The sequence below is a fragment of the Globicephala melas genome, chromosome 7, assembly GCF_963455315.2.
Source record: "Globicephala melas chromosome 7, mGloMel1.2, whole genome shotgun sequence".
In the NCBI taxonomy this organism is placed as follows: Eukaryota; Metazoa; Chordata; class Mammalia; order Artiodactyla; family Delphinidae; genus Globicephala; species Globicephala melas.
Window position 1 is genome coordinate 7,383,680 of NC_083320.1, and position 68,424 is coordinate 7,452,103.

A 68,424-nucleotide genomic window follows, 5' to 3' on the forward strand; every position below is an offset into this window, starting at 1 on the left:
CTTTTTTTATCCCAGGATCCAACCAGGGTCAGTCATCTTGTCTCCTTAGGCTCCACTTGACTGTGGCAGTTTCTAGACTCTCCTTGTTTTTGACGACCTTGACAGTTTTGAGGAGTACTTGTCAGGTATATTGCAGGATACCTCTGTAGTGGAATTTGTCTGATTTTTTTCCTTAGGGTTAGACTGCGGTTCTGGGTCTTTGGGAGGAAGACCACAGGGAGAAAATGCCATTTTCATCCTATCGTATCAAGGGTACACACTATAACGTGACATACCTGTCGATGTTGACCTGGATCACCTGGCTGACGTCATGTTTATCACGCTTCTCTCCTGTAAAGGTACTCTTTTTATCCCCTTTCCATACTGTACTCTTTGGAAGGAAGTCACTATGCACAGCCTACACTTAAGAAGAAAGGAGTTATTCCATAAATTAATTGGAATTCTTCTCCACAGGGGATTTATCTATTGTCCTCCATCTATTTATTTATTAAATAATTTATTTCTATCAGTATGGATTCATGGATATTTATTTTATACTTTGGGTTATAATCCAGTAGGACTTCTTTGTTGTTCAAATTGTTTCATCTTTGGCCATTGGGAGCTCTTTCACTCGGCTCCTTTGTCCTTTTGACATACCTCCACTAATAGGAGGTTTTGCGTGTTTTTTTAAAACTACTTTCCTTCTTTCAGGCACTTCAAAATGCTCCAGATTCATCTCGCATTTTTCCTGCCCCAACCCTAGAATCGGCGATTCCTCCCAGGATTGTGGCTCTCTGTACTGAATCACGTATTTAGATGCTAAGATCTGGCTGCAAGGTGTGTTTGCTGCTACTGGTGTGTCATTGCTTCTGGTCCCTCTCAGAGGATAAAGCCAGGGAATATATATGTATATATTGACACATATCTATTTTTAGTTCTGTATCTATGTATGTGTGTATATTACAGTAAACATGATTTCCTCCTGATATTTCCTACTCTAATCCAGCACTACAGGGTTCCTTCCAGCATCTCATCTGATTTTCACAGGTTTTATTTTTATGGCAGTGATACACGCTGGATGCTGCAGGAAGGCTGCAGTAAACTGCAGTTACCCCAGTCACTTCATCTTCAGTCTTTCATCTCGACATGCCCTTTACCTGCCAGACACTTAGCTACCTGACATTGGTCTCACCCATCAAGATGAGTCGACATGCTGACAGAATGACACTTTTGAGCCCCAGCTTATGCCTGGATCCACCCTGAGGCTGCACATAATGGCAGCTAAGGACTAGGGAGTTAGGTTTGGCCCTGCTCTGGGGCCTGTTAGCATTGTGATAGTTGAGGCATCAGGCAAAGTTTGGGAAACCCATGCGGTTAGGCCTAAGATGACCCGACAGGGTCTCTTGGTCCTCTCGGTCTTGTTTAATTCATGCTCCCCCATTTCAGTACAAAGTAAATTAATAGGGACTTAAGTTAGGACAGTGATTCGTTAGAATCTTTGATGCCTGAGCCGCGACACTGGTGAGTATAGTGCAGCATTGGGGCTGAGATGAGCGGAGTTAAGAGATGACGTGGGGGCTTCCCTGGTGGCGCAGTGGTTGAGAGTCTGCCTGCTGATGCAGGGGACGCGGGTTCGTGCCCCGGTCCGGGAGGATCTCACATGCTGCGGAGCGGCTGGGCCCGTGAGCCATGGCCGCTGAGCCTGCGCGTCCGGAGCCTGTGCTCCGCAGCGGGAGAGGCCACAACGGTGACAGGCCTGCGTACTGCATTAAAAAAAAAAAAAAGAGATGACGTGGGCGAGCTTCACTACCAGCTTTGATCTTCCTCTGACATCAAAGCCCATGCGCATCTCCCCTCCTTCGTGGTTCCTTGACCTCCCTGCCCCTCTCTCTTTGCCATCATCTGGATCGCTCTCTTTCTGGAATCCTGTACCTGCAGCCCTTCCCTTCTGATCTTCTTTGACTCCTACCCCACCTGCTGTTTGGCCTCACCGAGGCCTCCAGCCCTCCCTGTTACTCTGCCGTGATTTACTTTCTTCCCTGCAGGCCTTAGGCCCGTTGGCCAATCACTCCAGTTACTGGTTGCCAGCACCCTTTGAATCATCTGCAAAACTAGAGCAACAATTTATTAATTCCCAGCGAACAAAATTCAAACGCAGTAGTCAGCAGTCTCACCCACTGCTTCAAGATGATGGCTGCCGGCAAGACCAGAGAACCCGAGGAGCACGAGCCCTTTGCTGCCTTGCATTTGCTGTAAAATGCTTTCTGTGTACTGTCAGAAGCAGTGCTGTGTGGGATACCACACAATGACTAAGGCATTCTGTAACTTTGCTTTCAGCAGAAGTTTTCCGGGCAGCCAGCATCTGGATGCCTGCTCCAAGCCAGCCCTGTTCAGAGATGAAGGAGTGGCTCCTGCTGTCACGGAACCCACACCCAGCAGGAGAGACGGACAAGGGCACTGGCATAGACCCAGGGCTGTGGGAACACAGGAAGTGCCTGTAATTCAGACAGAAGGGGGTCTGGAGGGCTCCCTGGAGGAAGTAGCATCCAAAGGGTGATAGAGGTGGGCAAAGTGTGGAGAGATGTGTAGGGGCCGCATAGAAGGAAGAAAAAGGGCATATCCGGGGCACCCCAGGAACTCAGTCTGGCCAAAATACTACCAGGGAGGGTATTAAAGAAAGAAATACAGGCAGGTCTTCAACAGTACCAGGCTTAGTAGAGTGAGCTACTACACGGGTGGATAGCAGAGGGTGTTATAGGGGGAGGTGGGAGGAACACACTGATTAGATGAGGGGAAGATGCTGTGGGGTGAGGCGAGATATCAGGTCACCAGAGGCCAGGGCATACCAGGAGGCAGGCAGGAAGGAAGAAGGACCAGTTACCTGCCCTATGTGAAGGGTCTTGGAGGCCAAAGGGACAAAGCGGGAGCCGTCAGGAGGCAGAGGGCGTGTGCAGGGTGGGGAATGGGCACACGCAAATAGGCGGCGGGATTAGTGAGCAGGGAGCCTGGCGATGGATGAGCTGGCCGGCCCTGCAGCCCGGATGGCCAGAGGGGGCACTGCGAGCCCGAGAGCAGGGAGAACAGACCTGAGGAAGAACCCCCAGGAGCCCCGTGCTCGGTGGTGCCAGGCTAGCCCAGCCACAGACGTGCTCAGCCTTTGTAGGACTCTCACCACCTTCCAGGAAGTGAGCAGGGCCCAGGGAGTGCAGAATGAGGCCAAGGCGGAGATGGGCCTCCGGGTCCTCTTGTCAGTGACAGGGGAAGATGGACTGGCCAAGGGACATCTGATTGACCCACCTGCCTTCTGGGACTCGTGAGAAGAGCCCAAGTTCAATCCGCGTTTCTCTGTGCTTTCACTTTCCTGATTGAGTGCGTGGCAGGTGAGGGGTGTCCTGAGCCCCCAGCCACACAGATGGCGGTCAGGGTGGAGATCAAGTCCCAGGACACAAAACCTCACTGTCTGTGTTTATGGGGCAGAAGGGTGGGGGCGGATTAGGTAGAACATTGGGTGTTTGCTCTCAGGGTGGGAGTATGGCTTCCCAGGCGGCTAGTGGAGGGGCTCTGATGAGACAACGGGCCTGGCGGACTAACATGGAGAGAATGATTTGGGCAGAGTGACTTTGCAGGAATATTCATGACTGTGGAAACAGGGAATGGAGATGCTGAGGACCTACATGGTGTGGTCTGGTGCGAGGCCAGCACTCGGGCTTTTTTTTTTCTTGGCCGCACCCTATGGCATGTGGGATCTTAGTTTCCCAAGCAGGAATCCAACCCGTGCCCCCTGCATTGGAAACGTGGAGTCTTAACCACTGGGCCGCCAGGGAAGCCCCACTCAGGCTTTCTTGATGTCAGAAGGGTGGTGCAGGATGAGGAAAGGATATAAAGTGTCACCTGACAAGTAAACCACTGTGCCCTCCTGCCCCCACAGGGACCGCAGGGGAAACTACCCTGCACACTTATTCTTGAGTCTCTTTGACCAGCTGGGTGGGGCCTCTCACCCCTCGGGACCACCCTGCAGCAGCAGGGGTCATTTTATAGCCAAAGGGCCCGGGTGCGCTCTGGAGACCATCATTCTTATCCATCCAAGTAACTGCAGACTGGGCGAGCCCTCCCTCCCCTGCCCTAGAAGGTTTAGGAGCTCGGGACTCAACTGACCCAAGGTCAAACCCCATCTCTGCCCTTGCATGACATGCGTGACTTTCTGCAAGTTGCTTACTGTCTTTCTGCCTGTTTCTTCATCTGTAAAATGGGGACCATAATAACCTACCCATAGGGCTGCTGTGAGACTAAGTTAACTATACACATAAAGCTATCACAGCACCTGGCACTGAGAGCGTTTAATAACTGGTACAATTTTCTACATGTGATACCGATCTCACCCAGAGGGAACACCCCCAGCATAAAGCCCACCGGTCGTCTCACGTCTGCATTTTCAAAGTCTGGGTGCACGAAGGTTACCAGCCCCACTGGACTGGGCCCACACTGACTACATTTGAACCGCAGATCCTCCGGGAGGCCTTCCTTCCTCCCTGGCCCCCCAGGACGCTAGAGCTCCATTCAGTTCTCCCACCACACTCTGCACACCTCACTTGCTGTGTTCTGGAGCTTCTCCCCTCCAGCCTGAGCTCCTCACGGGTACAGCCCCAGACTGCCTATTCATCTATCACCATAGCCGCAACACTGCCCAACCACTGCCCCCCACCCCCGCCCCGGGAGGTTAGTGTTTGTTGGATGAATATTCTGAGGACAGCAGAAGCCTCCTGTGGGCTCTGTTCTCTTGGAGCTGACACATCAGCTAGCTGTACTTCTATGAATTGTTGGAACGGAGATGGGTTACGTGTCCAAGATATTTGAGCTTGAGTCAAAATGATCTTGGAGGTGAGCTCAGTGTAACGGTCACATGGAACTAAGCTTGGGGGGATGTGACACTTAACACCAAACAGGACTGTAGCCAAGGGAAAGTGGACCCCATGCGCAGAGATATGAGATGAGAAATACCAACATTGGGGAAATCCAGGTGGCCAAAGCTCAAAGAAAAGAAACAGGCCTGGATTCGTTCCATTGCCCTTTGGCAAACCATGAAAGTCGATGCATACTCGGGATGTGGATTTGCATTCCCTGCCCATAATGCTTTTCCCATCGTGACCATCTGTGGACTAATGGAATGCCTTATTCACCAGCATGGTATTCCACATGTTACTTTTAATCGAGAAACTCATTTCACAGCAAATGAGGTGAGGCAGTGGACTTGTGACCCTATGACCCACAGGTTTACCTCCTTCACTACCTTTACATCCTTCACTACCCAGTGGCAGAAGCAGCTGGGTAAACAGGTTTGGAGTGGCCCGTGGAAGACTCAGTTACGGCGCCATGTGTCCTGAAAGGACAGAGGTGTCTTAGAGGTTGCAGTATGTGCTTGCACGAGTCTCTCCCATAACCAGAATCCACGTGCCCAGGAATCAAGGAATCGAGGTGGGAGGGGTTCCTCTCACCAGTCCCCTCAACAAGGAGGTCTGCGCCTACCAGGGGACACAGAAATGGCCCCATTGGACTGCAAGTTGCCGCTCACCTGGCTATTTTGGGCTGTTCAGGACACTGAACCAACAAGCGAATAAGGGGATTATTCTACTGCCTGGGGAGCGTCCTCAAAGGGAAACCTGGGCGCTGCTACACAGAAGGGGTAGGGAGGACTGGCCGGAAGCCAGAGAGGCCTCTAGGGCCTCTTTTAGAAATAGCAAGAACGAATGGAAAACTGTAGTAAATAAAGGCTGGATGATTAACTCAGATCTTTCAGGAATAAAGGTTTGGATCAACCATACCAAATCAAGAATCCTGACCAGCTGAGATCCTCGCTGACAGCGAAGGGAATAGACTCCGCAGTGGCAAAGGAAGTTGTAAACAAGTATCGGCTCCAGCCTCATGATAGTTACAGACTCTATACATAGTCTGGCTTGCTATGCGTAAACACACACATAATTTTCCTCTTTCCTCGTTATTTCATGCAAGTTTGGGGGAAGTTTTCCCCCTTTAGTTTCATTGTTCTAGGTTCTATTCAGACGAGCTTGTGACTGAACTGGAGCAATCAGCGTAGCCCAGAGACCCACGCTCACTGCTAAGCATTACATTTCCTGTTTGGGGAGCGGCTAAGACCGTCTTACAATTAGTTAGCTGTAAGTTGGGCAGAAACCGAGTTGCTTTTGTAATACTACTGAGGTCCAAATATGTGTAGAAGGGTATGGATGGATGCTGAGTGGCTAAAGGGGAGGACTGTACCAATGATTAAGCCCTTACCTCTGTTTCACACTCACTGTTTTTAACTGTTTTTGTGATACTGGGTATAGAACTGGACACAATTCTACTTTGCCAGCTGGCAGACCATTGGATTCCCCCAACAGGGTGCACTTCAGCGCTGGAGGAAGGAAAAGGGACGAGCTCCAGCCTCGTGGAGCTCTGCAACAGCAGCGTGTTCCCACAGCTGAAGCCAGCTGCCGCTCCCAGCAAGCTCAGCCCAGCTTCCCTCCGCCCTCAGACACCAGCACCAGGTGAGCAGCTTCCATCCTCAGAGGCACCTCCTCCTGGAGTCGCTACTGCCTTGGTTTTTTAGTGTCTCCTTTAGGTCTTTTTAACGACTGAGTCAACAATTCTACCATATTGTTAAAATAACGTGCATGTTTTCTGTCTCCACTTGGACTGTGACTGATATACACGGAAAGGAAATTTCTATATATTGAAATGAAGTCTCAAAACTAGAGTTTTAAATCTTCCATCAACAGTCACTGAGGCTCTGCATTAAGTTTCATTCTCCCGTGGTGTTTCACATGGGCACTGGTCATTGGAATGCCCCACATGTCCATTCTTGGGCTAAATAAAACATTCCAAGCTAAGGCCTGGGGTGATTTCTTACTTCCAAATCTAAACCTTCCTTTGAACCCCCTTCCACTCCAATATTCCTCATCCCGAATTTAGAAGAATTAGAATTAACAACTATTTTGATATTAAAAATGTAAATTGCTATGGCAACGATTAATGTCAATTAGAGGACAGTTTTATGATACACTTATGTCAATGATACTGCAGCGTCCGGACTATCCCACATTATTTTGTTCTGGAACGCGTTTAAAATGAAGACCCACGCACCAAAGGGCAGAAGCAGTAGTAACAAACTACCCGTGTCCCCATTTCCACTGCATTCAAGAGTCCACAACCAGGTTCTTCATGTTCTCCATTTATTACTGCAGTACACAACTGCTCTGAAAGTGCAGCACTGACTCACTCCTGTCACAGCTTCTGTGCCTCCACTGGCTAATACCTGGAAATTCATTCTTGGAGTATCGTGGACCACAAGCTTCTCTCTGGGTGGGAAATTATTGTCACTGCCAACATCACAGGGAAACACACACAGGGATAAGAGGGATAAGATATGAATAGAGGGATGTGAATAGAGGGATAAGATGAGAAGAGCCCTGGAGAGGAGTGGGGACCAGTTTCTGAGGGGTCCTGGAAACAGCCTGCCTGTGCAAAGGGGACTGTGACGCCCCACCTCCCAGCAGCAACCTGATACGTCTGCTAGGTTGGCTCTGGCGCACCTTTTTGCCTTCGTCTTTACAACTGGTGATACCGTAACCGTGTCCTATCTCAGTGTAGCAGAGGCGCATGGAGTCAAAAAGAATTGAAAAGACCTCGCAAGCTAACGTGGAAAACAGGTGGTTTGGAAAAACTGACTCTTCAATCCCCGATTTAAAGCTGTTAGGCAGACCTGGAGAGCTCTAGGTGTAAGATGCTGCCTAGCAGAAATAACTCTTGTTCTAGCCAGTATGTGTTTGATGGGAAAAAAATAACTTTTGAATACTGCAAAGAAAAAGTTGGTGGGGGAGGCATGTGCAGCTCTAGGAAACACATGTGATTAAAACATCTGAACAAATGAGATCGAAAAAAAAAAAGTAAACACAAATATGGACAATATACCATAGCACTCGGCCTGACGAAACCCTCACTCACGAACACGTTATACACATATGCACCCACACTCACACACTAATAATAGTCAGGCAGATGCCCAAAGGAGGGCAAATCCAATCATCTGCTCTCTTTGGAATTTTTATGGCAAATCTGAGTTTAGGCAAAAGTGAAGACCTCTCTGGGTCTAAACTCAGAAGGCCGCCTTTGCTCCCCATTGTAGCCAATGTTGCTCCTATATTTGTCTGAGCCCTTCACAACTGTCCGGGCACTAGAATTTATTCTTCATATTCCTGGAGTTTAAGTCACTGCTAGATCCTATCTAACTTCACCTGTAATGGAAGCACCTCCCTTTTGGCTCTACACTCCCCTGTTCTTTCAGGAAAAAACATCCCAAGACAGTGGTAATTCCAGGGTGTTCAGGAGTTGGAAAGTAGGAAGACAGTAATATAAATACAATAAGGAAATGCCTGTTACTCTCATATGATTTCTCTGAGACCAGGTGGCTAAGGCCCCCTGGCCTGCAAGGACAGGTTTTAGGAGAGGCCTTAATTTAAGGTACTGCGATCTCTGCTCACAAGAGCCAAGTAAGCCAGTGATCCTTGGAGGCTGCCGTAGGACTGGTCCTCGGTACTTATTTCAACCCTAGGTGCTCTTTGACCTCTCTGATTTCAGTCCTTCTGGAGTCAGATCACCCAGCTTCTCTGATGTGTGCCTGGTCATTTTCAGAGCCTGGCGGCAGCAGCTGCAAGGTTTCTGTCCGGGCATCCTGGATCAGCACGCATCTGCTAACACGTACACCAGGTGATGAGGACTGAAAGTAGGTTTCTCCAACCACTGCAGACAGGTAGAGCCGTGCAAAGAAAGCCATCCATCATGGTCAACTTTTCTTCAGATGCCCCAGTTTCCAGATCATAGAATTCACCATATTGTGTTAACACCTGGCAACAACCAGCTTTTGCTTCCCTTCCTCAGTCAGAGGCACGCAAGAACCCACAGAAACAGGATGGACACACAGGCCCTGCTCATATGTGGGAAACGGTTCAGAAACTGCCCTCAGCTCCTCATCCTGTACTTGGAAGCTCTATTATAACCTAGCTCCTCTGCTCTGGTTTAATTTATGAAGTCATACCTTCTAAGTCGCCTCAGTGAAACCAGTGTAGCCCACTGGATTAAACTTCTAAGTGCAGCAGTGCCTAAAAGGAAAGAGTCCCACAGGAGGGAAGACTGGAGGGCATAAGGCAGGAGACAATACAAAATCAGTAACACATTTTCCGAAAGTGGTGGGCTTGGGGGAAGAGGGGCGTGAAATAAACAAAACGTCCCAATAATTTAATGGCAGGTCTAGAAGACAGCATTTATAGCTATTCCGGGACTCTCCAACAAAAAGCTTTTCCTGGATGCACAGACATTCATAATACTGATCACGCTCAGTTGACAGCTCTGGCTTGTACACGTGGTCACGACGCCCTTTGTACAGCAGAGGAGAGCACGACAGGGTGCCCGGGAGGCATCTGGACAGCACACAGAAAAAGGAAAGGCTGAACTCCCCCAACAGAACCCCATTAAAAAAAAAGTTTGTCTATTACAAAGTCACGTTTTCCATTTTTTCCGCTTTATAAAGTCAGCGATGCTGGAGGGTGTCTAGCGGAATCCGTCCTCCAGGAATGAGTGCAAAAGGGGAGCACGAGGCTCAGGGACGTCCCCTCAGTGAGCAGATGGAAGGGCCAGCCGGAGACCTCCCATCCGTTTCAGACAAACACACACATACAGAAAAGGATTATTGCCAGCTTGTGTACTTTCACAATGTGATTTTTGTATTTCGAAAGCTTGAATTGTCCCTGAAAGAAAAAAAATGGGAGAAAAGAGAGCATTCAATACACAGGTCATCTCTAGGCAACACACACACACACACACACACACACACACACACACACACACACACACACACACACACACACACACACACACACACACACACACACACACACGGGGAAACCTGGCCTCGGCAGCTCTCGGGCCCTCCTGACACCCCAGGACCTTCCTTCCTTGCTCATCTAATGCCAACACAGCAACCTGCCTCCCGAGTCCCTTCAGCCACTTGGACTCAACTGGTTGCAATTACAAGAGGTCAGAAACAACCCAAACGCGTGTGAACAGGGGACTAAAAATTAATAGGGGACTAAATATTAAAGGGATACTGTGCAGCTTAACAAAAATGAAAGGAAAAGAAACTCTCTACTAATACAGAAAGATCGCCAAGAGAAACTGAAAACGTTAAGGTGCAGAACAGTGTGTGGACTTGATATGCTGCCTCCTGTGTGAGTGAGGAAATAAGGCTCATATCTGCCTCAAGGAAGTCATACGTAATAAAACGCTGTTACCTGGGGCAGTGTGGTGGCAGGGGAAGGGACACTGGAAGCTGGGCAGATGGAGAAAGAGTGGGACGCAAACCTTTTTCTCTCTTACACACAAACACACACTCACGCACATGCATTTTTTAAAAAAAATTGAACGACAGACTGTATTACATATTCAAAAAAATCAACCAACCAACCAAAAATCCCTTGGTTCAAAACTTATAGCTGCTTATGAAAGGATATTCTAAGAGGTGAAACCTGAGTACACTTTACTTTAGAAACTTAGCACGTGCACACACGCGTGCGTGTGCGTGTGTGTGTGTGTAACAGATCTTGTGATGTCTTCTTAGTTGCCTCCTACTGGATGCAGACAGGTTTGGCCGCCCACTAGTACCTCTCCTGTTGCAGCCTAGTAATCCAACAACACCTTGGCAGTTCGCGTCGCCACTTTAATCCCCAGATCTCAGGGCTGGAAGGGGCTTTAGAGGTCACTGCATCTACTGCTCTGGCCCAGCGCTTCAGACTTAAACTCGTCTGAAATTTTGAGACAGAAAAATTCTCATTAACCTGATTTTGGAATGATTTCTTCCATTTAATTTTAATGGAACATTCTAGAAGCTTTGGTTTTAACTGACCTGTCTTAAAATTGCTACAATTGATTGGGTATCTGGCAATTGGTCCAGAATGAATTAATACTGACGAAGGAATATGCTCAGCCCAGCCAAACAGCAGTTTTCTCCTGCTGCTGGCTAACAGATTCTCCTCCACGATGGTGGCAGGCTGACAGTAACTCACAGCCCTCACTACACAGACAATAACTGCAGACAAGCACACTGAGAGGGAAACTGGATGGAGCTGGCGTGGGTGAACTCTGGCTGGGAAGAAACTGATGTTATCTCAAAAGCCCACTGGTATTTTTTGTAACTGACATACATGACCATGCAGCTCAATGATCAATGCTATTGAGAATTTCAATGATTTCCATCTAAGGAGTTGAAGACTGAACACAAAGAGAACTTAGTGGGGTAATCATCTTTTTAAAGGGCCTTTCAAAAGGGCAGACCCCACTGAGGGGCCGCAAGAAGCTAACAAAGAATAAGAATGCATCTGATCATAAGACAGAGAAAAGCAGGCGTTAACTGAGGTGTGCTATTTGAGTCCCCTTAGGGACGCTGTGCTGTGACAGTCTGCACAACGGAGGACACCTCTAATAACAAAGAGTGGTCAGGAAGAAGGATTTGCTGCTTCCTTCTTCCCCTTTGATGCCATCTCTGTCCCTACAGATCAATTGGATCACAAAAGTCAACCAGAAGGGAGACTAGAAAGCCAGGGGTGCGGGAAGGTAGAGTCAGAGAATCTTCTGACTGTGGGAGAATTATCTGTCTTATCTGGAGTAAGAGAGATGGCAGGCAAATATCTGGACTCAGCCCCTTCTGCTGTTTAGTGATGTAAAGAAGAGAATCTTTAGGATTAATCATCACCATACGCAGGCCACCTACGTTCTGGAGAACTCCTGCACTGTGCTGGGGCTGGGCCAGAACAAACCCTCCCGGTGGCAGGTAAGCTGAAGGGCTCTATAGCACCTTCCCACTAAGATACGTAATATTGATTCTAATTCTGTTGCCACAGATCTCTTCATAGTCAGAAATCTCTAAGAAGTCAGAATCATTCTAAGGTTTATTTGTAAAATGGAAATGGGGAGTGACAGAGGAACAGAGCCAGGAGAATCCAGCTGAGTTTTTCCAAAAAGAGTCTGATATAAAGAAAAACAAAGAGCAATGAGGGTGGGCAACAGGCTCCTGACAATGACAGGCTGAAGCAGGCGGGTGGCAGCTGGCGGCTCAGGTCCAGCCTTTCTAAAAAAAAAAAAAAGTGGGTTGAGAAGAGCTTGGTGCCAAATTTAGTCTGAGGAATGTGTTCACCTCAAGCCAGCTGGGAACTAATCCTCAGTTATGTCCCTCACCCCAGGCTGCAGGGCACAGAGAGATTAGGAGAAAGAGAGAAGGCAGACAGGAAGTGGCAGAGGCCACAATCAATTTTTCTTTTTTTTTTTTTTCTTTTTAAAAGATGGGCTTCTCTTCTTTTAAAAGCAAACTAAAATTTAGACAATCTAGACTGAGCTCCGGAAAGCTAGACCCTCCAAGCACCTAGCAATGTGCAGACTATTGGGAAGGTTTTTGGGTTTGGGTTTGTTCAATGGCTTTCAATGATATAACAGATCGTTTAGAAGGAAATGATAACATCTTTACATCACGGTCTTCAGGGAATCATTCTCTGGCTATCCAGCTGTCCGGCCCAGGCCAGCTCTGGCTTCCTCCTCTCTCCCTCCCTGCAAAGCAAACAAAATTGCAAACCCCCTAGGTTTACTAGGGCAAACTTCAATCTCTCATCTCTACCGAGTGACCACACCAAGTTCATTCTCCATCAAGAGAGATCACTGCTTCTGTGCATGTCAGCCTAGACATGCAGGGACCCAGAATCTACCCCTCTCCCCAACCGCCCCAAACCAGCAGCTAACTGGGACTTCTACCGAAGCCATGGTTAAAAGGGCAATGTTTATTTGTAATGGTAATAGAGGTCAAATGACATACTCCTAAAATATTAGCAGCCACATGTAACGTCACAAAACATCAGATAAATTGAGGAAAAGTATTTGTGGTTCAAGAATGATTTAAATAGCAGTTTTTAATTTCTTCATAGATAGTGATCTACTTGGAAGGGAGGAGAGGGAGGGAGGACAAGAAGGCTAAAGTTTGGGGCCTCTAAAACGGCAGCTCAAACCACCACAAGCTGGGTATGCGCATCTCCTTGGAACACCCCTTTTACCGCTTACAAGGTTAAATCAATAAAGGTGAAATATGAAGTCTTTCTCAAGTCTGTTAGGACAATGAAGTGAGTTGGGTTTTTTGTTTAGACTCTAATACTCCTCTCATTCTCCCAAGTCTGTGCTTCAAGGAGAACACCTAACCCATGAACGCTCCCTTCAATCTGCCCTATAAAAAAGATATTGGGCGGGGGGGGGGGGCAACAAAAAGAACGAAGAGACTACAAAACAGCAATTATGCAACTTACGCAACTATATGACTTTTCAAAGCAATTCAAAGATCTTTTCCTGGGGAGTTTAGTGTTAGCTGAGAGGAGAGGGAATAATTTTACGTCTTCCATTCTGTCTATTCCAGTTTCATTTTAAAGCTTTTTTTTTTTATGGAACCTAAGATGCTGTTGAATTTTAAAGGCACCACCATTAAGAGGTAAATGCTGCCAATTAAACTACGACAAAAACCTTTCTTATCACATTCACTGTAAGCACCCCAATTTTAGGGACATTAAAAGCAAAAGAAAAGGAACCTTAGAATTAACTATGGTAGTGCTGTTACAACATGTCCACTATAGCACCAGAGGCCTCTGGGAATGTAACTGGTTTATTTTGAGTATCTGCTGCTTTCCAGCCTACACATCAATGTATCAGTATTAGAGCTGATACATGGTTTTCATCCATCTCAGAATTCTATATTGACTATACAGAGAAACTCTTTAAATTGCAATTTTGAAAATCTAATGTTATCATCTAGAAGCTGAATTTATAATAAAGGAATTAAACTATTGAAAAAACAGATATGAGTGGCATGAGTGTATAGGAATTCTGGGCCTGTTTATTACTCAGAGCCCTGGCCACCCGCTTCTGTCCCTCACAGTGTCATGCCATCTCTTTAGCTCATTTGAGGAATGTAGGTCTCCTATTCCTTAAAAAGCCTCCCTTCCTTCCCGGGAGAGGGGAGTTCTGAAGCAGCTACTACAGCTGACATGTTCTTTTCCATTTTAGAAATTCTCCATTTCTTAGGGATGGGTTTGGGGCGGGGACAGTTACTGTCCAGGAATGTGCTCTCGGGTCGGGCACGTGGAGATACCGTCCTTTTATCCATTCCTCTCATCCAGAGTAAATTTACCCAATTCAACTCCTTCTGCTAAAGATACACACATGGACTTGGAACTCCCTTAACTGAAATACAAATATTCTTAAAGTGAATGCTTCAGTTGACCCAGCCTTCGATATCCCAGGGTCTCTCTCTGCCAGCAAACACGTGGTGGTCTAGCCACAATACAACCTGGAACCGTGCCTCCTACACAGCCCTGACATCTACCCCCAGTTCACTTTAACCGCTGAAACTCAGAAGTTCCATCACTTGTTTCCTCACAACTGACAAATACCACCAGCAAACGAGACATACCTCTCACCTAACCCATACTGTGGCCTGTGGAACTGTCCTATTAGTCACAGGACACTGTCAGACGGCTTAAAAATGGCCACGTCCAGGCAAAAGAAAATGGATCTCTGGGCCATTTCTAATCATGGAATGTTGGCATCCAAAGACACCAGAGACATGTCAGTCCGTGGAAACTCATTTTCCAAATCAGAAAACAGAAGTGTAGCGAGGCTCATCGACCTGCCCAGGGCTTCACCAGGAGACATGTGACCCAGGCAGGATAAGTCAGTGGCTTTGGACTCAGCGGTTTCCTCTGAGACTGTGGCATCAGTCCATGAGGAGGAGCTGAAGCAGGCTCAATGCTGGCAGAGGCAAGCCTGGGGACAAGTGGGGAGAGGGCATTCCCTTGGGAAGAGGGTCCTACGGTTGAGAGGTATGTCACAAGGTTACAGAGAAGGTAGACAAGGCCCTACCCTGAGTGTGAGAGACAGAGGGGGAGCGTCCGATCAGCGGCCGCTGCTGTTCACCAGGCCATGAAACTCCTCCCAGGCCCTGGCAAACCAGAGACAAAAAACACAATAGTACATTCAGATCAAAGGCTTTTTAACAAAGAGAGAACAGACAAGATAAACCCACACCCCATTTCAGATACCCTCAAGGTCAAGTGGAGCCCACCGATACCTGGAAGCACAGCAGTGAGGTTCCCCTCCTAGAGTTTCCTCTTAGCTTAGCGGGGTGGCCGGCACCTTTCAGGGGCAGCTGGCTCGTCTCCTGGCTAAGTCTGGCCCTTACTACTCCCTAGAGGATTTGCACGTTCTTCTAGCCACTCCTTCAACAAGTCTACAGGGGAGACCAGTGAGGTCAGAGCTAAGCTCACCCACCATGGGAGACACCTCCAATTCACTGAGGCGAAGGGCAGCCGTGCTTTCTGCCTTGGGGACGTGAGGACAGGTGGCAGAAACTATCTTTCTTCATCAGGCCTCACCCTGACGGTAAAGGCAGGTACCCAACAGCATTACAGTGTCCAAAGACGCAATGAGGAAATTACACCACTTCATCTGCTTTCGTATTTCCAACCTTCTGACCCTTCTAAACTCAGACCCAAATTCTTATCAGGTTACGTGTTTCTGATAATACCCAAGTAACTATTATCTTAAAATTAAGTTGTATTATGTCACAGCAGCTCAAAATTTCCAAGGGCCAATGCTCAACACAACTTTAATGCTTATTAACTTAATTTAGAAATTGGAGTTAGAAAGGGATAAGAAATGTGACTGAGGGTAGAGTCTCTTGGAATGATGCTCCACAAAGACCAGGGCCTTGGTGACTGCTGGCCAAAAACCAGGAGAAAGCTAGATGCCCTGTGTATCTGGAAGCCCTAACGCACCTCAAGTTTTCTGAGAGGAGCTTATGTCCTTCCTGTTTGCCTTAACCATTTTTCAGCCACTTAGGGACAAAGTGTCAGGTAACTTCCCTGGGAATTAGATATAAAATGGGTAATTTGGTGCCTTTAAATCTAAAACTCCTTACTGTCAATTATTCCATTCTTGGTTTAAAGGGGTGATATACCCATGGTGACAACATATAGGGTTTAATGTGCTAAATTATTAGCTCACTGCAGGTTTAATATTATGACCACTAAAATATATTTTATCAGTAGGTCTCCTACAGATAGCTTTTCTTTTTTTAAATAGGAAGGGATTAAATACAGAGACCTGGCACAACAAATTCATTCTTCCAGGCAATATTCACATCAGTTTCATTAGTATTTCCCTCTTGTAAACAGCAGCATTTATAAGTTAATGATGTATCTCTCAGAATAAGAGATTGATCTGAAGTTAATGGTTTCTTCAGAGAGAGTACTGCCAAAATACTGATACAGGTACGTTAACTGAAGGAAAATGGAAGAGCACCCAATAAGCATGCCAGTCTTTATCAATTCACAAACTCAGTTTCCACAGAAAGACATCTGCTTCACAGCTCCTTCTGGAGAGATGGTAACGTGATGAACTTTGAGAGTCCACGAGTGATGTCAGAAGGTCATTTCACTCTTCACAAATGGAGATAAGGAGAAAGCAAACTCTGACGCTTGGGCAACGACCCAGGAAACCCCTCTCTTGCTCTAAAGGTGAGACTTAAATTCTATTTAAGCAATTTAGGTGTCAACAAGAAATTACAAGGCTGTGTTGAAGCTTCACCTCATTTATCCTTTTGTTTCCAGAAAGCCCTACACTAGTCCAAACAGAAGTTCTGTGTCAAGAACCTTCAGAAATGGGGATGTCAGAGTCCCCTCTAATCCAGTTTAGTATTAAACTGCCCTCCCATTTTCTTCAGCAGTATTTTCTTCATATGTAAAAACTTCAACATGAAGAATGTGGGCAAAGAAGTTTCCTCATATGGATTCAGTGGAGATAAGATAGCTGGTCAGAGTCACTGGTACAATCGCTGGTTCTCACAGGCCAATGCTTGACTAAGAGGCAAATCAAACGCCTAAAACTAGGTGCGAATGTTCTAGCTATTTTCCATCAGGCATATTAGTAATATTAAAACTTGTTTCTTTTAAAGGTAAAGAAAGAACAAGTTAAATGTTAAAACTGTCATGTAAATTGAATTTCTTAAAAAAATATTCTTTTTTAAATTACCATGAGATTAATATAGCCTACAGGGCATTCTAAACAGATTCAAATGACAGGATAACCATGAGTCCTTTAAAGACCACCTTTTGCCAGCTCACTTACCAGAAAGCAAACTCTGAGAGCAGAGATCTCATTTCTGTGTAACTCTGTACTTGCCCCTACTCTGGCCCAAATCTCAGTTCACAGCCTTGCACTCAGCTGGCCCTCATACTCATGGACGAACTTGGCCTCCTGCTAGTCTGGGCTTTACCTTGAACATCAGCATGGGGGAACATTTCACAAATGCAAAGTCCAGCAATTATGCTGGTATGACCCAGTGCCACCTGGCTATGATTTAGCCATGGCAAGAGAAGGGATGGTTGGTTCTTGCCTACGAAGTTCAATGTTTAAATACAATGAAATCTAGATGTGGTGAAGTCCCCGTGATTCGACCCGTTTCTCCTCTAGAATAAATGAATAAAGAGAAGTCACCTACCCTCAGCTCTCTCTGCAGAGGGGCCTGGTCAGTCTTCCCAACACTGTGGCCCACTGAGTGCAGCTGGCCCTGTCTTCCCTCTCCCATTCCAGGCCAGAGGCACGAAGGGACTCAAGAGACTACTCCAAAGAGGAATTTCCTCACAAGAGGCACTGCTGCTCTATATGGCTCTGCGCCCCAAGTCTTATCCTGTGGTCCCGTGATGCTGGGTCGCAAGTCTGGCTGTGTTATGAGATTGTCCTCAAAGTGGCAGATACAGTGAATCATTTGATGCCTGCAAGGACCCAAATCTCTGTAATCTCAGCTATGACTGGCCTCATTAGAAAGAGCCACACCCCTGAGCTAACACTCAACTGAACCAGTTTCACAGTGGGACCCACGCACCCTTAAGGGGCTAACTGTTGGCAATAAGCAAGGGTACGAGGCAGTAGGCAGCATCCCCTCTGCAGCAAAGCAGCTCGTCACGCCCTGTGCGCAGCATCAGCCTCTCGGGAGTGCAGCAGGAAAAGGCCACAAGCAGTGTGATCAGGGGAAGCCTGGGAAAACCAGATAGTTGAAAAAGGACACCGGAGACTGGACTGAAACAGAGCAAGGTGGAGGTACGCTTGACTGAGAAATCTAAGCCACCCCTAAAAAATTCCCCTCACCATTTCCAGGAGCCCTAATCTCCAGAGCAGCTGGGAGAGAACTGCGGCTCTTTCCTCATTTCCCCGGAATTCTCAAGTCCAAGCAGCTCCAGTTCCTTGGCTCAAACAGAGCCACACCTGTGGGAGAGCCACAAGGAGCAGAGCAAAGCAGAACAGTTCCGGTTTCTGCTCAGATGTGGCAAGGATCACAGGGGTCTCACGGTCAGTTTGGTGCTTTCTCATCAACTCTTACTTTGGAAGGTGACATCAAGCTCATCCCCTGGACCAGTTACATTAGCTGAAATTAAGGTCAATACATGTAACATTACAGTGGAAGGCAAGAGGGAAAGGGCCATAGAAGGTAATGCTTTGACAAACGCTGAAAACAGAGAGAACAGGCGTTTCCATACATCAGCAAGTCTCCATCTTCTAGGTCCTTCACCCAGTTTGGGGTACATAACAGAAAAAAGCAACGACACGAACACCTCCAGGATGCTGAGCCCAAGGCGCTCTAGTCCCAGTGTGTGTTCTGTGGGATCCCAGGTCACGTGGAGCCCGATGGTCAGTGAGGATGGTATAGCTCAGGGCGCTGCTGCCATAATGGAAGCGCACAGCCACTCTGGCAAACTCCACGTTACGCCCACAGCCACCTTCACAGGCGCGATCAGGCAACCTGGCCTAGTGCGGGCAAGTGTTTCACTTCTGGTTTTGGTGGTAGCTCCTCAGAAAGCCTAAAGTAACGTAAGGCTTGCTGAAATTCTACATGCAGGTTAGGGGCCTGAAGGCCGAGCTGTAGCACATACATGCCAAGCCACAAAGCACATGAGGGGCTGGTATGTGCTATGTGTGGTCAGATGCCCTAAGGAGCACACTCAAGCAGGACAAAGACATCTCCCCACCCCAGGTCCTGATGCACAACAACCCTGGGGACTGGGAGGAAGGGAAGGGCTAGAACCTTGAGACCGTGCAAGCAGGGCGAGCTCAAAGAGGAAGATGATCTGGCTCTAAGGTGACAGCAGAAGGGAGAAGGCTGGCAAAGAGCTTGTGGCTTGGGCGGCTTTAGCACAGTGAGTAAACCTCATTAACACAAAGCAAGGAAGCTCTATACGTACAGCCGCACACAGACGGAAGCAGGGCTTTACCTCCAAGCAAGAGATTTCTTTGAAGTAAGACATACAAAGTCAGCAAAGCAAAGGCCAAGGATCCCCCTTTCCAACCGTACGGACTTTCAAGCTGAATTCTAAGTCAGAAATCACTCTGTTCTGGTCATCGGCATGACTAGATGGAAACTAAAATTCAAATACCAAAAAAATGGGGTCTCATTTTGAGAGCTAGATATCACCTCATTATGTCGGACCTCAGCAGAACTGGAACAAAATACCATGTGACGTTATACAATGGGCTTATGGAAATGAGGCTGCGTTCCCCGGATGGCCCTCCGCGGAGAAGTCTGTGCCATTCCTTAATATGGTGACAGTCAGTCTGAAAGGCCACTTCTTTGATGCACCATAAAGAGCAAGAGCATGAGACAAGCTAGTTTAGCACCATTTATTAAGTGATCTCAGCTGTTGTTGTAGCTGCTGCGTGTCAGCCTGTTCTTAAAACATAAAATGCTCTTCCGGTTCCTCTTGTCCGGGACAGAAGGGTCTTCCAGGTAGCGCGCCAACAGAGCAAGAGACTCCGACGATGCCAGCTTCAGTGACGGTGCCATCCAGAGAGGGAGAGGGTCACGGCACATTCAACCGCGGCTTCCAGAGGTTTTGAAAAAGGAGCCTTTGGGGGCCCAGCCTGCCTGGCATTCTAGTGAAAGTGCAAAATGTTGGCACATTGGGAGAGAAAGAGAGGGAGACGCGAGGAAAAGTAGCATCTAGGTATCAAGGAGGGCTTTCTGGTCCCTGCAGCTGCAGGGCTGGAGTACTAGGCAGGCCTCTGGATAAGGCAGCAAGCAGCAGGCTAAGGCAATAAGCCCCAAGGCTCTCCTAGACTCTAAGGACTTGTACGTGTTTCTACAAAAGTCAGGAAGAACTGCTTCAGGGTATTAGAGCGGGAGAACAGTGGAGAGGGGAGAGCTGAAAAATACCTCTTTCCCTTTCCTATCCAGGTGAAAAGGTTGCTTCTGGGGGGGATGGGGGTGGGGAGCATTTGGGAACCTTGAATGTAAGAGTCCTAGAAAAGGTAGGTGTGGGTCTCTCCAGCCTAGACTGAGTCTGGCTGGAGGGCAGAAACTACCTGTATTCCAGAACAAAGAATAGGAAAAATCTGCCTAGAGAAAAACAATGCTGACCCGGGGACTGGAGGCAAGCAATCAGGGTCATGGCTAGCTAATAACTGTTGGTGGCGACAATGAGCCACACCCAGCCATGCGATACAGACCACCTCCTATGGCAGCATTCCCAATTAAAAACTGGCGCTTAGCTAGTTTAAGCCAGTTCCACCCACAATACGATCTGTAAATTCAGGGGAAAAAGATTCCCAAATGGTCTGCCTGCTGAACACCATGGCTGGGCTCATTACTAGTAATGTTTTTAATAAGCAGGATGATGATATTATTACTAATGATGATGATGAGAGTAATAATACTTGGCCCTGTAAGAGCATTCTCCATCTGAGGACCTTCAATTACAAAGATTAAATCAGCCTCGAACAACCCTGTTGGGTAAAGCGTTATTATCCATTTTACCGATGGGGAAACTGAAGCAGAGTGGCAGAGAGACTTTTCAAAGGCACACACTGATATTAGAGTCAAAGGAGAGAACTAAACCTCCAAGTCCTGACTCCTAGTTGGCTCGCTCTCCCTCCAGTTGTGAGGAAAATCTAACAGCCACTCCCCACAACGTTTTCATAATAACCTGGATTTATTTATGACATTCAATCACTGAAGGAGCAACCCTAGCCAGTGATTCTCATTTGTGGACGTCCAGCTCCACTTCCTTGAGTCTTAGGTAGACTGCAAAGCTAATTTCCTCTTTGGCATCCATGCTCCCCTTAGATTCTACTCCCACAAACACGCTACTCTGCTTCCTCTACGAGTTCAGCTCTACACACAAGGAAATGGAGTCATCACTCCTGATACGAAGTCGATTTCCCAGGACAAAGAAAACAGACTGAAGCTAACAGGTTAAAAAGACATGCAAAAGTGGAGTGAGGGGCAGACAGGGAGGAGGGCCTTACTGTTCAGTGAAATTATCTTAAAAATCAGCAAGAAAAAGAAGAGCACTTTGTCTTTCATTCTACGACAGTGGTTAGTGCATGAAAGACAAGACAGCCTGTGTGAATAAAGCAAGCCCAGGCAGTGCAACTGGGATTCTGCAGAAGGGCTCTCTCTCATGAAAAGCACCCCACAGTGTAGGTGGACAGGGAACCTTGCCAGCAAAGAACTGCTACAGGTGGCCAGAAGCACTAGGGGAAGACTGGTCTGTCCCTTCTCCTGAAGTCAGTCTCTGTACGACCACATTCCTCTGGGCCCAACTAAGGACCTACTTTTGCTAAACTTAGGGACACGCCCCCCGCAAGCCCCCACAACACATACTTGATGCTGTCGGTGTGGGTTTTGTACTCCATAATGGTGTTGGGAGGTAGGTTAAGCACTCGCCGAAGCGTATCCCGGATGCGGGCTGTGGTGGCTTGGTCGCTGGCAGTCTTATTCCATATTGAAATAATGTCCTCCTACAGGAGGAACGACAGAAGGAATCATCAAAGCAAATCGGAGGCAGTGAGAAGAGTAAAGGCAACATGAGGAGCAGACCTGCCCGTGGGGTGGCTTACCTGAAACCGGACAGAGACCACAGCCCCACAGATCTCCTCCCCAACCATGAACTGTTCCCCCAACATGGCCAGGATGAGATTCTCCCAGCAACGGGATGCCAAGCCCTTCCGCAGCCGAATAATCCACTTGCCACCATTTTTATTTGCATCATCCTGTGAAAAGAGAGAAAGCATTTAAAGTTAAAATATGGTTTCACAGCTCTTTTGCTTTAGGGCCAACGATCCCTTGATCACTAAGAAGTCTTGTTGCTTCCCAATTACTCAACTCTATAGGAAAAAATGGCCAAACGGACCCTTTAAAAATAATCCTCTCTTGGGAATTCCCTGGCGGTCCAGTGGTTAGGGCTTGGCACTTTCACTGCCGGGGCCCCAGGTTTGATCCCTGGTGGGGGAACTAAGATCCCGCAAGCCGCGGCGTAGCCAAAATGATAATATACGCCAAAATGATAATAATAATCATCATCATCCTTTTTCGGAACTACATCAAAATGAAATGTCAGATTTCAAACAGATTTCCTTACTTCATTCGCTAGAAGTTTATCAAGAGTTACCATGTCCCAAATACAGACGTGAAGCCACAGTCTCTACCTAGATCCAGTCTAGTGAAGAAGATAGACAAGAAAATTAATTCCAGCAGTACAGTTTGACAAGTACTGCTGTAACAGAGATATGCATAGGAAGTTCAGAAAGAACATGACAGAAACACCCAAGAAGAGGAAACCATTTAAGCCGGGTCTTGGGGGACACTGGAGTTAGCCAGGTAAAGCAGGTGAAGCGCTCTGCCGGCATTGGGAAGAACACGGCAGTGTGCAAACTCTGATTGTGAGACAGAGACGCAAAGAGGAAGGTCTAGCTACAGTGAAGGGAGGACTTAGAGATGATGGGTGACAAGTCCTGAAAGGTAATTAGGTGCAAGATCGTGTGTGCGATGGAGAGCTGCATAAGATTTTTAACTGGGGTATGTGTGGGTGATCCCGTTTGTCTTCTAGAAAAACACTCTGGCATCGGAATAGAGAAGATGGGTTACAGCAAAGAGATCATAGAGCTCAGCTCTGGGTCTCCAGTTGCTGCCCATAAGCTTATTTTTACTCACTTCAATCATATGTACCCTATGGTAATATATTACACACACACAAAACCAGTTCTATGGGAAGAGTAATTTTTAAAAATCCTTTAATGTTGTTATAATACCATTTTAGTGATAAAACAATCTTTGAAAACCATCCACACAGACAAACAATGGAATCAGTGCCTTTTCCTAGAGGTCCCATTTCCAACGGGCCAAATAGTGACACAGCTTTCAGAGAAGACTTTAAAATACTTCTTTAGAATTAAAATAAATTTTTAAAAATTTTTTGGCAGCACCGTAAGGCATGCAGGATCTTTGTTGCCCGACCAGGGATCGAACCTGCACCCCCTGCAGTGGAAGCGCACAGTCTTAACCACTGGACTGCCAGGGAAGTCCCGAGAAAACTATAAACTACTTTTAATTTTGACATGGCTTTAAAAAAAAATTTAAAAATTAAAAAAAAAACAAACCAAACAAAAAACCCCTAAAATAAAAAACTTGCTCAGAAAAGCAGTCTGAGGCTTTCAGTCCTCACCTCCCACATGGGTTTAATTCCTTCTTTGAAGAGATGGAAGTCACTGTGGCCTGTCAGGTCCCCGGGACGTACCATGTGGCTGTAAAACCTCCAGAACTGCTCCACCTGCAGTGAGAAGACAGCAGAGTGAAAAGATGTTTCTTGTGCTTCTTTGAATGAATGTGAGATTTATTTAAGAGAAGAGCATAAACGTGGAAGACACTCTGCTAGAGGCTCTAATTTCTGGAGGTTAGGTTTTCATTTGGGGGACTGTGTGGGAAGGAAGGCATGTTAGAGGAAAGCATACTGTATATTTTGATAAAAGAATAATGTAATATTGTTGATACAAGAATAAACTCTTTAGGTGAGAAATGCCAGCCTCAGCTAGGAGCCTTAGTTGGTCAATGTCAATACATACTCTCCTGCAGAAATCACAGGATAATCATCACATGGTGTAAGAGGACCTTGTTTTTACACAATAAAAACCACTTAAGTCTTGAGACAGATTAAATGCCACATAACCTCAGCCTGAATGTATTTCTTTAGAACCAAATCACTTAAAAAAAAAAAACAGTATTATTAACTGTGTGAGTTAACTAGTCATTGTGCTGTACATTACATGCTCATGACATATTTATAACTGCACTTTTTTTTTTTTTTTTTTGCGGTACGAGGGCCTCTCACTGCTGTGGCCTCTCCCGTTGTGGAGCACAGGCTCCGGACGCGCAGGCTCAGCGGCCACGGCTCACGGGCCCAGACGCTCCGCGGCACGTGGGATCTTCCCGGACCGGGGCATGAACCCGCGTCCCCTGCATCGACAGGCGGACTCTCAACCACTGTGCCACCAGGGAAGCCCTGTAACTGCACTTCTTTTTTTTTTTTTTTTTTTTCATTATGTGGGCCTCTCACTGTTGTGGCCTCTCCCGCTGCGGAGCACGGGCTCTAGGCACGCAGGCTCAGCGGCCAAGGCCCACGGGCCCAGCGCATGTGGGATCCTCCCGGACCGGGGCACGAACCCGTGTCCCCTGCATCGGCAGGCGGACTCTCAACCACTGTGCCACCAGGGAAGCCCAAACTGCACTTCTTGATCGAAGATGTTTACCATCAAATATAGCATTAGCTACAATGAAATACATTTTATTTGTTTAGTTACTGAGCATTAAGTGACAGAATCAACCACATGCACTACTCCATACCATGGTGCCCTTGCTAAGGCCAGGACGGTCCAAAAACCAAGCAGGACTTAGCCTCTCACTTAGGGTTTAAGTCCCTTTTCTTAGCTAGAGATTTTCTCTTTGCTCCTCCTTCACAGTCCTGTTAGAAAATCAGACATATTTCTCTATAAAATGTATGCTTATTTATATTCAGCATGCCATTTCTGTTTCTCTCACTAGTGATTTGATAGGAGAGATTACTTCCCTATTCCTCTGCAATTCATGGAGAATAGCTACAAAGTACTGGCCAGTGAAGTGCACACTTTAGGAGGAAAGAGAAAATGTGGAACAGTCTGAAGAAACAGTTGGTATTTGCCAAGACACTGCTGGCTCTAAATTAAACATGAAGCAAGACTCCATAATGCGCAGCTGAAAATGGGTACCAAGCAGACAGAGACTCAGGTCATACTCCCAGATATGGATAGCAACTGAGGAGAAACAGACCTCAGGCTGTGTGAAATGGCTGTGCCTTCCATTCCTCTAGAGAGCAGGAACACGGGAAATGTCTCAGGTTACAAAGAAATTAGGAATGAATGCCATCTGTAGGACTTCAATGCAGTGTTTCATCTCAGCCACTGCCATGCTTAATTACACGCAGTGATTTGGGACAGTGAGTGGTCATATGCATACAATGAGCAATAATCTTTTCCCACCCTAACGCAGTGCAAAGAAATGAAGTACGCCTACTAGAAACGACGGCTCATTGTGAATCAGGACTTGAGGGGGTGGTGGGGACAAAGTACACCAACCATTCTCAATCCTCCAATTGAGCACTGCTTTATTAACCGTTTGGTCTCCACCAATCTTAAAGCCATCCTATATAATCTCATAGCCAGAATCCTATATCCAAACCATAAGAGAGATGAAATAGTAAGCAGATCGAGAAATAGCATTAAATTTTTATCTTTTTTCCTTCTCTTAAGGCAATTTTCATTTTTGGAACTCCCAACTGAAACCAAAAAATAAACATTTAGACTCAGAATATGAAGTGCAGAAAAGACCTCAGAAATCATCTCAACTACCTTCTTCATTTTATAATTGAGGAAACCGTTTCAGAACTCGCCCTAGCCCACAAAGTCAAGCAGTAGAACAGATGGCACTTGTGATCCCCATGTCCAATGCTCTTTCCATTTCAAGACACGGCTTTCTTAGTTACCTGAACTTCAAGAACTTTTTAAATGTTGTCAAACACTAGGATTGAGGACAAATGGGAAATACTGCTTTGGCATCACTGGTTTTACAATGTAATTATTTCTTTGTGAGGAATTTAATATTGTGAGGCATTTCCCAATGCCTTGAATTACATGACATTGGTGAGTATAAAGAAGCATTAACCCAAGATGATGCTGATGACAAACTGTTCAACTCAGCGTACACGCCCGAAGAAAAGAAAACAAAAACCCTCCTTGAGCAAGTTGGGTAAATTCATATATACCTTTCTTAAGAGGGAAAGAAAAATGCTAGAATAGTTATAATTATGCTAAAATAACTGAACAAATTCCTGAACGAAAACTTCCTCCCCAGTTCAGTTTCTTCTCTGATCCTCTGAGTGCTTAACCAGTTGTTTACAACATAATGGCTGCCATTTAACCTGTAATGTCTAGCAAGCCATCAAAATTTCTGTGGATTCAGGAATGTTAAGGACTACATGGATATTTTTAAGTTTAATTCTACTGTTTTCTCTGCCAAGAATTCCTTCCTCTTCTTACCACACGTTCAAATTCTTTAAATTCAATCTCAAACCCATCTCCTCCCAAAGAGGCTTTCTCCAAGCTGAAATTAATTCCTTCCCTCTGCACTCCAAGTGCACTCTAGCCATGCCTTTCTTACAGCACTTCCCACTGCCTCCCTGTACTGGAAATTCCTGGGCATGTCTTATTTCCCTAAGGGCAAGGTTTTTTATTCATTTTAGAACCCTATTAGTAACTTGAATTCATTCAACATTTCTTGAACCAAATATGTACCAGTGCGCAAGCTATTTTTACTCATTCAAAAGCCTAAATTTACTGGTGGTAAGAGAGCACAGGCCAACTAAAACAAGATCTTTGCTTTTGACTGAAATTATATCAACTCAGCATAGTAATCAGATGATCCGATTATCAGTTATATATGCATATCTGATTAATAATAAACAGATAAATATAGCTGCTTCTAGTAAACAAACATTTTAAAAAACTGGAGCCTCTTGGCATGCATTTTGGTATATGGAAGAGTAAAAGAGTATAGGCTTTGGAAGGTGGTTTTTACAGCCTACCCAACTTGAGTTTCAATACTGGTTCCTTCACTTAAGTAAATTATCACAGACTTGAGACTTCAGATCAGATACTTAACCAAGCCTCATTTTTCTTATTTGTAAAATATGGATAACATCACTGACCTCATAGGGCTATCATAACGATCGAAGGAAATCACACAAAGTGCCTATTATTGTGTCCTTCCTCTTTACTAATTTATTGTAAAATTTATTTTCTATTATAGTTTTCTTTTCCAGTGTCTGCATTTTAAACAGGACAAATACCTCAATAATTTCAAGAAAATAACAAATCCTGCATTTGATTCGGCCCAGAGATTGACTGTACTGCACCTACAAAATATATAATAATCTTCACTGAACAAGACTAGTTTTAGTTGCAGACAGCTTCTCAGGGTACACAACTCTAGCCACCTGTGAGGGAGATAAGACAGAGTGTGGGCTCTCTGTACTGACAGTACCCACAAAAAATAGACTTCCTTTTCTTTCTGAACACAGAAAAAAGATGCTACTTTATGCATAATCACTAACATATCCGGAACCCTAATGGGAGATTATTAAACACAAAAACTCTAATTTTATTCTCAACTTTATTGTCAAGCTTCATGAGAACAGACACCACGTACTATAAAATTTTGTATCCCTCATGACACTTTGTGCACAGTAAGGACTCAATAAATATCTACTTAAACAAGCCTGTATTTCTGTATTGTCCCCTTCTGACTAGTTCCACAATTCACATACTTACTGATACTGACGTATGTCACCTATGGACGTGTAATGAGAAATCTAAGAACGAGCCAATTTGACTTCAGAGACTCAGGTCAGTCAACTAAGGAAACCAGAAACCTAAGTATGTTACCAGGAGGGTATATATACACAACGATGTAAACACAGGCATGAATGTACTACCAAGGCTCGCTACATTAAACCACCCAGTACTCACAGAGGCAAAGGTGCCAATCTGTTTGATATTCTGTTCGTAGCTCTGTGAGCTGGTGGGACGGCCAGGGGTTCTCCTGGAGTACCAGAAAGTGTAGTTATACTGCAGGGGGTGCTCTGCTGGCCCAGGGACAACAGCCTGTGAATTAAAGAAGGTGTGTTAATCTGGGCATTTTTCACATGCTCTGAGCCTGAGAAAGCATTTTACAGTGTCACCCCTTACCACCTCCACACTTAAAAAGGATACATCCTCAATTACCTACAGTGGGCTCAAGATTCTGCTGACACAGTTAAGTTAGTGGTTAACTGATTCTAAGTTCCTGTTAACATTTTCTCTGGTCTTAATGCTTTCCTAACTTTCTAATTCCTATCATAGATATTTATGTTTGTATCTTATCTCAACATATTCCCAGGCCAAGTCGGCCTCCTCTATGACACCCTATCACTTACTGGCTAATGACGCTGGGCAAGTTGCTTAACCAGTCTGTGCCTCAGCTGCTTATCTGCAAAGTGGGGAAAATAATAACCACCTCCTCATGGGGCTGCTGAGAGGATCAAATTAATTAACAGATGTAAAGTGCTTACCACCATGCCTGGCACAGAGTAAGTACTCAATAAATGACAGCTACTAGTATTACTGGTACTGTTAAGTGTAAACTCCTTCATCCACAGTCTCATTCACCTTTGTGTCCTCTTAGCACCTAAAATGCCTGCATCTGGAAGGTACTCAATATTGTGGGATAAATCAGCTCACACTATTACTAACTAAACAGTCAAAAAATCTAAGTGATGTGCAGGATTTGAAATACTGAGCAGCAGCTTCTGAAGCAATTAACATCCTTGTTAAACTCCAGGGTTTATCTCCCCTACCTCAGGCTAGGAGAATGTTGGAAAGCAAGGCAGCATCTCAAGATCGTGTGGCAAGGGAAAAGTTCTAAGTCCCAAAATGAACTCCAGTGATTCAACAACCTTTTTTGAGAACAAAATCAGATATTACAAAACAGGATGCCATCAAGTTAATCTGCATCTTCCAGATTTCCCAAGATAACCAAGTCTCAAGTCCGAAGGCAACCACATCTATGCAGCACAAAACTCACCTTCCTCTTGCTGCTGCTCTGACTCCTGTCTCGTTCCGTTTTTTCCTTCTCACCATCTTTCTGTGTGCTGTTTTCTTCATTCTGATCGTGGTCCCCACTGTCGTCATCTTTCAATCTAAATGGAAAGGCAAAACAACGTTACTCCATGACTGAGCTGATTCCTGCTTATCTAACAAAGCCACCAGGTCAAATGAACTACCAGGAAACCAACCCCAAGTCACTTAAAGATACAGGCAATGAGGTGCACATGAGATGAGAGACGGCAAAGAATGCAGAGTGGCAATTAGGAGGATTAAACAAAAATGAAACTGCCCATCAGCTAACTTGTGAATTCCAGAAAGCTCCACATTCTAGTTTTCTAAAAGGCTGTGCAAAGAAGCGAGAGGTAAACGGTGAAAGGGATTGTTTTCTTTGCCAAAAATAGTCAATAATGAGAAGAATTTCTGGATTAAATAACTGCTTTGGCATTTCAAATGAAGTTAAAAAACTTACTTTTCTTTCTTGCCACTCCTTCTAACCATCTTTCCTACCCCTCCCCATTGCTACTGCTTTAGTTTAGGCTGTCTTCCCCTGTCATCTCAATTACATTGCCACCAGCATGTTCCTTCTAAATGCAAATCTAATCATTTAACTTCCATGCCTAAAACTCTCAACTGTCCCTTGCCCTTTGATGTCCACCATGCAGGATAAAGTACAATGAAATATAAGATCCTCTAGAATCTGACTCCCGTCAACTGGCATCCTCCTTCCCTCCTCCCACCTCCCCAAGCAACCTATATTCCCACATCTGTGTTATTTGCAAACACTACCCCCTCAGCCTAAGGTACCATTCCTCCCACATCTGTTTTTCCTACTAGAGGGGGCCCTTAGAAGTGTCTTATTAATCTTTGTATCTTCAGCATCTAGGACAAGAAGATGCTGCCCTAACATGTAGCACCAGAAGATGCTGAATTGATGTTAAATGAAAAGAAAAAGAAAAGAAAGGAACGTCTTCTTGCCTTTTAAGTCAAATGTACTTTAGGTGCCACCCTTTCAGAAGCAGTGAAACCACCCTAAGTGTTGTGTAGTGGTTTGCTATGATTTCAAATCCACTTATTTATGACTTAAATGAAGATATTTTAATCCACCTGCTTATGACAAAGACAAAAAAAAAGTTGTTTTTAGAAGTAAAGTTGTTTTAATAAAAGAATGAAGTGTGTTAGGATGTCATCTCATCTGCTGTCATTGTTAAGCACTAGCAGCTCACTTGCCGAGTGGCACCGCTGGGGCCTTATCAATAGGAACAAATAAAGAAGGAACTACAGTGAGGGGACACTTAGACTATAAATACTGAGAGTTGTGTGAGGAATATCCAAGCGTCTCTGTCCGGGCAAAGCTATCCTTTGCTGATCCTGCTCTCTGAAGATCTCAAGCCACTCACTCCTGGTTGGCAGTGATGTTAAACCCTGCAGCAGTCTCAGGAAAAGAAGGGACATTAGTTCCTCCTGTGGTCGAGGTGACTCCTTTAGCAGTGGTGACAAACCATGTAGCGGCCCCACAGAGATCAGCCTGCCCGTCAACACCAGTGCTGTAGTTTCCTAGCGATGTGCTCCAGCAACAAGTGACTTTTATTTTTGAGCTGGCAGCTGGACTTCAGCTGCTGGTTGGCAAAGCCATCTCATCCAGTACCAATTCATATAAAGGTACAACTGAACTAAATCTGGACTTTATTCATCTTCCCTTGCGTGGAACAACAGTGTGATTAACCTATCATTGGTCTGGAGTATGGTATGTTATTTCTTTATTAGCTTAATAAGGGGCATCTGCATGCTACTGGCTTATGAAATTACTGTAATTCCCACAATGAATCTGTGGTAAATAAACTACTGGCAAAGAAAACCTGTCTCTGAGCATAATTTGCCAGCCCCCAAAACACAATACTGAGGCTTTCAGTGAACCTAAAGTTCACTAGATCCAGACAAAAAGATAAATGGAAGGTGAATTCACAAAGATAGTAAGAATGCTGTTTAGTCTAGAGCTGGACCATTAACTTCCAGATCTTTTCTGAAATCACTTTTCCGGCCGTATCCAGTCAAATGGAATCTGGCAATTCTCAGGGAAGGTACTAGAAGTGGTCAAATTGTAACTCAGATACAGGAATACCTCAGAGATATTGTGGGTTTGGTTCTGCAATAAAGCAAATATCACAATAAATTGAGTCATGCAAATTATTTGGTTTCTCAGTGCATATAAAAGTTATGTTTTCACTGTACTGTAGTCTATTAAGAGGGCAATAGCATTATGTCTTCAAAAAGTATGTATCTTAATTTAAAAATACTTTATTGTGAAAAAATGCTAACCATCACTAATTACACAGGGTTGCAATAAACCTTCCATTTGTTAAAAAAAAAAAAGAAAAAGAAAATAAGCGGTATTTGCAAAGTACAGTAAAATGAGAGGTATGCCTGTATTACCTTATAGATGCAGAAACATGCTGCCAAGTTTTTTGCACTGTTTTTCTTTTTGCCCATGAATCCCCAGTGCCTACCACATAAAAAGTGCTAAAATGTTAAAATGGATGGGCTAGGCATGGGCTGGGGTGCCTGCTCTGCCCACTTCACAGCCCTAGCTGTAGGATATACTCCCGAGATCGTGCATGGTGCCATGACCGTCCCCAATCTCACCCTGGCCAAGACATGACTGTGAAGGAAGGGCACCAGACTAAAGGGTGGCCCAGCCTGGCCAATAAACGATGCCTCAGGGGCTCGCTCAAAATTATGAGCCAATTCCTCCCTCGGCTTTTCATCCAGGAGATGAAAGATCATATGGATTCAGGAACTAGGGAGTCATATGAGTCTCATACAAGAAAAGCCATGAGGGAATAAAGACAACAAGCAAGAGCACAGAAAGTCAGGAGGGGCAAAGGGAATGAGCAGACGAGCAGAGAGTGGAAAGGAGAATGGTTCTGTGATGCTGCCATCTCTTTGGCTTGGTTCACCCTCCCTGGACTCCTGGGAGACCTAATGGTGCTTACAATGCCCCTTCCCCTTCATTAAACTTGAGCTGGTCTGGTTTCCTTTTCAAGAGGAACCTATCTAGCATGCAAGTCCCACAACATTTACAAGCATACTGTGTGTTTAACAATACCTATGGAGGGCTTCCCTGGTGGTGCAGTGGTTAAGAGTCCGCCTGCCCATGCTGGCGACACGGGTTTGAGCCCTGGTCCTGGGGGATCCCACATGCCGCGGAGCAGCTGGGCCCGTGCGCCACAACTACTGAGCCTGCGCTCTAGAGCCCGCGGGTCACAACTACTGAGCCCGTGTGCCACAACTACTGAGCCTGCATGCCTGGAGCCCGTGCTCTGCAGCAAGAGAAGCCGCCGCCATGGGGTGCCTGCGCACCGCAACAGGAAGTGGCCCCCGCTCCCTGCAACTAGAGAAGGCCCACGCTCAGCAATGAAGATCCAACACAGCCAAAAATAAAATAAAACAAAAAATAAGAACACCTATGGAATACCTGACACGCAGTCTGACCTCAGCATGGTGCAACCAACTCCTTTCCCTCCAGTGGTCAGCCTACTTGCAGTCCCCAACCTCAGTCCTCTGTTGTGTTCATCACCTGGTCTCTGCTCAGAGAGCTCCTCTTCCCCTACTTAACTTGTCCTTCAGGATTCAGACTAAGGACACTTTCTCTCTTTTTTAAAAATATTTATTTATTTATATTTTGGCTGCATTTGGTCTCCGTTGCTACCCACAGGCTTTCTCTAGTTGCAGCGAGCGGGGGCTACTCTTCGTTGCGGTGCGTGGGCTTCTCATTGCAGTGGCTTCTCTCGTTGCGGAGCACGAGCTCTAGGCGCACGGGCTTCGGTAGTTGTGGCACACGGGCTCAGTAGCTGTGGCTCACAGGCTCTAGAGCGCAGGCTCAGTAGCTGTGGGGCATGGGCTTAGTTGCTCCGTGGCATGTGGGACCTTCCGGGACCAGGGCTCAAACCTGTGTCCCCTGCATTGGCAGGCAGATTCTTAACCACTGAGCCACCAGGGAAGTCCAGGACCACTTTCTCTTGAAAATATTTTCTGATCTCTCTCTAGGCTGAGTTGGGATTCCCTCTTCTGAACATCCCCATATAAACGTTTGTACTTGTCCCAGCTGTACTGTCATGGCCGGTTTTTTGTCTCCTGATTAGGAACATTTCATGAGTTTTTAAAAAATTGCTCAGGCCCAAGAGAGCTCCTAATTCTCTTCTTTAGGGCATACCACAGGGACTCACATCATTTCTCTCTTCTCAGTTCCCAACTCCCCACTATATCCTTTGGGGTCCTTTCCCTTCAATCTTGGTTAAAGAGGGGCACAGTCACCTCAGCATCTTACATTTTTCCAGCCCCAAGCGAAGCATATAAATGCCTTTCTTTTTAGTGCTTTTGCTGCTAACCACTAGGAAACAGAAAAATAACAAAAATAATTATGCCAGAGAAGAAACAATGCTACTGTGATCCCTGGACCCCACCTCCCGACTCCCTTCTAAGATAGTAAATGGAAACCCTAATGGACCTTCATCTTATGCTGTCATTTCTTGAGGGTGGAGCTAAGCAACCACTCTGCTCTCTGAGCCTACACTTAAGGCAAGGCATTTGCACCCTGTCTTCTGGAGGCTACTCTTACCAGCCTGAAGCTGGATGTGAAGCAAAGATACAATCCAGACAGAAAAATCAGTGCTCAATACACTTAGGCAGGCAATTAGCATCTGAAGCTGTCCAGGCTGAGTGGCACCTAATTAGCTCACCAAGCTTCTGCCCAGGTATGTCCTCATACTCTAACTAGATGATTCACTGCAGGTAGGAACTTGGTCTAATTCATCCTTACATGTCCAGCATCAGGCAGTGGCAGAAAGCAAACACGTTTAATGAATGGATTTCTAAGATCAAAGCAATACGAGGCAGACTAGGATGAATGTCGAATAAGTGGTTCGGACAATCATTAAGAATGGGCCAAGGCTAAGAAAAAAGAATAGGGACAAAATCAAATATGGCATCTAGATTTGAAAACCAAGCTCAACACCCTAGGGACTGAAGTATAGTGAAAGCATCTTAGGCTTTTACATATGAATAGGATCAATGGCAATGGTAGCTAATGACTTGATGGCGGGGGTGGGGTGGCGGCTATTAGTTTAGGTCCATAGAAGGCCACACAGAAAAGGAGACTAGAGCTCCTCTTCAATCTGAGCCCTAGACTACAGTACTCAACTCCAGGCACTGGACTTTTAGGACTCTGGCAAACTGGAACATGTCCTTAGAAGCCATGTGGTGAAGAACGCAGAGACCAAATATGCAGCCGTGGTCTAAACACTGCACACTTTTTTGCATGAAAAACAAAGGCAACAAAAACAAAACGAAGGGCTGGAGTGCTGTCTTCAATTGCTAATTTCGAATGAAAGACAGCTTTGTTTTTTTCCTGCATAGCTAGAAGACAGATGTTCAGTATAATGAATAGTTAACAATTAGAACTAATTAAAAATGGCCCAGGTTAATTTTCGTCAAGATGTGCTTGAACAAATGTTAAACAACAAACCCGGGTTCGAATCTCACCATATGGCCCTTCCCATTGCTGTGGGCAAGTTATTTAATCTCAGAGTCTCATTTTCCTTATCTGTAAAAGGAGGTAACATGACCCCCTTACAGGGTTGTTAGAATTAGTAGAAATAATATGTGAAAAATAGCGAAATGCCCGTGGAAGCCATTACTGCCACGTTTAAATTAGCTACTGCGAACCTCCAAATGATCTGGGTAGGGCTGGGCCAGATTACGCATGAAGTACCTCCTTAAAGTGAAATTTTGATTTCTTCAGTTCGGCGGAGAAGGAGGTACAGGGTTGGCAGAAAGCTCCTCTGAGGCAGGACTTAGATCTTAAGTTAGGAGTTGCAGGGCTTACGACTGGACGGGAACAAACTCCCAAAGACTTTTTTCAAGTAGCAAAGCCCTCTCAGCAACCAGGAAGCATTCCTGAGGAGCTGCCAGGAGTGCGGGAGTCCAGGACCTTGGAATTTGCATACCAGCACTCAAGGTACTGGAAAAAACTCCAATTTCCCATGGGCAACAGTGGGTCACAACCTAAACTAATAGTAATTCCACTTTACATTTATGTCTTAAATGTAGTACTTTATATCTTAAAAAGATACTTTATATCTTAAAGTACCTTTAAGCATCGCCGAATGTGATTTGATCCTTATCACACTCACTAAGGCAGCAGAGCACTAACAACTAATGCGGTTTGGGTAACAGAGGCTCAGAGACTGGGTAACTTTGCTAATGTCAAATAACTGGTAACTGGTGGGTCTGAGACTGGAAATCTAGGTCTTCGGAAAAGAAGACAGATTTACTGGACTACCAGAAGAAAGCCAAAACATAATCTACCTCGAGATGCAATCGCTGCAGGGAAATATGCAAAAATACTTTGCATTTCCTTTCTGCACCTCCCGATTGTTGGATGCTGGAACTAGAAATCAAACAGATAGGGTACATACAGAGCTGCAGGAGGAGGCAATAACAAGTATACCCGTTGGGCAAGAAACTGAGCAGCTCTTGGAGAGTGTGTTGGAAGAAGGGAAAAGGAGGGGAAAGAGAACGGAAGCAGGAAGGAGTCTCGGGAAGATGAGAATTCCGTAACTGAACAGCCACTGCGCTGAGCGCTGCAGCCACGTTACCTCATTGCATCTTCGCAACTCTACGACATGGGCTCTGTTACCGTCCGCACCTTGCGAATGAGAAAACTGAGACTCTGGAGAGATGACCTGCCTAGGCCAGAGGGAGTGTGTGAGAAAAGCTGGGCGCAGAAGCAGAGCAGCCAGGCTGCGGAAACACCTAAACCTCCGGTCTCCGCCCCTCCACGCAGCTGGTAACCCGCACCCGCCCGGCAGGGTGTCCGAAAATCTCCTTCCAGGCGGCACGGCCACCTCCTCCCGCCCGGACCCCGCACTTCGCTTTGGGTCCATATGACCCTGGGGTCCCTGAGACCCCTGCATCCCTCCTCCCCAAACCCCTCCTTCCCGCTGGCCGCCCAGGCCCGGCCGGCCCGCAGCCCTAACCAGGAAGGAAGGCCGGTGCCGCAGTTTGCGCCGCCGGCGGTCCCGGCGGGGGCGGACGCGAGGAACGGTTGGGGGAAGGGGCCTCGGGAGGCGGCCACGCGCCACTCACGCGTCGAACTTGTTGTTCATCCTCTCGCCGCCGCCGTCACCACTGCCTCACGGAGTGACTTCCGCTCCGCCAGGTCCTTCCGCCTAGGGTCCGACCACTTCCGGTTGCGCGGGGCGCAGCGGAACGTCGGCGAGCTGCCCGGGAAGGGGGCGGGTACGCCAGGACGCAGTAGTCGGGCGGTTGCGCTGAGCTGCTCAGGTTCGGTGGCCACGCGGGCTGCGGGCCTCGGCTCTGTCCCTGTTCTTGCCCGCCGCCCGCCCGCCCTGCCCAGGGGAGCGTGTGCTGACCCCCTCCCGCGGCTGGCTCCGAGAAAGACAGCTCCGAGTAGCTGACGGCGCAGACTCTGGATTCACGGCTCCCGACTCCGACCCCGGTGGGGCTGCACGGTCCTGGACTCTCTCTTAAGCTCCCTGAGGCTCTTTCTTCTTTGGTACTGGCTATACTATACTGTAGCACCCGCCTCTTCAGGTTGCCGTGTGGATTGAACGAGATAATCAGTTTCAGGCGCTATACACAGTAACCCTTCATAAGTGGTGGCTATTGTTAATCTTTGCTTACTTGTGCCAGGAGCTACAGAGCTGATCTCCGCCTTCTAAGGCAGTCAGATTGAGAGACTCACTCCAGGTGACTAAGCTAGTCGAGAGGCTTACAGGAACCAGAGATGATCCCACCGTCATTAAATTGCCTGACACTCCAAATACACAGCAGCGCGGGCGCCACACACACACACACACACACACACACACAGTGGAATAAATGAAATGAACCTGCTGGTGACTGATCCCCAAAGCCAGCAACCCTGTACTTGGGGGAGGTCCTCTCCCCCCCAACAATGTCCCATTGTCAGGTCTTTATGTGACACTTTAACATTTTTTAATCACTTTCACCCGCACCTTTGATCCTGTGATGAGGGGAGGTAGGTACTGATATCTGTGCCCATACTTACAGATGAGGAAACAGGCTCAGGGAGCACAAATGACTTGCCCAAGTTGTCTTGTCACCAACAAAACTCAGGCCCCAGTTACACTCTCAAAGCATGGCCTTACTCCCTGCCCCACCCCCACCCCTGAAAGACCCTGGCCCTCGTCTCCTAAGTGGGGCAAAGGGAGCCTGGTCAGGGTCTCCTCCCAGCCTCCCTGCCTCCCTGCCTCGCTCTTCCTTGAAACCAGTGCAAATTCCCTGGCCTTTGAGAAGAGAAGGAAGAGGCATCCGTTTTCCAGGCCATAGAACGTTCTTAGAGTGTCTAAGATTGGGTCAGTGTTGGGAATTGTGGACTCCAACCCTTATTTAGCCATCATTGTTCTGGGACGCCCCTCTTACTCTAGGCCCCAATTTGCCCATCCTAAACATGGGGGCATAGTGATTCTTGCTTATCCATAATGCTGCGAGGAGCTCTTAATAATGAAAACAGATAATAAAACTCATAAAATGTTTGGTGATCGATGGCAAAAAAATGCATCTGAATAGAAAGGTCACTGGTGCACATGAGTATTGGGTGCGTACAGCCCCAAGAAAGTAGGAAGATGCCAGCTGGAGTGGGCTCTGCTCCCCTTCTTTCGCTAGAGCATTGGCTGCTACGCTTCACTTCTCTCTTGACTTCCCTCCTTTAGGAGCCTGCAGGGAACTTGTAAAAGGGAAGGGAGGCCCAGGCCTGGAGGGGTAGGACCTTGCCTAGTTGGGGATAAGGTAAAACAGAGTCCTTAGGGCTTCAGAAATGATGGGAGTTGATAACACTTTGCTCAAGTGAGGGGATTGCCAGGAATAGCAAGCCAGTGCCATGTAGATGCTGACCCCACTAACACACTCTGCCAGCATCCCATCCCCAACCACTCCAGGGCTCCAGCTCTGTCTTTTTATTTCTCCAGCTTTTCTCAGGAACGGTTGGCTCACATGGCCCCGAAGGGTGCTTCCCAAAGAGCATACTCATGACCTCAGCAGCAGAACACAGCCGATGAGACTCCACATGGCTAGCAGCAATTGGTTGGCTCAGTCGGACGAGGGCAGGTAGGAGCGGGGGTCTCCAGGGAAAGGCAGGGCAGGCATCCTGTTGTAGTGGACCATGAGGAAGATTCCAGCAGTGCCACAGACAAAGAGCGAGAGCATGACCAGGAAGCAGACGCGGTCCAGCACTCGGCCCACCAGGAACCACTCCTTGTTCCCCTGAGGGTGAGAGGCAGGGGATGAGATGACCAGCGGTGGCACCAGGCTGGATCCCTGTACCACCCTTGGCCATCCAGCAGGCCTCCGTTCGTCATTTCCTTGAGCCCTTCTCACCTACTTCCAGGCCTCAACCTGGCTTCTTCCACGGGCCCCTGGCCCCACTCCCAGTTCCACTTTCTCCATCCTATTGCCCTACCATGGCCACACCACTCATCCTGCCCCATCTCGGGTCCAAGTCCCTCACCAGGTACTCAAACCCCACACCCACCCCCGACTGGCTTACACTGTCAAAGTGCCTCTGCTGGTACCGGGCGCAGGCAATGAGGTTGCAGGCTTCCACGCAGGCCTGGATGGCTGGGGCGGCCTGCCTCAGGCTGCCACACCACTCCTGGCTCTGCCCTGACTCCGGGCCTCTCTCTGTGGAAGAGAGAGAGAAAGGTTTGGGAGTAGAATGGAGGAGAAACAGTCTGAGAAAGTGGCCTCTCCTTAGAGACCCCAGCCCCTCTCTCCCCCAGCCTGGACACTTGGCCAGCACTCATCTGCTGTGCCAGGCACCTTGGCCAACAGACCCTTCATGTCTGAAATCCCTGGGCAGGAGTGTCCCCAGTGTCACACCCCCTGTCTCACCTAGCTTCTCCAGCGCTGCCCTTACTAGCCCATTGCTCTGGTGCTGCCGGAAGAGGAGTTCACTGCGGGGCAGGCGGAGGGCCACCTCCTCCCCGGCTGTGATTGACCACCGCATGGAGGAGCCATTCCGTAGCCGGGGCCGGGCGTCCTGCACAGCCGCTGGGGCCAGCGGGCGAACGTGCATCCACAACAGCTGGGGCAGAAGCCGCAGGAACGCCTGAAGAGGGGATGTCATGGGTGGCTTAGCTTAGCGGCCAGCAGACCTTCCTGGGTGATTGGGCGGCCAGGCTTGGCTTCGGAACAGAAGGTGATGGTTGGCACGAAGGGCTCATGCGCTGGGGGCCCAGAGGCTGCACTTCAGGGGCAGTGGCTTGGCCCCGGTACAGCTTACCTGTTCCACGCCAGACACTGAACCTGGGCCCCCAAACTTTTGTGCACATCAGAATCACCAGGGCACTTGTTGGAGACACAGGTTCCTGGGCCCCACCCCTGGCCCAGGATGCCTGGGGTAGGTTGGGAATCTGCATTTGTAACAAGGGTCCCAGCTGACTGCTGCAGGTGGGCTGCAGATCACATGGGCACTGGAGCCAGCCTGCCTGGGCCGAATCCTGCTTCCTCCACTTTCTAGCCATGCGACCTCAAGTAAGCTATTTAACCTTTCTGTGATTTAGTTTCCTCATGTGTAAACTGGAGATGATACTAATACCCACTTCATAGGGGATTTATGAAGATTAAATAAGTTAGTTTATGTAATACACCTGCCACATAGTAAGCGCTTGGTGTTATTATTGATCCATTTGGGCACGTGCTTCTAGATGCACGTGGGGCAGGTTAGCTGCTGAATGCGGCAGGTGAGGAATATGCCCAGAGACAGGAGTGCAGGGGAAGGTGCGTGTAAGCGGAAAGGGCAGGAGGATGCTGGAGGGGGCGGGGGCGGGGAGCTTGCCTTGCGGACCCCTCGAGCCATGGAGTGTGTGTGTGGGGACCGCAGAGACACGTTGAGCACGACCACAGCATTCACAACAATCAGGATGGTCACCACCAGGAGGAAGGTCAGGTACCTGCCAGGGTGGCGGGGGGCAGGCAGGAGGCGGGGCTGGCCCTTCGACACTCCACCCCAGACAACATCCCCACCCGCAGTGGCTGATTCCCCCAGATCCCTTGGGGTGATGGGCTGGCACTGAGGATGATGGGGGTGGGGGTGGCAGGAGGGCAGTACCCTGTGTTCCTGAGAAGGGAGGGGAGGAGGTGGGTGCAGGCATGAGGACCGGCCTTACTTGCTGATGAGTGGCACCGCCTGGGAGGTCTCGGGCACCTTCTTGGCCACAAGGAAGAGGAAGACAGTCTGGGCCAGGAGCACGTTGATGGCGACGGTACACTTCTGACCACCCGCTGCCCGTGACCAAGAGGCCTTCAGAGCGGATCTCAACCTCCCCACCGTGGGGCACCCCCCTCCCCACAAGGAGTCCATGTCCCTGGTCCCAGGTCATGCTGCCATTCTGCCCTTCCAGCTACCCCTTGTGCCGCCGGCCGGGGCCGTGGCTCCCCTCCCACAGGCGCTAGGTACCCTTGGCAGGAAGGAAGTAGATGAGGATGGCCACAGAGGAGATGAGTACACAGGGCGCGATGATGTTGATGACGTAGAAGAGGGGCTTGCGCTGGATGAGCAGGTAGAAGACGACCTTCTGGTGGCCAGCCTCCTCGGCTGGTGCCGCCTCATCCAGCAGCATCTTGGCTGGCCGGTGCCGGATGGCCCACTCTCCATTTTCTGCAGGCAGCAGGCTGGGGTGGGTACAGGAAGTGCGGGCGGGCAGATCCCTGCAGCCCGTGTGACCCAGCTACAGGGCAGCCAGCATGTGCCCAAAGGAGCGCCATTGAGGGATGGGAACAGTGTGGGGAGATGGATGCTTGATCCCCCTCCCACCCAAACTGGAGTAATTATCATGGGGAAAATCAGAGGTTTGCCGGGCCTTTAAATCTATGTATTTTGTGGTTTACTGTAGTTTTCATCTTGAGTTACACGGGAGGGGGCGTGATCTCGGCCTGGCCCTGCCCGCACAGCCAGGTCCAGCAGGGGCCTTGGGTGGAGGTTACCTGTGAAGGCCTCGGGGTCTATGAAAATCCACTCGATGGTCTGACCATCTTCCTGGCTCAGCTGCAGATTGATCTCGTTGGTGCCGTAGGTCTGGGACCTGGGAGATGGGGAGGGAAAGAGGATAGACTTGAGTGTATGCAGACTCACGCGTGAGGTCACATAGACCATCACCTGAGGGCAGCTGTGGGCTGCTTTGCCTCAAAAAGTGCAGCCAGGAATTTCTGAGTTCTCCACAAAACCCTGGCACGAGATGGGGCAGGGGCGGGGAGTCAGGCTCTTTGGGGTCTGGGGAAGTTTGAGTTGAAGGACCAGGAGACTGCAGCTCAGTGTGCTGCCCTGGTGGCAAGAGCCCAGTGCCACCCCGTGTTCCTCCCTCCCACCGTCTCCAGGGCAGGAGGGGCCGATGGTGAGAACAGAGGAAATACAGTGGGCACCTCTCGGGTCTGCTTACTGAGGAGGGTCTCAGGAAGACTGTTCCTCTAGAAACCGGGGAGACCCTCTCACAGACCCCCTTTCCCCCATCAATGGACGAGGATACTGAGACAGCGCCGTCCTCTCCGTGGGGCTGTAGGGCGTAGTGGTCTAGTGTGGGTGTGCATGTGTGTCGGCGTGTGTGTGCCTCCTCGCCCACCCATCCCAGTCACTGATGTCTCTCCTCCGGGCACAGGCAGGGAAACTGAGGCAGCGAAGGAGGATGAGTGAGGGGACCGAGGCTTAGCAGGGAGGGACACGGGCATCTTCAGGCATCTGGGCCTGAGACAGACGCAGAGGCCCCAGGGAGGTGGAGCCAGGCCCCTGGGTCCCCACCCGACCAGGGCCCCTCTTAGAGCGGCTCCCCAAATCCCCACCCCAGCCAATGGCCTCACTGGAAGATGAGGGAGCAGTTCTGCCAGTCGAAGGGGAAGTAGGTGACAGAGACGGGGCAAGAGGAGCGGAAGATGGCGGGCGGCAGCCAGTACACGCAGCCGTCGGGAGACACGAGCACGTTGCAGTAGAGGGCCACCTCGAATACGCCGTCCACGCTGCGCACAGGCCAGGCCACGTGTGGATGGGGCCCGGGGCCACCAACCCTTCCCAGCCCGCCACACCCCTGACCGGTCTCTCCTCCTGGCCTGGGGACCACTCCTCCCCCGGCCCCCTCCCCGCCCCTCTTCCCCACCCCCCACACGCCAGGCTCCCTCGGCCCAGCTCCTAATCGCTGCCGCTCTCCCCTCCCCCCTTCATTAATGGTCATGGCAGCAACTGACAGCAGTTAAACTCCCACAGAGTGCCAGAGCCGGAGGGCAGCCCTTCCTGCGCCTGTCCTGTGGGCCCCCGAGAGAGCTGTCCTCATCCCTACCCAGGCGGCCCAGCCCAGAGGCGGTGGAGCCAGGTCTGGGGTCAGGTCTGCTGGCCCCGGGCCCTACCCTTAGCCCCCGCGCCCCAGTGCCCGCAGTGTCCCCGGGCTGCACCCTCTGTTCCCCTGCCTCTTTCTCCCAGAACACCCTTGTCCTGCTGGGCCCGCCCTTGTGTCTGTCTGTCCGCCCCCCCCCCCCCCCGCCCCACACCCACGCCGCCTCCTCACTTGTTCTCCAGCACGATGTCCGGCCGCCACACCATGGTGGACGGCACCCGCAGCACCCACAGGCCGTCGTAGTCACGTGGGTCCCAGCGCAGGCGGTAGTCACACCACTGCTGCAGGGGGAGGGGTTGCCAGGCCCCCCGACCCCCAGGGGGGCCCAGCCCGGGGGGGGGGGCAGGAGAGGCAGGGATGGGATGGGAGGGAAACAGGCAGCTGTGAGGGCCTTGGGGCCCCAGGGTGGGAGCTGCTAGAGGAAAAGAGGGTGGCAGGGCGGCTTCTTACCATTTCTATCCAGACGTTGGTGGTGAGGGCCTCCTCTCGCTCATTCTGCGGGCACAGAACAGAGGGCTAAGCCCCCCGGTGTTAGTCTCTACAAGACCCCAGCCTCTTGGGCGGCCCCATGGGAGTTTTCCAGCTCTCTGGTCTCCCCGGTGGGCGCTGCCTGCTCCCGGCTGCTGGCGCCAGCCCCTTCCTCTCCCCCCATCCCAGGGGCAGGGTGGGATCCCCTCCCCGCCCCCGTCCTACAGGCCTGTGCTCACCAGGGAGATGAGGTTGGTGAGCGTGAGCTTGAGGCTGACGTTGACCACGTCTGAATCATGCTTGGCAGGCCGCAGGTGGGGGACGTAGCTGTGCATCAGGTCTCTGAGCAGACGTTCCTCCTGGCTCCGGCCCTGGGCTCCTGCGACAGACAGCGCTGAGCCTGGGTACAGGGGCTTTGGGGCAGAATGAGGGGGAGGCCACGGGAGGGTGTGACATGGGGAAGTAGGGAACCGGGTGTGGCAGACAGGCTCCAGTAGCCCCCCAGACCCTCCATCCCCTGAGGCCTTGGACCCCTGCTCCTGGCCTCTCCAGGCCCCAGACCCCCTGTGTCCACACCCAGATAGACAGCCAACAGTGACAGAAGGAGCAGCGGCCTCTGGCCCCCGTGCATGGTGCCACAGCTCTCTGCAGTGACAGGGGTGGGACTGCAGCTCCTCAGGACTGGGATAGAGGGATGCAGCCTCTGGGTCTCATGTAACAGCCCACACTCCCTCCCCAGCCAGCCCAGCCAGGCCAGCCCCACCAGCTGTCTGACCCCAGCGCTGTCAGCTGTTCCAGGATGGACACAATGCCGGGCTCAGGTTACCCGGGCTGGGGAGGACAGAGGGGCCCTGTCTGTCCCAACAGAGACGGTCCAGCCTCCATCCCCACTCTTAGGCTCAGCCGACCCAGTCCTCCGTCCGTGTTCCAGCCGGGGGCACTGAGGACGCAGCCGGGGACAGAGGGTGTGGGAGAGAAAGGCAGAGCGCTGAGGAAGGGCCCCGACCGAGGACGCTTCCTCCTGCCCCCTCCAGCGGGTCAGGATCTGGGGAGGCGTGAAGGCCGTTGGGGAAGCGTGTTTTGTTCCTGAGTTTCTCTATGACATGGTCCCTGACATCTTCATGGGTCACTCCACTGGACCGAGACACTGGAGGGTCAAGTGCCTATGGGAGAGATGCACTAGGGCCCCCAGGCAATGACACCTTAATGCAAATGAGGGGGTCAGGTCAGAGTTCTCTGGTCTCTGAGGCATGGAATTCGGGTCTGGTAAGCTTTAGAGGAAGGAGAGCCGAGGAAGATTTGGAACGCAGGCTCCAGGGAATAGGACAGCCCCTGAATAGGGGCTCCTCAGGGGGGCCTCAGTATTTATTAAACCATCCACAGATTTACGGAGTCCCCAGTGTGTGGCAGGGCAGCTCTAGGCCAGGGGGACCCAGGGATAAGCCCGAGCCGCTCGCAGGAACTCACAGTCCAAGGCGGGCAGGCAGGCAAGATCAAGGTCCTGGCCCCTGTAGAGTCAGATGAGGGGACCTAGAGGGGCCAGAAAACCAGCTCCATCCACGCTGTGGTTCGTGGTCAGGGGAAGAGTGGGGCTGAGGCTGATCTAGGAGCCGAGGGCCCTGCTGTCAGCTGGCCACCTGTCTTCCGACCAGCTATTCGAAGCAGACAGGTCAACATGACCCACTACATGGGCAAGACGGAAAACGCAGGTTCCCATATGTGCTGCCCACCCTTCAGCATCCTGTGGGACAGGGTGGTGGAGGCCTCTGAGGGCTGGAGGGAAAGCACCATTTGAGGACGTGTCCCCCTCCCCGCAAGCAAATGGTGTCTGTGGCATTTTAACATGTCAGTAAACTAGAAGTCAGCCCACGTGCCCTGTCCTTGGAGATCCAAATGAGGTTGGCTCAGACCCCAGTCCCTGCAGCGGGCCCACAAGTCTCTGTCGTCTTCTCCAGGACTTTGGGGTGGGCAGGGGGATGACAGTCGTGGCCCCTGTCTTCCCTGATCTACTTCGGTCCTTGCATTCGGTCCTGCTCTGGGCTCCACACTCAGTTTTCCTGGACAGCCCGCCCCCAGCACCTGCCCCCCAAAACTTCGCTCTCACCCCGCATCTAGCTGTGTAGCCCACTTTCCCTGGAGTATACGAAGCCAATGTCTCCTTCTCCCCACTTTGCCCTCTGGTGTCCCCTGGACTCAATTCCCTCACCCGTTTCGCGGAGCAGTATCTCTCCTCCAGGATGGCTCTTTGCCCAAGATAGTTAATGGCTTCTGCTAAATCATGGACCACTATCGCCCTCCCCCTCCACCCCCCCAGGCATAGGTAGTCAGCTGACACCGGACATTTCTGACTTTCTCTCTCCCCTTCCCTACGCGCGTGTCTGGGAGGGAAAAGGAAGACTCTGGAGACTGAATTCCCTCTGGTAGGAACTGTGCCACCTCTCTCTGGATGCACATTTTATTTATTTTTAAGGTTTTTGGATGCAGATTTTAACCCTGTTTTCTCCCCTTCTCTCTGCTCTGAGAGGTCCCTTTGGTGTTCTCAGGGGGGTGGGGCATCTCTGAGGAGTGGCAGTTTCAGCCCTGGAATGGTTAAGGGGGGAAGTATGGGACCCATTAAGAGAGGCGCCCCCAACCCTCGGGCCTCGGACCGGTAGCTGTCCATGCGCTGTTAGGAACCAAGGCCGCACAGCAGGAGGTGAGCAGCAAGTGAGCGAAGCGTCATCTGCCGCTCCCCATCGCTCCCCATCGCCCCCCATCGCCCCCCATCGCCCCTCATCGCTCCCCATCGCCCCCCATCGGCCCCCATCGCTCCCCATCGCTTCCCATCGCTCCCCATCGCCCCCATCGCTCCCCATCGCCCCCATCGCCCCCCATCGCCCCCCATGGCTCCCCATGGCCCCCCATGGCCCCCCATCGCCCCCCATCGCCCCCCATCGCTCCCCATCGCTTCCCATCGCTCCCCATCGCCCCCATCGCTCCCCATCGCCCCCCATCGCCCCCCATCGCCCCCCATGGCTCCCCATGGCCCCCCATGGCTCCCCATGGCCCCCCATCGCTCCCCATCGCACCCCATCGCTCACATCACCGCCTGAACCATGCCACCCCACGCAGCCACTGGTCCGTAGGGTGGACCAGTCCTGACAGCACCCTGGGGCTGGAGTGCTGGGGAAGTGGGTGCTGTCGGGGGACCCACTGTAACCCTGGTAACCTGCTAAAGAGGAGCCCTTGGTCTAGTGGGGCATTGGGGGTTGTCTTCTCTGGAAGGTTTACAGCCACCTGAGCAGGCTTGACACACTGAGGCCTCACTATTTGACTGTGTAAAATCTGCTGCCAACAGCGCCACCATGTGGCTAAGAAAAGCAACGACAGTGGTTGAGGGATCAGATCTGGGCCCTCTTGTCTCTGGGCACGAGAAAGGGACACCCCAGAGCTGGTGAAAAATTCCAGGGAAGATCCAGACTGCCTGCTCATCTGAAGGGTGTAAGTCTAAGCTAGTTTTCCTATTCAGAGGGGAAAAAATTAAATATTTGTACCTTGAATTTTCAGAAGGTTCATATTGGAAAGCAGAAGTAAGTAGGGTCAGTTTTGGTTTTAAATGGTTTATCTTTTCTTCAGTTCCATGGGAAGGCCAAACATTTTGCCTTCTATATACCTGAGCTCATGAGGTCACTGATTCCCTCTGAGGGACGTGGGTTCAGCTGGGACACTCAAGCCTGCATATCAAGGAGGTGAAGAATCAGGTCCTCCAACCTGCTCCAGTCCCCTGTCAGTCACCACGCCAGGCTTGGATGCAGGAGGCCCTTGTGAGGGCCCTAAGGGCCTGTCCTCAGTGACTGAGGCCCACGAATGAGGAATGAGATAAAGAACCACCCCTAAAATTTGCAGGACACATGTAACTACCTTTACTCCTACTAGCAAATTTGATCTTCAAGACGCCTCATGAGCTGGACTTATCCACACTTTGCAGATGAGAAAACTGAAGCTGAGAGATGACAGGTGGTTCGCCCAAGGTCACACTGCTAGTGTAACAAACCACCCCAAAGCTTTGTCTCTTAACATGACAAATGTTTAATATCTCACACAGTTTCTGAGGGTCAGGAATCCAGGAGCAGCTTAGCTGGGTGGCTCTGGCTCAGAGCCTTTTATGGGGCTGTGATCTCATCTGAAGGCTCCACTGTGGCTGAAGGAGCCACTTCAGCTGGAGGATCCATTTCCAAGGTCACTCACAGGGCTGTTGGCCGGAGGCCTCAGTTACTTGCCATCTGGACCTCTCCACAGGGCTGCGCATCATGCCCCTGGCTTCCCCAAAGTCAGAGAGCCAACTAAGAGTGAACGAGGGAGGGAGAGCAAGAGACAAAGAGGGTGGCTGCAATGTCTTGTACGACATCATGCCCCTGGCTTCCCCAAAGTCAGAGAGCCAACTAAGAATGAACGAGGGAGGGAGAGCAAGAGACAAAGAGGGTGGCTGCAATGTCTTTTACGACCTGATCTTGGAAGTGACACACTGTCACTTCTGCCTCCTTCTATCGGTCACACAGACCAATCTTGGTACCGTGTGGGAGGGTATGAATGCCAGGAGGTGTGGCTCACTGGGGCCACCTTGGAGGTGGGCTACCACACAGAACCACATCCTCTGGCTCCTGCAACCTCAGCCCTTGGCCTTTGGGATAGCAGTGGCGGGGGCTCCCTTTGGGGTGGAGTTGCCAGATTTAGCCAATTAAAATACAGGATTCCCAGTTAAATTTGAATTTCAGGTAAACAGTGAATCATTTTTTAGTATAAGTATGTCCCAAGTCTTGTCTGGTAACCCTATTTTGGGGAAGAGGAGTAGGTGCTCAAGGGGACAAGCCTGGGGGGATGGCCGAGTTCTGGGGCTTTAGGATGGTGCGTGTGACCTGAGGTTGACAGGCTGACCTCTGGCCTCTGTGGATGCTGAACCTGACCCTTCCACCCCCATCCTCAGCTTCCCAGGGGGACCCAGACAGAGTGGCCAAGGCAGAAAGGGCTGGGGAAGGCCATTCTGCAATCCTGATGCTCTCAAACCTGCCAAAGGACTCCTTCCCTAGCGGGCCTGGAGAGAGGGGCATCCCCAACCTCGGCTCCAGGTGGAGCCTCAGAGGCCCAAGACTAAGGAGTTGGCAGAAGGAGGCGGCTGGAGGAGCTGGGAGGTAAAGGCCCAGGATCCCACCTGTTCCACCCCCACCTGAGGGAGAGGGAGGCAAGAAGATGTCTCTGTCTTTCTGACCCCTCACAGAGGGGTCCCAAGAGGCCAGCCTGAGTGGCATCCTCCCTGGTCCCTGAGCCAGCCCTCTGCCTCCCCACAAATCATCCTGCCCCACCCCCAGCCGATGTCCACTCTCAGCCCTTCTCCGGTGGCTCCTGGCTTTATTTGCAAAGGAACCACTGTTGAGAATTAGGGCTTCCCCCTCCCTCCCTTGACCTCAGCTCGTCTCTGCCCCAGCCTGGCAGGACCAACTGGGCTCAAAGTCTCAGGGCTGGGAATCGGTCTGCCCAGGAAGAGCTGGTTGTTTCGCAGACACCCCTGTCCACACAGCTATCCACCACACCCCCTGTACCTCCCTTTCAGGCCAGCCGCCTCCCCTGGCTGTTGGGCCAGGCCGGGGAGGGCACGCCCACTCTAGATGAAGCGCTTATCCTGCTCCCGGTAGGAGAAGGGGTCCCCAGGGAAGGGCTGAGGTGGAGGCTGGTTGTAGGCGCCCTGCAGGAAGATCCAGGCTGTGCCCACCACCATGATGGGTGTCACCACAAACAGGCAGAGTCGGTCCACTGTGCGGGCTATCCGATTCCAGCAGTCCTTCTCCTGGGGGCAAGGGTGACAGAGACAGAGACAGTGGGGTAGGAAGGGCCCTCAAACCACATACTCACACCCCAAGCTGGGGCCCACGGCCTCGGCGTATCTGTGGGGCCTGCCTCGGGCTTGCAGCAGATGCGACGTGCTGCCATGTCCCCAGCAAGGGCCCAGGCCCACCTCCAGCCACAGGCGGGGCTGGTCATTCTGTCTGTCCAGGAGACAGAGAGCAGGCCCACAGACTCCCTCCCAGCCTCTCAGTGCTGCCACTAGCCTATATGTGAACTAGGAAAATATGCCCCTTTGTCAGGGGAGAATTTTTTGAAGTTGTGTGGTACTGAGCAACACTATAGGGCCGCCTTCTAAATGCCTGCCTTTGTCTGGAGTATCAAGCTGGGAGTTGAGCAGGGACAGAAAGTGATTGGCAGCTGGGAGAAAAAAGGGACCCTAAGGGAGGTCCAGAGTGTGGCCCCAGTAGGGCAGAGCTGTGCGCCTGTGCGTATATCTGAGTGTGTGCCTGACCCCGCACACTCCTATGGGATCCCCCTCCCCGAGAGGCCTGGAATCTGCACCCACTGTGAACTCCAACTAAGTCGATAGGTATCTCTGAGGGGAACTGTGCCCCCTTAAGATATGTGTTCGATCAGTGCACTACCTGAACATCTGTACACAGCAACCCTGTGGCTACTCACCTCATTGTAATTGTTCTGGTCCTTCATGTGGTTGACGATGAAGTTGGCCCCATCCACAGCTGGCTTCAGCTCACTGAAGAGCTCCTGCTGGGCCTGCTCAGAGCCTACTGGGGGCCGACCTGTGGACACCAGGCCAGAGGTGGGCATGAGGCCTGCCCTCACCCCATCTCCCATGGATGGGCTGAACTCCAAGCCATTAGGGACCCACGTGCGGTGGTGAGGCGCCGGGCCAGCCCATGACGCTCTGACTGCTTCTCAAACATGAGGTCACTTCGGGACTTCAGCGAGAAGTACTCCTCTGCCTTGGAGATGTAGCCCAGGGAGCTGCTCCTCCGGACCAGGGTCCCAGGGCTGGGCCCATCCTCTGCCGGACGGGACATGTGCAGGACCTCAGGCAGTGTCTCCAGGAAGAGCTATGGCAGGTCAGAGGGGCCATTTTACAAACGTGGGTCACCTTCACACATCCAAACATTTGTGACTCCATTCCTGGCTTGCCACAAAGTGCTTGCCAGTCTGATGCTGTCATTTATTCGTCTGATGCCCTACTGATGGACAATTAGGTTGCTTCCAACTCTCTCATTACAGAGAAGAACTCACTTGTTGAAAATGAATTATATATGAAAAAAAAAAAGTAAGAAAAATGCCCCCAACGCAGAGCTAAGACCAGAAAAGTTGCTAAAGTATCCTCAGCTGTCCCAAAACAACCAGGTGGCCCTGCAGAGGCCAGGAGGCAAGGACAGTCCCCTTCCTGGGCACCCTGCCCCCACATTGCTCACCTTCCTTAAGTATGTAGCTAGGTGAAATTTTAACAGATGCATTCAGCTGTGTAAACACCTCTCAGATAAGATAAGAACTGTATGTCAAAAATGTTCTCTCCTGCCTCACCCCCATCAATTCCTACCCACACCCAGAGGGAACCACCATCCTGACTCCTAGCACTGAAGATTGGTTTTGCCTGTCCTTGAACTTCACAGAAAGGAAATCTTGCAGTCTCTTTAGCATCGGGCTTCTTTTATGTAATATTTAGCCTGGGGCGTGGGGAGCAGCAGGGCCACTTTTGCTGCCAGGTAGCACCCCCTGTTGTGGGTACCGCTGCGGCTTCACCCATCTCCCTGCAGAGAGGCACGTGGACGACCTCCAGCTTTTGGCTACTGAGCCCTCACCTTCTTGACTCCCTCAGAGAGCATGTGGGTGCTGGGCGTGCGGAAGTGGATGTTGAGTACGATGACACAGATCACCACGACCATGGTCACCAGCACCATGCCAAAGAGCAGGAACCTGTGGGCACAGGTGCAGCCTGGAGCCCCCGCCCAGGGCGAGGAGTGGCGGGGTGAGGCAGGCAGGGACGGCACTCACTTGCCGATGAGGGGGATGGCCATGGACGTGGCTGGCAGCCTCTTGGAGATAAGCAGCAGGAAGACAGACTGGGCCAGGAGCACCGAGATGGCCATTGACGTCTTCTCGCCACCTGGGGAGCCCATCCTTAGCTGTGACCTCTGGTCCCACGGTGGTCCCTGCACTACTGTTCACAATGCCATGGTGCCCAGGGCTAAGGAGCTGCCACTTACTGCTAGGTGACCTTGGGCAAGCAGCCTAACCTCTCTGTGCCTCAGTTTCCTCAACCACTAAAAGCTGGGAGGCCAAAGTGGGAGAGTGTGTGTTAAATTCTCAGACGCTGCCTGCCACTGGGTGAGAGCTCAAGGAACCCCTGCTTTCCTCCTTAGCCAATCCCCTGCCACTCAGCCCTGTTAAATCACAGACCTTCTCTGTCCCTCCACCGCACAGAAAGCCCCAGGGCATCCTCACACCCAGATGACATTCCTGCTCTCAGCCCTTTGCTCAGAGACCCCAGCCCAGCACCGCCCTGCTCTCCCCACCTGCGCCCCTCAGCGTGCTGTGCGGTGCTGGCCCCGTTGGTCTTGGGTCCATGGCCCCGCCCCAGCGCTGCTTCTCGGTCTGCAATGCACCTCGCAGCCAGACTCCAGCTCCTGCCCCACCGCCCCCCAGGCTGCACTCCTAGTCTTGTAGTTTCTACCCTGTCTGTCAGGGTCCGGGGCGGGGTCACATTTGTCTCTGGAACTCACTGTGCCCTGCTCATAGCCAAGTGACCACAGATGACACGTGTCCTTTTCGACCCAGGTGTGTGTAGATTGCACGCCCCATGCCCTGGCTTCCCAGAGACCTTGTTATCCACCCATTGGCTCAACAGCCAGGCCCACGGTCACACAGTGGTGACCACACAGGCCCGATCTCTGCCCTGACAGAGGGACACTTTTGTAGCCCTCCCTAGGGTCCTTGGGAAGCCCATCATGAGAGGCAGAGGGGAGGTCCAAGAGGGATGGAACCCCCAGGGGTCCTGTCCACTTGGGGGATGTCTGACAGGGTCACCGAGCCCTGCCACTGACAGGCCACGTGCCCCTCGTTCCTGGACCCTGGGCAGGGAGCACCAGGATGGTGACCCCCAGGAGGAAGTGAGGGGCAGGGCGGGGGTGGCCGAGCTCAGGGGTCCTCGGGGGGGGGGGGCTGGGCTCACAGTCCGCCGGCAGGTAGAAGACCAGGTTGATCATGAAGGAGATGAGCACGCAGGGCACCAGGATGTTGATGACATAGAAGAGCGGCTTGCGGCGGATGATGAGGTAGAAGGTGACATCCTGGCGGCCGGGACTGCCTGGCGAGGCACTGGGGTCCACGTTGATCCTGGCCGGCCGGTGCACTATCTCCCACTCCCCGTTCTCTGAGGGTGGCACATGGATGCCTTGGGGTCGGGCCGGGCAAGGGGGCCGGGGGTGGGGGGTGGGCCTGGGGGCAGGTCGGGGGTGGTGGGGGGGGGCGCTGGGTGGAGTGAGCCGCAGCCAGGCCTGTTGGCAGGGGCCTGCGAGGCTTGGGAGTGGGGTGGGGGCACGGACGAGGGTTCACACTCTGTTTCTGGGTATCTTTCCCTGGGGGTTGGGATGGAAGTTTCACTCTACAAGGGGGAAGTTTTCCTCTGGGACCGAATTTTTTTTTTCTCCTTGGGAAAAATAGAAGCTGAGACCATATGTGGTTCAAATAAGGAGGCTTGGGGATAACAAGGCAGTGAGAGTAAGAACCCTCCTCCCCGTGACGTACCAGCCTCGGGGCCAGCGGGTTGTTGGTCTCCTCTGACAGACAGGGGCGAGCGGTAGGGCCCAGTAAAAGATCTAAGCCTGATCACAGACAGGGGAGGGGGGCGCTGGGAGGGGGCAACATAAACACCGTCAGGACGACAGCCAAAGCCCCAGCCATCCCCCGGGCCCTCTGGGGGCAGGAAGGCTAACCGCCCCCTCATCTGTAGGCCACACCATCCCCAGGGACCCTGCTCCGACGGGGAAGGGTCTGGCCTGTGTGTGTCTGTCTGCACGTCTGTGTCCCTGTGTGTCCACGTCCTGGGTGTGTGTATGCACGCGTGCGTCTCTGGGGTGGGGATGTCAGTGTGACTGTATCCGTGGGGGGGGGGGGTTCTGAGGGGCCAGCCCGCCCAGCAGCTGCGGCTCCCGCACCTGTGAAGCCCTCGGGGTCGATGATGATCCACTCCACGGGGTAGTAGCGGCCGTCTTCCTCGTCCTGCTTCAGGCTCAGGGTGATCTCCTTGGCCGTGTACTTGAGTGAACTGGGGAGGGCAGTGGGCAGAGGGTGGTCCTCAGCCGCTGGCTGGTGCCGCCGATGGGGGAAAGGCTAGCACAGGGGGTTCACGGGTGGAGGGGGCCACGGTGGGGAGGGGAAGCTCAAATCGGGACAGAGCAGGGGCCTCTGCCTGAGCGTGTTTACCTCCCTCAGCCCCTGTGGGGTGCCCTGGGGGGAGGGGTGGCTGGAGAAGTGGGTGCACCTGAACTTGAGGGAGCAGTTCTGCCAGTCGAAGGGGAAGTAGGTGACGGAGACGGGGCAGGAGGAGCGGAAGATTGCGGGCGGCAGCCAGTACACGTAGCCTGAGGGGTAGATGAGCACGTTGCAGGAGTAGGAAATCTGGAAGGAGCCGTCATTGCTGCGGGACACGGACAAGGGCCACAGTGAGTGCTGGCCAGCTGGGAGTTGGCCGAGCTGGGGGAGGCAGAGGAGGGCGGGCAGTCAGAAGCTTGGGACTGGAGGGGGACGCTCAAGACGAAGGGAGGCAGAGTGGCGGAGGGAAGCCAGGGAGGGCTGCGGCTCAACTTGTTCTCCAGCACTATCTCTGGGAGCCACACCATGTCAGAGGGCAGACGCAGGACGCTGATGTTCCCAAAATCTTCGGCCTCCCACTTCAGCCGGCTGTCTGTCCAGCCCTGGAAGCCCAGAAGAAATGTCAGCAGTGGGCTCTGCTGTTGTCCGGGCTCCCCCATTCCCCCCGCTCCCCGCGCAACCACTTCCCTGGCAGAAGACTGGACAGGGGCTGGGGCTGGGACAAAAGAGGTTGGGTGGCAGACAGTGTCTTCTAATAACATCAAGATACTGTGACAATCTTCCCTAGGTGACGACCCTAACCCACAGAAGGCTCTGTCTGGGCTTGTGGCAGCACCAGCTGACGGGAAGGGGGTCGGGCCTGGGGTTCGTCTGTAGGCAGGAACCAGTCCCTCCTGGAGGACAGCGTCTGAGGCAGGCTGGGGGTCCCCAAGCAGAAGCGAGCACAGGCGAACCTGGGCCCTGCACCCTCCCCACCCCCAGCTCTGTGCGGGCTGTTCTCCTTACGTGTTCAATCCACACGTTAGTGGTGAGGGTCTCTTCAACTTCTTTCTGTAATCAAACAGGAGGACTGTCCCCCCGGGGCCTGCACCCTTTCCCCAGGCACCTACTCTCGGCTGCCACCCAGGGGAAACCATGGCAATGGCCTGCCCCCAGCAGTCAGGAGTGGATGGATAGACCAGGAAGCTGGGTGGGCATATGGCCTCTCACGTGTGTCATGGGTGCGAAACGGGGGCACCCAGGACTGAAGCTGGAGGGAAAGGGGCATCCTCGGCCCAAGGCCCGTGGGCAGCATGCAGAGGCACGGAGAGGCCCCGAGCACGTTTCCCAGGGAGAGGAGCTACCAGAGGCCGGGATGGGGCCTGGGCCTTCCTCCACGGCCATCCCAGGCCAGGAGACAGCCAGGCCTCCAGGAAGCTATCCCTGCCACCGTTCCCCAGCCCAGCCGGGAGGAGCCACTCACCAGGGAGATGAGGTTGGAGAGGGTGAGGGCCAGGGTGACCCCCACGGTCTCCTCTTTGTGCGCCACGGGCCGCAGCTCTTTGTTGTAATGCTTCTCCTCAAACAGGTGCCGGATCAGCCGCTCCTCCTCGTTCAGGCCCCAGCTGCCTGGGGAGGGTCGGGGACAGGGGCCCGGGAGGGACGCTGCCCTGAGGTCCTGCTGGGCGTGGAGCGGGCCCCGGGGGGGTGGCCCCTCCAGGGAGGAATGGCAGTGGGAAGTGGGGAGGTGGGCCTGACGCTGGGAGAGGGAGCCCCACGTAGGAGGGGACGGGAGGGGAGCATGCCGTGGGGGACCTGGGTAGGGGTCCTGGGGGACCCTCCAGGGAGGGGTGATGGTCACTCTTACCACACACGACCAGGGCAGCCAGCAGCCCCAGCGTTAACACGGGTCCCTCCATCCTGTTCCTCTGACTGGGTCTTGGGTCGGCCCCTCCTGTCGGCAGGGCTGGGGAATGCGGGCGGGTGGCTGAGGGGACAGGTGCAGGGTGGGGTGCGGCGCCAAGGGAAGAGGCCGCCGGAAGCGCAATCTGACACCTCGAGGCTCTGTGGCAGGCTGGAGAAACTGGGGCAGGTGATGCGGGCGTGGGGACAGGGACTGGCCAGCTGGACAGGAGCCCTAGGACACGAGGCGAAGATCCCAGGCTGGGCCTCCCCACCGCTAGTGATGAGGGTGGGGGCCGGGTGGAGAGGCAGGACATCGGGGGCGGCACTGGTCAGCCATGGACAGCAGGGTGGTGACAGGCGGCAGTACTGCCATTTCTTGGGAGGTAGACCAATATGCTGAGATGGAGGGCTCTGGAGCCCCTCTCCAGTGTCTTTGTGACCTCTGTCAACTAACTGCTTCCGGAGGCTGGGCCCTAACCCCAAAGATCCCATGTCCACCCACCCCAGTCCCATCCTAAGAAAGCTCTGGAGTGGTCTCCGTAGATCATAAATAATGTTTATTAAAGCAGTTGTGATCTTCCGATGGTACATCTGGGAAGGTACGTTGGGCCCAGGACCCCTTCCCCCACGCCCCCGCCCACACCCAACTCTGGCCATGACAGTTTGTCATCATGTTCCCTGGACCCTCTGCAGGCCCTGGGAGCAGTAGTCCTGACCAGGGGCTGCGGGTGGAGACACGGCTCAGGGCCACCTGGCTGGGGGAACCTGGGGGCTGAGTGGGTGGTGCCCCTTCCTCCCCAGCCCTCGGCCCTGCCTTGAAGCCATCCGGGGTCCCTAGGGCTCTGCCTCCGCCAGGGCTGCCAAGCGGAAGGCCTGTAGGGCCTGCACCAGCAACTGGGGAAGGCTTTGTGCCAGCGTGGCTGGCTCCAGACCCACCAGGCCGCCGAAGACCACGTGCCGGCCCCCCAGGCCTGCCCAAACCCAGGCTCGGAAGAGCCCAGTCAGTGTCTTGGAGCCCAGGTCTGCCAGGACCTGCAGAGGAAGGAGACAACTCAGGGGCCCACAACCCCCCTCTTGGTCCCCTTCCTCCTCGCCCCCAGAAACTCTCACTCAGACCCAGCCCTTCCCCGGCCCCCTCCCCCAGTCCTGCACACTTTCTGCTCACGTGGACACCCCCCAAGCTCCTTCACTCACACCTCCCCCAACTCCTTCACACCCAGCTAGCACCCAGCTCACACACAGCCACCCTCCCCATCCCCTTCCCCTTGGGCACCACCCACTACCTCCACCCCAGGCTGCTGGGGGAGGGTCTCTCCTGTCTCCCTCCCCATCAGGCCTTCCAAGGCCACTGCGAAGGAGTCTGGGAGGCCCAGGAACCCACCTCGTGAAACTCCATGGCCAGGCGCTCAGCGGGGACCTGTAAGATCCAGGCATGGGTGCCCTGGAGGGCAGCCAACTTCTGCCACAGGGGCTCCAGCCCAGGGCAGCCTGCAGGAAGGGGAGAGACTTTGGGAATACGAGGGGACTGACACTAGCATGGAACCGGGGTGGTGTTCCCACCAGTGCCTCTGGACACCTCCCAGTGGGCAGATTTCTCCTCCTGCTACAGATGGGGCAGCCGAGGCTCAGAGAGGTTAAATGATAGCACAAAGCCCAGCATCTGTTGACACTGATGAGGGCCCAAAGTCACAAGTTCCCCCAAAGAATCATCCGCCCTGCTGCCAGGGAGGGGGAGACCGGGTCTGCCCGCGGGGTGAAACTGCTTCCCAGCTGCAGACCCCGGGAGAATCCCCTGCGGGCCTCGGCCCACCCTTGGCCTACTCCACTGGAGACCGCCGGCAGGGGGCGTCATTACCGTTCGCTTCCCCGCGCTGCTCCGACCTCCGCTTCGGGAACCCAGTGCCTGCCGCCCGCGATCCTGGGGAGCTGCAGGGTTAGGGGAACGCCTCGGCCGCGCTGGGGTGGGGCGGGGGCTGGGCTGCGAGCGCTTGGGTTACCTGAGTGCAGCCGCTGCTCGCGGGAGAGGTGCCTGGGAGGATCCCGGAGCGACGGAGCGGGCCGAGCCAGGGCCGGGGCCAGGGGCCGCGCCCCCGGGCGCGGGCCGAACAGCTCCTGGGCGCCCCGCAGTAGTTCCAGTAGGGTGTGCGCCAGCGAGCGCAGCTCTGCGGGCGCGACAAGGGTCCGAGCGGCTGTCAGACGTGGGCCAGACCCTCGGGTCCCCGGCCCAGCCCCAGGAACGGGACTGACCACATCGCCGCCGGCGCTGCAGGCACTGCTGGTGCGCCAGGCGCGCACAGGCGCCCGCGGGCCCCGGGCACAGGTGGGCGTAGAAGGCACAGGGCGGGGCGGCGTCTGCCAGCGGCTCCTCCGACGGTTCCCAAGCCAGAAGCTCCCTGCAGCTGGGCTCGCGGCTGAAGGGGGCGGCTGCGAGGGGCGTCAGGGGCTAGCCTACTCCACCCCCGCTTCCCCTCTTCAGGCCCTATAGCCCCCAAAGCCCTCCGCGGGAGAATAGGCTTTCCCGACGCGGGAGGCTGGGAGCGGGCAGGGTGGAAAGGCGCTCGTCCCAGGGCAGTTTGCCGGGCACTCTGGGGAGGGGGGGAATAGGGACGGGGCGCTCACCGCTCATCTGCTCCTGGAGCCAGTCCTTGAACACAGCCACACGGGTGTAGACCCCAGGCTTCCCTGGCTCCCCGCATCCGTCCCCCCAGGAGGTGACTCCGTACAGGACCTCCCTGGGACGGGGGCCAGGCTCAGAACAGGTCAGGGGGCCTCCAGAGTCACCCTGCGAGGATCCGAGCCAAGAGAGAGGGCACTGCATCGATCCATGTCACCCTCAATGACAGCCTTATGGCTGGCAGGGTAAAGCAGCTCTGAGCTCTACTGGGGTTACCACTCTTGGACCCATTTTAGAGATGAGGATATAGAGGCTCAGAGAAGTTGAGTGACAGCCTGATTGTAGAAGCCCTGAGAAGTGGCCCACTACTACCCTCCGATCAGTCGGGGCTCATACCTGGCACGAGTCAATGCCGCCAGCCAGGTAGCCGGCACAGAGCATGCTGCTGGGGCGCAGCCCTGGCCCCAGGGCCCTTCTGCAGGTGTCGGCGCTGAGCAGGGGTACACGGGCTTCCCTCACCGCCTCAGCCTCAGGCCCATCTACAGGGAAGCAGTGGAAGGGGCTCAGGCCTGGAGGGCAGGGGTCCTGCTTCGAAGGTCTCCCTCCCCCCACTGCCCTCCTTGACTCCCCCCCACCTTTGCGAGATGGGCAGCATTTTGTGAAGATAGCTGGGTGTAGGTCAGAATTCTTACACCCCAGCCCCCCAATCTCCCCACGCACACGCGCGGCTCACCCAGGCCCTGCCCTGCCTAGTACCTTCGAAGAGGGCACCCCAGCCCGCGATGGCGCAGGCGGTGCCTGCGGGGGGCTCCTGGGGCTCTTGGGGCAGGCACACGGGGCGCGCCGCCCCTGTCGGGCTCACCGGCGTCCACAGCTGCACCAGGGCCAGGTCGTTGTGGAAGGTCCGAGGGTCAAACTGGGGAGGGGGTGGCGGCGCAGCGTCAGCGCGGGTTGGGGTGGGGTGCTGTTCCCAACTCTGAGGGCCTGGGGGCTGCCCTCTCACCTTGGGGTGGGGCAAGATGCGGTTCACCGGCACCTCCTCCGCCTGCTCCCCCCGGGGCCCCTCGGCCAGCGTCACCGTCCACAGAAGCTCGTTCGGGGCGCTGCGGGGCGAGCGGCGGGAGACACGCAGCACAAGGATGCAGAGAGGTCCCCTGGAGACCCTGCCCTCCGCCCACAGGCACCACCCAGCGAGCCCGCGCGCCGGGCTGTTTCTCCGCCTGGGGGCAGGGAGGGCGGGCCCGGGAGAAGCCGCGACGCCGAGTGGGGAGAAGGCCCAGGACGGTGAGTCCCCGGAGAATCCGCGCCCTGGCTGGGCGGCCTGGGCGCCTTGAGGTGGGAAAGGGGACGGCCGCCGCCAGGGGGCAGCAGAGACCGGTCCTCGCGCTTGGTGCCCGCCAGCCGACCCCGGAAGAGCTGGACCCCGCACTGGGGATCCGGTCTGGGCAGGGGCCTGGGGCCCGACGTACCCCGCGAAACAGTGCGCCGCCGTGAGCACCCAGGACGCCGCCACCAGGACGCCGCCGCACAGAGGCTGCCCGCCGAGTTGCAACCTCACCAGCCAGGGCCAGGCCCCGGGCGGTGCCGCGCTGCCCCCCACAATGCGGCCGTGCGCCCGCGTCACGTTGACAGCGCCGGGGCGCCTCTCGCCACACGGCCCTACAAAGGCCAAAGCGGCGTCAGGAGGGACGAGTCCCGCTCATCCTCACCACTGAGACCCCTCCAGGGTCCACCCTGCTCTCAGCCCTGCCCGCCTCGAGCCTTTTCAGCCTCACCTGGCTCAGGTGGATCCTGGAGGAGGGGGGCTCGAGGCCCGGGACGCCCAGGTGCTGCTGAGAAACAGACCCCTGAGCCTCACGGACGGCCTTCCACTCTTCTCCAAGCCCAGGCTGGGCCTGAGCCCTCCGGCCACCTCACCCGGCACCCCCTGCACACATACCCACCCCCCTTACCCTGCCCGGTAGCACTCAGGGTCTGTTTCAGCTGCCATAAACTTCTCACTGCTCAGCAAGTAAGCCCAGACTTATTTGTTCCTGCCCTCCTGCCTTTGCACACACTGTGCCCGTGCCTGGTGTGCCCTTTCCACTCGAGGAGACCTTCCTGAGCGTCATCTTGGTTGCAGCCTCACCCAGTCTCTGTCCCCAAGAGGGGTCAAGTCTGAAGGGAGGGGGCGGGGTGGACAGGAGAACGGGCCCAGGGTAGTCAGCGCCAGCTCACCCGGGCATGGAGGGGTGTGATTGGCACAACTTCGGCACTCATGCAGCCTGTGCTGGATCTCCATCACCACCCGGTTTACTGCCCACTGGGCGCTCCTCTGGGCAGCCTGCAACACTTTCGTCCCCTGGGCTGACAGAGCTGCTAGGACATGGGGCACAAGTCATGCACCGTGGGGGAAGAGCTCCTCCGCCTCGCCCCAGCCCTGTGCCCTGCCTTGGGGGACCCGATGGGGAAGCAGGCTGGGCTCCAGGAGCCCTGGGACAGAATGGGGAGGTCAGAGAGCCCCACGGTCCCAGGCTCCGGCACACAGAGCGGACGGTCTCAGATTCTCAGCCCGAGGTATCTCTGTAATTTCAGCTGAGCTGGGCTGGAATCTTTGCAAACAGCTTTTCCTTAGAAACCTTGAAAAACAGCACCCCAAAGGTATAGATATTACAGAACTCAGGCTTACTGACACAAAATAACCATGGCCGAGTTGCCCACCTTGGGGTCCAGATAGCCAAGGTGATGCCCCCCTGGGCCCCTTCCTCCCTGCTAAACCCAGAACCTTCTGGAAAGCATGCCTTTGGGCAGTGCCTGCCGGTTCCCCTTCCCCTTCCACCCTCGTCCTCCCCTTTCTTCTCCCACCTGTGTCTCAGTGCCTGGCCCCTTCTCCCAGCAGGGTGGGCAGAAAGGGCCAAAGGTCCTTGTGAGTTGGGAGGGCAAGCTCACGTCCCCCTGCCCGAGACCCACTTGCTCTGTGCTCCTCCCACCTCGGCCTCTCCCTCAGAGCAGCCTGGGCTCACCTTGCAGGGTGCTGGGGGGCACGCGCGTGTACAGTGGGTGCCCGTGGGCAGACCGCGGGTCTGGGAGGGGCAGCAGGAGCAGCAGCAAAGCCAGCAGCATGGTGGCCGGGGCCCCGGCAAGCGGGCCCGTGCTCTTTCCCCCTCGGGGTTCACCCTCCAGGCGTTATCCTTTGGCGCCTGCCCCTGGGCGCTGAGTTCTTGTTCCTCAAATCATCTGATTCTATTCTTTTACATCAAAATGACTGGCTTCCCTTGGTCTGTTCCTCACCTGGCCCTTAACTCCCAGGAGCCCACAGGGGAAATGGGGCTTGGGGGGCTATATAGAGGACAGACTGGGGGGGGACACGGGAGGAGGGCCAGGGTGGGGGGAGGGAACGGGATAGTGGGCTCGACCCTCACCTTTGAAGTCTCATCATCCGGGCTCTGAGGCCCCCCTTCTGTCAAAGGAGCCCTTGTTTCTGCGGCTCCATCAAAGGGGCCTGGACAGGCCAGAAGAGCTGACGGTTGGGCTGGGGGCCAGGCAGAGGGGGGCTGGTGGGCAGGGGCTGGCCCTGTCTCCAGGGCTCAGAGCTGGGGGGGACGGGCGGGGGGCGGGATTCCCATCTGCCCCTATTCCCCGAGGAGTTTACAGTTATGCTGGGGGCAGACGCTCCTGGAGGGAGGAGACAGGGGGTGTCTGAGGGTCCCCAGCAGCCCCACCCCCTGAGGAGGTGCCCGAGCTCCCAGCCTCTCTGCTCCTAATTGCTTGGCAGTGTCCCTCCCCAGTGTGGCCATTTCTAAAGATGATCAAAGCGCCCTAATTAACGCAGTAATTGCCGCACTGGGGGTAGCGGGGTGGGAAGAAGCAGAGGCAGGCGGACGCTGGAGTGGCCCAGAGAGGAAGGCGGGAGATGAAAGGCCCCACCAGTGGCCCAGTTTGGGAAGGACAGTCCCCAGCCGCTTCTGCTGCTCTCCCAGACCCCCTGCCCCTGCGCAGGGCCCGCTCGGCCTGCCCAGCATTGTTCTCAGTGGCTATGACCCTGATCTGGCAGGAGGGAGTCTTCTGGAGTCTCACGGGAAGGGCCACAAACGGGCAGCTCTCCTGGGACCAAGTCCCCACCTGGGGCAGAGAGGAGGTGCTCTTCTGCCCCTCAGAGAATATCCTGGGGCCAAAAAAAGAATCTTGGTGCCCCAATGCATGCTGGTGACCCCAGGGTGGCTTTGGCAGGCCTGGTCCTTTTTCAGAATGGATCTCTCATGACATCACCTCCATAATATTGTCTGCCCAGGTGAACGTGCCCTGGTGGGAACCTCTCCCCCCTTTAGAAGACAGAGCTGCAGACCTGCAGAGATAGCCTGGAGTCAGGGTTCCCACGGGGGTGGTGGGTGAGATGCAGAGAGCGGGCGGCCAAAGCCAGCAGCTTCTCCAACCTCTTCCTTCTGCGCCACTGTGGGCAGCAGAGAATAAGCGTGACTTTTGTTCTCCCCCCTGAAGTTCTCTTCCTACCTGGATGGCTGCGAAGCCCCATCATTCTGGTGCTCCCCAACCTCTCTGGGCACTGACCACAATGAGACTCCCACCCCCTGGAACTTCACTGGATTAGCCCACGCACCCAGTGGTGTGCTGGGGTCAGCTCAGACTGGCTCCCGAGAGCCAGCTGCTGCCATCTCTTCCCAAGTCTGCATTTGGTGACATCGCGCTGGTAGCTTGAAATCAGCCAGGTTTGGAGTATTTACACCATGGGAATCAGCAGATGCTACAAATCAGAGCTCTTTTTCCCCCAGAGAGCCAGTCCTTTGGCATTTATCAGCACATCACTGTACATACAACTTTCTCCCTCTCACCGATTACCACCACACCTCATAAAGGTGATACCTCTGATTCAGCAATGCCGTGAAAATACTGTCTGAGTGTGGATTACTGTGAGTGAATATTGTGACGTTGGAAACTGTATTCATCAGAATATCTATACCTCTAGGTATAGATAGGATGTATATCTAGATGGGGAACCCATAGGGGAATGGGGTTTAGGGCTTTTTATCTGTAATCTCCAAATTCTTGGCAAGAGGGTGTGAGTTCAACAGAGCCTGTATTTGAAGCATAAACAAAGTCTTGAGAAAGTGTCCAAAGGAAAATTATCTGTGGGACTTCCCTGGTGGTCCAGTGGCTAAGACTCCATGCTCCCAATGCAGGGAGCCCGGGTCCAATCCCTGGTCAGGGAAGTGGATCCCACATGCCACAACTTTGCACGCCACAACTAAAGATCCCGCACGTGGCAACAAAGATCCCTCATGCCGCCACTAAGACCCAGAGCAGCCAAATAAATATATAATTTTTTTTTTTTTAAAGGAAGTCATCTGTGGTTCCGAGAGAGAGCCATCCAGGTAAGAGACCCAGAGAGCAGAGAGGTGGGTGGGAAAGCCTAGCAGGCCTTGATGGAGGCCAACAGCTCAGAAGCACCCTCCAAGCTCTGCCCGTAGGTTCCTGTGTTCAAGATAGAGAGATTAAGGCCTAGAGCAAGCCCCTCACGACGGAGGACACTTCCCCTGGGGAGTTCCTCCGGGAGTACACTTCTACCCATTCGGCACCTAAGTCCCTCCGCTGCTTGGATTCTGCCAAAGCCAAGTGACCCAGGCCAGGGCACCAAGACAGAGCCCTCCCGCCCTGCCTCCTGGCCTCCCTTCTGCCTCCACTGGTCTGCAAGGAGGGGGAGGAGCAAGAAAACCTGGAGCTGCGGGTCTACATACGGCTCCTTCCACCCCCAGCTCCCCTCAGGGTAAAAGCCCCAGCACAGCCAAAGAGCAGGGAGGGACCTCACAGCACGGACTGCAATTCTGCTCAAGCCCCAGAGCTTGAGCTCTGCCTCAAGCTCCCCTGCCGCTCCTGTTCCCATGACTGGGTAACGAGCCCACCCCGCTCCTCTGTCTAGACCCCGCCCCAAGCCCAGGTCAACTTCATCCACTTCCACAGGCCACCTCTTGAGAACCACGTCTAAATCCACATTTCATGAAATGATTGTGTTTATTATTGGTGACGGGTGCACTTGTTCCTTACCTACATCTCTCGTTGGAATGTGACGGAGAGGCCTTCCGGCCACTGTCCCAGCGGTTCCTCTCATCTCTGTCACGTCACCCTCTTGTATCTTCTTTAGAGCAGTCGTTTCTCTGTTGCGAGCTGTCCAGCGGGGCTCTTGCCTGTTTCAGAGGCTCGGTCTCCACAGTCTAGCTGAGTGGGCAGCTCCCCCCTCTCCCTGCCCCACTGCAGGGCTCACTGCCGGACCCCTGTCCGAATCCCCGCTCCCCCAGGGCCCCTCCTCCAAGTGGATCAGACAGAAGGACAGGGGAGGTGGACCTTTGGGGTGACACAGTGTTGGTGGAGAGAGTGTTTCCCTCACAGCTCCAGCCAAGCGGGAAGGAGGGCTGGAATCCCCGGAGGAATCAAGGAAAGACTTGCTTAGGAATCAGGGAGCCGGGAGAGGGAGAGATTGGCATTTCAGTGCCCAGGGGAGGTCAATCCAGCCAGAGGACTCGCTGACCAGCCGGGGCCTCCCGACGTGCCGAGTGGGGAGGGGCCCACACCCCCCACCACCTCTGAGGTTCCTGGTCCCTAAGCATTTACAGAGGGCCTTCCACTTGCGCCCACAGGCCTGAGGGTTGGTCCCAAGTGTGAATGAGACTGGTGGCTTCAGGCTTTGGAAGGGTATGAAGGGTGTGATGGGTACGACGCTGCTAGCTGTACCTTGCTATCACCCGTGTCCGGCAGGCAGGACCAGCTACACAGTTTGCTGGGGTCCCGGTGCAAAATGAAAACGTAGGGCCCCTTGTTCGGCAATGGTTAAGAATTTCAAGATGGTGGCATGTGGAACATTAAACCAAGTGTGAGGCCTTGCTGAGCTCGGGGCCCTGTACCCAGGGACACTGCCCTGAGGGACCCTTCCATCAGCTGGCAGGTTGGACCCCTGGCACTGCTCGTTCTCAGTGAAAAGGAGCTACGGTAGCCTTAGGGTCTCGACTCTGGTTCTCCCTGGCCCAGGCGGATCAGGAGCAGATGCCCGTCCCTATCCCAACCCTGAGGAACGGAAGGTGAGGGGAGACCCCTCGTCACCCTCCCACCCCCACTAGAGCCCCTGGAGCTCCTCCCAGGCTCGGGGAGGGGGAGAAGGGATTTTATCAAGCCAGAGCCTGGAGTTTCAACAGACAACGCCCAGGAGAAGGCTCAAACCTGGGGGGGTGGAGACTGCTCAGAATCTGGCCCCATGTTGGGAAGAGCGCTGCCCCTTGCAGTGGGAAAGTGACCTCTGCCTGGCACAGTCGAGGGCAGTGCCTGGAAAACTTAACCTGTTTCAAGTCTACGTCCTGCTGTGTTGAGATTCCCCAGTAAGCTGGTGAGAGCCATCTGCAGTTGTGAGCTCGGTCCTTTGATGTCTGTCTGCTGCAGGGAGCTAGGGCTTTCCATCTCATCCCGGTGGTCTCCCCAGCACCTGGAACAGAGCCTGACACACTGTATTTGCCGAACAAATGAAGAAATGATTACTGGCCCCTGTTCTTGGTCCAGGGACTGGCACATTCAACTTCCATCTGTCCAAAGCAGTCCTGGGTCCCTGGGTGCCCCTCCTCCCCTGTCATCAGCCCCCTTTCCACGTAAGGGGTGGGGCCCGGACTGTGGCCCATTCTCCATCAGGCGCACATTCACTCTGCCCATTCCCATCCCTCTCCCGTGGAGTGTGGGTCAGGGGCAGCAAAGCGCGGTCAGGAGCTGGTAGGAACCAGCACCTCACACAGGTATCAGTTATCTCTGAACTCAGACAGAAGCGGCTCGGGGGGGCCACCCGGCCAGCAGGCGGCAGAGCTGGGTTCTCCCCCTCTCCTGCTGCTACTCTGCTCTTTCCTCTTTGCCTCCTTGTTTTTTCTGGGACTGGGGGCAGGATAACGGTGCAGGCTGTGGGAGGGATGCAGAAGGGATTCAAGGCTCTGTAGGTGACATCTGCAGCTCCTGCTTTCTCAGCCTCCCCTCCAGGCCCCAGTCTCCAGCCTGGGAGGGGAGCCGGCCTTGTCTGCTGACCCTTCTGCCCTGAGTGCCCTCTGAGGCCACAGCTGCTCCACGTCACCCCTCCCGCAGGCAGGGGCAAAGTCTCAGCCCCAACCTCCCACTTCAAGATGAGGGAGGGAGAGAACCTTGGACCTTTTTGTCGATATCTCTGGAAACCCCCAGCAGGCTCTTGATGTGGGCCAGCCCCGCAGTCTCCCTGCTGGCACGGAGCCCTCTCTTGTATTCAGAGGAAGATGTACGGGGGCCCTGGACCTCTGGAAATGGTGAGGAGAGACCCGGGCACTTGCCACCCCGGGGCAGAAGCTGCCTCTTCAGGTCTCTACACTTATCCTCTGGGGGAGGATTTTCCGCTACCTCCCCCATCAGGGTCCTCCGTGCCATGGTTATGCTCGCCCCTCCCCCACCCTAACCACCCTGACCTCCTGGACCATGCCTGGACGAGGGGAGTGGACAAAAGGGCAGCCAGAGGGGGACTAACCCAAGAGCTGACCGGGCCACCTTTGAGAGCAGTGTCCCAGGACATGACAGTGGGATCCGCAGCTATGCCTGCCACCTCTGCTGGCCAAAAGTGGCTGGCCAGGCAACAGAAGCGGCCACGAGCTGGCTTCTGACTCATTGGAATGTGAGGAGAGGTTGAAGTCGGGCTCTCCTTGGGATGACAGGCTGCTCCGGCCATGATTCTGGTCTCAGGCCTGTGGTTCTGACTGTACCTCTGGGTGACTTTGTTGTTGTTGTTGTTGTTGTTGTTTTTCCGGTACGGGGGCCTCTCACTGCTGTGGCCTCTCCCGTTGCGGAGCACAGGCTCCGGACGCGCAGGCTCAGCGGCCATGGCTCACAGGCCCAGCCGCTCCGCGGCATGTGGGATCTTCCCGGACCGGGGCACGCACCCGCGTCCCCTGCATCGGCAGGCGGACTCTCAACCACTGCGCCACCAGGGAAGCCCCTCTCTGGGTGACTTTGGATGAGGCACTTTCCTGTCGCGAGCTGGATTGTGTCCCCCAAAAGATGTGTTGATGTCCTAGCCTCCGGTACCACAGAATATGATGTTATTTGGAAATAGAGTTGTTGCAGACGTAATAGGTTAAGTGAAGGTCACACTGGAGTAGGGTGGGCCCTTAATCCACTACGTCCTTACAAAAGAGAAGAGACACACAGGGAGGAGGTCACATGACAACGGAGGCAGACACTGGAGTAGCTGCAAGCCGAGGATTGCTGGCAACACGGGAAATAAGAGAAAGGCATGGAACAGATTCTCCCAAAGAGCCTTTGAGAGAGCATGACCTTGCCAACACCTTGATGTTCTTGGCCTCTGGCTTCCAGAACTGTGAGAGAATAAATTTCCACTCAGTTTGTCATAATTTGTGATGGCAGCCCAGGAAACTCATACACTGGCCTGTCTCTCAACCTCTTGTTCCCAGTCTGGGAAATGGGATAATAACGTCCATCTTGCTGGGAGGATTAAAAGGACACCTGTTAGGCTTCCTGCGAAGGGCTGGCAGGGGTTGTCATCACTGTTCTAGATCAGCACCTTGTAAACGTTGGGAATCCGTAGGAGGCCGTCTCCCTGCGTGAACATGGTGAGGACTCAAGGGCCTGATCCTGAAAGGCAGCAAGGGAGATGTTGGCGCCTAGAGAACTGGAGAGGACGGGCCGCGGGGAAGCTCTCCAGGCCCCGTGTGGCCCGATGCTCAGAGGGTGTCTGGGTAGGGCGGTTCCCCTCGCCCCGCGGGGCCTTCCTCAGGCATTGCCCGTCCCTTCGGCTTGTCAGCCTTACTTACTGGCTGCTCTGACTTCTCCCTCCCTTTGGGCTGAATTTGAGTTTCCTTTTGGCCGCACTGCACAGCTTCCAGGATCTCAGTTCCCCCGATCAGGGACTGAACCCGGGCCACGGCCATGAAAGAGCCGAATCCTAACCACTGGGCCAGCAAGAAACTCCCAAGCTGAACTTGACTTTAAAAGGGAGAGGGAAGGGCGCTGCTTGGGGGTGGGGTGCTGAGTCGGGAGCTGCCCCCTGCAGGCTCCATGGGTCTCGGAGAAAGGGTTGGTCCTGGAACCTGCACCCAGGGCTCTCTGTGGTTGGCGAGACCCCCGGCTTCTCACCCAATATTCTCGGCAGGGGCCACGGGCATGGAAGCATCCAGACCGCATTCTACACTCCCCCCAATTCAGAATGCAGCCTTTTGTATACGTCCCATAATCCTGGCAGTCTCCATCCTTTCCCAGCACCCTTTCCTGTCAGCCTCTTCCGAAGTGCTTGGGAGGAGAAAGGGGTCATCCCCACCACCTCCCCCAGGCTTCGTCCAGCCTTCTCCAGTGGGGCCAGCCCTCTACCCTGGTCACTGGTATCCTGCAGGGGATGGGGGCGTGGCTCTGCTTTTCCATTTTAATCATGGACTCCAACATCTTTGCTTCTTCATTTAGTGAGAAAAGTTGGAGAGTTAGGGTGAATTTTGCTAAAAGTACCAGGAAAACAGAAACAAAGAAAATACAAAAGCTCAAGTTCAGAAGAGTCTGTAGAGTATTAGGTGTTTTGCTACAGACACAGCATCTGCCAGGATGAGCACCGCTGTAGGCGGGCTGCGGGCTGGGTGGTTCACCTCTCAGGTTGAACCCTACGAAATCCATCAAAATGGTCCAATACACTCAAAAGAGCTGCTGCAGCTTTATCTTAAAACGTCAATATTTACAACGTGCCCGAAATTACATCTTTCTCACCATTTA

General features: G+C 52.8%; 4 protein-coding genes across 7 annotated transcripts; all 4 read right to left on the bottom strand.

Annotated features, from left to right (window-relative positions):
• Positions 1-7,909: 7,909 nt before the first annotated feature.
• EIF4E2 (eukaryotic translation initiation factor 4E family member 2) lies at positions 7,910-36,383 on the bottom strand. Of its 3 annotated transcripts, XM_030872035.2 has the most exons (8): positions 36,256-36,383; positions 29,090-29,204; positions 27,997-28,131; positions 23,607-23,711; positions 22,003-22,155; positions 21,767-21,903; positions 14,974-15,052; positions 7,910-9,776 (listed from the first exon to the last, which is right to left on the bottom strand). In XM_030872035.2, exons 1-7 carry the CDS (start codon positions 36,273-36,275, stop codon positions 15,007-15,009), a joined length of 711 nt encoding a protein of 236 aa, XP_030727895.1. In that variant the 5' UTR covers positions 36,276-36,383; the 3' UTR covers positions 7,910-9,776; positions 14,974-15,006. The 3 variants fall into 3 exon arrangements, with proteins under 3 accessions (XP_030727895.1, XP_030727998.1, XP_030727551.1); XM_030872138.2 differs by lacking the exon at positions 14,974-15,052; XM_030871691.3 differs by lacking the exons at positions 7,910-9,776; positions 14,974-15,052 and adding an exon at positions 15,064-20,037.
• A 1,858-nt stretch (positions 36,384-38,241) lies between these two features.
• Positions 38,242-43,629, bottom strand: CHRNG (cholinergic receptor nicotinic gamma subunit). Its single transcript, XM_030866371.2, has 12 exons — positions 43,575-43,629; positions 43,238-43,377; positions 42,981-43,025; positions 42,702-42,811; positions 42,004-42,159; positions 41,137-41,234; positions 40,610-40,810; positions 40,320-40,434; positions 39,989-40,103; positions 39,043-39,259; positions 38,699-38,832; positions 38,242-38,415 (listed from the first exon to the last, which is right to left on the bottom strand). The coding sequence occupies exons 1-12, from the start codon at positions 43,627-43,629 to the stop codon at positions 38,242-38,244; spliced, it is 1,560 nt and encodes a 519-aa protein (XP_030722231.1).
• A 5,007-nt stretch (positions 43,630-48,636) lies between these two features.
• CHRND (cholinergic receptor nicotinic delta subunit) lies at positions 48,637-55,072 on the bottom strand. Of its 2 annotated transcripts, XM_030868324.2 has the most exons (12): positions 55,021-55,072; positions 54,637-54,782; positions 54,180-54,224; positions 53,667-53,776; positions 53,344-53,499; positions 53,018-53,127; positions 52,033-52,233; positions 50,856-50,967; positions 50,663-50,777; positions 49,708-49,912; positions 49,500-49,618; positions 48,637-48,819 (listed from the first exon to the last, which is right to left on the bottom strand). In XM_030868324.2, the coding sequence occupies exons 1-12, from the start codon at positions 55,070-55,072 to the stop codon at positions 48,637-48,639; spliced, it is 1,554 nt and encodes a 517-aa protein (XP_030724184.1). The 2 variants fall into 2 exon arrangements, with proteins under 2 accessions (XP_030724184.1, XP_030724968.1); XM_030869108.2 differs by lacking the exon at positions 54,180-54,224.
• A 640-nt stretch (positions 55,073-55,712) lies between these two features.
• Positions 55,713-60,774, bottom strand: PRSS56 (serine protease 56). The gene is made up of 12 exons (XM_070046036.1): positions 60,675-60,774; positions 59,890-60,030; positions 59,142-59,331; positions 58,676-58,775; positions 58,429-58,588; positions 58,069-58,211; positions 57,678-57,840; positions 57,306-57,482; positions 57,056-57,220; positions 56,914-56,976; positions 56,440-56,546; positions 55,713-56,090 (listed from the first exon to the last, which is right to left on the bottom strand). The coding sequence occupies exons 1-12, from the start codon at positions 60,772-60,774 to the stop codon at positions 55,893-55,895; spliced, it is 1,707 nt and encodes a 568-aa protein (XP_069902137.1). The 3' UTR covers positions 55,713-55,892.
• Between the last annotated feature and the right edge of the window lie 7,650 nt (positions 60,775-68,424).

What these genes read in the sequence shown, in the direction of transcription:
- EIF4E2 (XM_030871691.3), bottom strand. Translation starts at nt 36,275, where the DNA reads ATGAACAACAAGTTCGACGC. An exon ending in ATGAACAACAAGTTCGACGC is followed by an intron (nt 29,205 to 36,255) that starts GTGAGTGGCGCG and finishes CTTTCCATTTAG; the next exon opens with ATTGAAAGATGACGACAGTG. An exon ending in AGATTGGCACCTTTGCCTCT is followed by an intron (nt 23,712 to 27,996) that starts GTGAGTACTGGG and finishes TTCTCACTGCAG; the next exon opens with GTGGAGCAGTTCTGGAGGTT.
- CHRNG (XM_030866371.2), bottom strand. Translation starts at nt 43,629, where the DNA reads ATGCACGGGGGCCAGAGGCCGCTGCTCCTTCTGTCACTGTTGGCTGTC. An exon ending in GACATCGTGCTGGAGAACAA is followed by an intron (nt 42,160 to 42,701) that starts GTGAGGAGGCGG and finishes GCCTGTGCGCAG; the next exon opens with CGTGGACGGCGTATTCGAGG. An exon ending in GCGGTGCCACTCATCAGCAA is followed by an intron (nt 40,104 to 40,319) that starts GTAAGGCCGGTC and finishes CCACCCTGGCAG; the next exon opens with GTACCTGACCTTCCTCCTGG.
- CHRND (XM_030868324.2), bottom strand. Translation starts at nt 55,072, where the DNA reads ATGGAGGGACCCGTGTTAACGCTGGGGCTGCTGGCTGCCCTGGTCGTG. An exon ending in GAGATAGTGCTGGAGAACAA is followed by an intron (nt 53,500 to 53,666) that starts GTTGAGCCGCAG and finishes CGTGTCCCGCAG; the next exon opens with CAATGACGGCTCCTTCCAGA. An exon ending in GCCATCCCCCTCATCGGCAA is followed by an intron (nt 50,778 to 50,855) that starts GTGAGTGCCGTC and finishes CTGTGCCCACAG; the next exon opens with GTTCCTGCTCTTTGGCATGG.
- PRSS56 (XM_070046036.1), bottom strand. Translation starts at nt 60,774, where the DNA reads ATGCTGCTGGCTTTGCTGCTGCTCCTGCTGCCCCTCCCAGACCCGCGG. An exon ending in GCTCCAGGAGCAGATGAGCG is followed by an intron (nt 57,483 to 57,677) that starts GTGAGCGCCCCG and finishes CGCCCCTCGCAG; the next exon opens with CCGCCCCCTTCAGCCGCGAG. An exon ending in GCAGCGCCGGCGGCGATGTG is followed by an intron (nt 57,221 to 57,305) that starts GTCAGTCCCGTT and finishes TCGCGCCCGCAG; the next exon opens with AGCTGCGCTCGCTGGCGCAC.